The 72,089-nt window shown below is 40.2% G+C and overlaps 1 protein-coding gene across 6 annotated transcripts; it reads left to right on the plus strand.

The window, feature by feature from the left end:
- The first annotated feature begins 34,681 nt into the window (after nt 1–34,681).
- LOC104243295 (uncharacterized) lies at nt 34,682–44,685 on the plus strand. 6 transcript variants are annotated; one of them, XR_011403459.1, is made up of 6 exons: nt 34,682–35,529; nt 37,573–38,336; nt 38,836–39,074; nt 39,866–40,014; nt 42,445–42,988; nt 43,182–43,307. XR_011403459.1 is itself a non-coding variant. In XM_070162306.1 (6 exons), exons 2-5 carry the CDS (start codon nt 38,164–38,166, stop codon nt 43,416–43,418), a joined length of 798 nt encoding a protein of 265 aa, XP_070018407.1. In that variant the 5' UTR covers nt 34,717–35,529; nt 37,573–38,163; the 3' UTR covers nt 43,419–43,457; nt 43,789–43,913. The 6 variants fall into 6 exon arrangements, 4 of the variants coding, with proteins under 4 accessions (XP_070018407.1, XP_070018406.1, XP_070018408.1 ...); XR_011403460.1 differs by lacking the exons at nt 42,445–42,988; nt 43,182–43,307 and adding exons at nt 43,789–43,915; nt 44,361–44,685 and having other exon boundaries at nt 34,685–35,529; XM_070162306.1 differs by lacking the exon at nt 42,445–42,988 and adding an exon at nt 43,789–43,913 and having other exon boundaries at nt 34,717–35,529; nt 43,182–43,457.
- The last annotated feature ends 27,404 nt before the right edge of the window (nt 44,686–72,089 follow it).

Below are 72,089 nucleotides of genomic sequence, written 5' to 3' on the forward strand. Positions count from 1 at the left end.
TCGGGATAGGCTGATATGTAAGTGAAGGTGACGGGTAAGTGTGGTATTTTGGTGGTAATTTGGCTCCCTGTGAGACCATCACGGCACTCACATCCTTCTTCTTGGATGTGTCACCAGACTGTAAAGCCTTGTTGGTGGCCTGCAGTGCTTCAAGATTAGTAACCATACCATTCTTAATGCCTTCCTCAATTCTTTCTCCCAACTTGATGATATCGGAAAATTTCTTGCCCTTGATCAGAATCAACCTCTCATAATATTGTGGATCCTGAGCCCGGACGAAGAATATGTTCATCTGTTCCTCTTCTAAGGCCGGCCTGACCTTAGCAGCCTCTGATCTCTAATGAGTAGCATGTCTCGGTAGGCTTCTTCTTCAAATTCTGGATGTAGAATACATCTGGTGCATTCTCTGTATTGAATCGAAACCTATCCATGAAATCTGATGCCATACCTACCCAGCTTGTCCATTTCTTGGGGTCCTGGCTGATGTACCAGGATAAAGCATCACCCTTCAGACTTCTTATGAAGAGTTTCATACGGATTTTCTCATCCCTTCCGACTCCAACCAGCTTATCACAATATGTCCTCAGATGGACTTTGGGATCTCCCGTGCCATCGAACATTTCGAACTTGGGAGGTTTGTACCCCTCCAGTAGTTCAACATCTAGCTGAATGCAAAGGTCCTCATAATTCAGCCCCTCTATACATTTGTTTCCTTCCATGCCCTGGACTCGGCTGGTCAACTTCTTGAGTTCTGCTGCCAGGTTTCTTATAAGAGAGTCCTTGTCATCAAACTCAGGTGCACTTGAGATTGGTTGAGTGTAGTGGGGTACGGTATCTACGTAGATGGGAGTGTTGTGGAGGTGGTCGTTTGTGGTGTTCAGCTGTTCAGAAATGAGTAGTGGAGTGTTGTTTGGAGTGTGGCATGTGTTGCAGTGTTGCGCATGAGTGGGTTGCATCTGTGGTTGTGGGGTGTTCTGTGGAGGTGCGGGATTTTGAGCATTTGGAAAGTTGACCTCAGGAGCAGTGAGAGAGAATGATAAATTTGCCAAGTTCCGAACTTGATCCAGTTCTTCTCGGAACTTCAACAATTTCTACTCAAGTTGGGCAGCAGTTTCCTTAGCAACCGGGGTACCTTGAGGAATCTCAGTTCTGGCGCTTGAATCTTCCATTCTACCTTTGTTCTTGTTCCGGATAGGACTCGGAGGAGGAGGAGGTGGAGGGCCCTTGGATCTCGTACTGTATGATGATAGTGCCAGAATGCACGAACTAACTTTTGGGGAGGGGAATAAAAAATATAAAAAAAAAACAAAAAAGGTAACAAGCTAGTGCGGATTATGAGAAGAAAATGTTACAATATTTAAAAACATTGTGCAAGAATATAAATCGTGTCCTAATTTAGGTGCCTCGTTGTGCCCGAGGTAGGCCTAGCGACAAACTAATTTGGAGAACTTATAATGCTAAATGCCTCATTTTATTGATAAAAATAAGACGAATCCCAAAACGAAATTAAAATAGCGGAAAGTAAGAATGTCACTAGTGTCCATTAGCCTTATTACATAGTTAAAGCAAGATAAAAGACTCCTAACCACTTGGTCCTAGAAGGACCTTCCCCAGATTCGGCATCTTTGTCTCCCTCGAACAGCTTCACCAGCTCGCGCAGTCCTAGCAACAGATAAGCTTGGGCCAAATGTCCGCCTGCATTCCCTTCAGCGTTTCGACAGTCTTCAATCCTCTTAAGGAACTTTCCTTCTAGCTCCACTAGACCCCGCTCCAAATATCCTAGTCGCTTGTTGGCGCTGACAGCCATATCCTTCCATTCCTCGATCAACTTCTAATGGGCTTCTTGTATTTCTCGATGCTCACTTTCACACTCTCGAATTCTCTTGCGCAGTTGATTGTACTTAACTCGCGCTTCAGCTTTCTCGTCGATGATTCTGTGTCCTCGAATGAACCCGGGCTGACCCATACCATTGTGATTATCTTCCAACCAACTCGAATAGTGCGGCACACAACCGGCGTGATACCTGTCTGGCTCAATAGATTCTTTCCCCAAAATGAGCTTGCAATGCCACATGTGTTGAGCTTGGCATTTGTGAGGGCTATCATCGTCCTGGAAATCAACCATGAAATGACTCATTTTGTCGACCCTTGGTATGATTTGCTTTCTTCCATCCTGCCTCATGGCTCGGAGGGGAACGTAGGGATAAGTTCCTCTTAGACCAATGAGTATGAGAAATGGTACGTCTCGGGATCGAATAATGAATTCTTCCATAGGGAACCACTCAACCATCCAGTGTACCTGGTCTTCCTTCAGATTCTCAAATAGCTCTACCCATCCTCCAGCGTCCTCTGGCTGAGCGAACATGTTAGGCATATAATTTATACGCCTTGGTTGGTGGAAGGCGATGTGATCATCCCAGTCTCTGCGTAGGATTTATTGCCGGTATTCTCCTTTCTGGAGGTGCTCCATAAGCCAGAGCTGAAGTAATAAGTTGCATCCCTCAAAATGACTGGCCTTTCATTGACAGTTGTCCAGGGCTAGGTATATCTCCGCAATGATCATGGGAACTATACTGAAAGGTTGTCCGCCAATTCCTTCCATTAGAGTCTTGGTTACCATGGCCAGTCTGGTGGGGATCCTAGCCTTCTTCATAGGGAATACTATCATCCCCAGGAAACAAAACATGAATACGAAGACCCTTCTATGAATATGCCCCAGTGAGGTGAGGGCAAATTCGTTTGAGTAGGTGCGGTATGACTTGCTATGGTCGTACCTCTCGTACAGATAGTCGAATGGGATGTATGAGTCTTTCAAACAGGTCAAAGCTGGATTCTTCTTCAGTCTCATCATCTTAAGGAAACCCCTACCCTTGCGATTTTCTGGCATAAGAAAACCCGAGTCTCCCAAGGAATACCAGCTAAACCTCCTATTTCTTCGAGCAGAGGAGTCATTTCAAGGTCTCCGAAGCGGAACACGGACCCGTCACTATCCCAGAACAGAGTTGCAGCCTCTATGATTTTGTTGTCATGCTGGATTTCTAGAAGAGAAGGCAGATCCCCTAAGTATTTGTGGACGAGCGTCTGATCACTGGAGTGGAGGTCTTTCCACCAACTTAGCAGCCTTGGATGAATGTTGGTTACCATGCCAAATCTGGGGACTTCGTGCCTCATTTTTTGCAAAATAGAGTGTTAGACCCTTACCACATCAGACTCGACTATTTAAACCAATAATTAGCATAGCAAGCATTTAGTTCTCCAAATAAATGCAGAGAACATGTAGGTGTCCGTTTGGGTTTCAAGGAAACCGGATGGACTTTGGACAAGGCTATCTTAATGAGTCATTATGCGGACAACATAATTGACCCGGCTAGGTTTGACCATGATACATGCACAATTAAACAGAGTAAGGTATCTATGGGGTATTAGACTGGTACCCTTGAGCGGACAACTCAAGAGGGAAAGGCACGGAACCGTCGACTGCACCGCTGATCGACTGGTTTTATCGCAAATACGCCTTTGCCAAATTTAAAGGGTGATAATATTGGAAGAGTGCAACCACTCATTATAAGCGTTGTTATGGTATTTGTTTGGTACGAGTGGAATATGATGTTGAAGATGCAGTTTACAAGAATGAAACAAATTGACATGTATTTCCACGTTCATAAGATAAATTATTACAATAATTGCAGAAATTACAACAGTATTGAATAAAGTAGTAAAGGAAAGCAGTTAAAGAAAAGAAAAGACACGAAAGCCAAGTCAGTTTCGTAGTGAAAGAATAAAAGACAGTAAATAAAGCAATTAATGAGATAGTAAAGTCACAAGCAACATGCAATGGTAAAAGCCTAAAGAATCCCCAGCAGAGTCGCCATGCCGTCGACGCCCCCTTTTTCTAATGCGTGGGTTCGAAATCGGGTATACGACATTGGGAGGACAACTCTATTCCCCTTCGAGAAATGGGTTTAGAAGTTGAAGAGTCGCCACCTAATGATTATAGTGCATTAGGACACTTTTTAGAAGAGTTTGAAATGAAAACCAGAGTTTGGGTAAGGGCTAGAAATTATCTCGAGGGAAGGTGTTAGGCACCCCTCAAGATCCACTAGTGTGGTTCCCGGCCATGTTACAATTGTGCCTTTACAAGTAAGCAATCAAGGCTCAAATAAGGACTTGCATATAACATTGCAATTAGGTTGAAAACTTTCGAAGGTAAGTAGAGAAGGCAGAATAAAAAAAAGATTTAAAGAGTTTTCAAAAGAGATAAAGCAAGTAAAGGAAAGGGGGTCCTAGGTTTGTGATTAATATGGATCACTTCAATGCAATATCCAGCAATCACTCCTTAGAAGAGGGGTCGCACGTGATATTAGCGCACCGGTCATCATATCCATATTCTACCCTTTCCACCCCGTTAAGGTATTAAAGCGCGGAATGGTATCGTTGTTTATTGCATGCTATTACCCATCCCAATCCTATCAGTCCCAGAGGTATATGGGACTACTAATCCTAAAGGGGAAGGGATTTGGGGCCTTTGGGGAGTTTCAAAGGACAAAATACTAAGGCGTCAATCAAAACACACAATGCAATATAGGGGAGAGCAAATAAGCAAGTAAGGCTCAAGTAAACCTCCTTGAATCACATAAGCCATAGAGTTTAGCATGTCTTGCATGTACTGGTTTGGTCTTTAAAATTAAAGCAATAAGCGGACTGGTTTAACTCATACTTTTAGACAGGAAGTCCGCATTAGGCTCACTTGAATGCAGTTGTCGAAGACTGAACTACTTTTAGCTATGTGTTGGATAGAACTAACGATTTCGAAAAACAGACTAATTATAAAGAGTTACAAGTTTTTTTTTCCAGAGTGAAATGAGTTTCAGGAAAAGAGTGTTTTGTTTTGAAGAGGTCTAAAAGAAATGAAAGGAACTTCAAAGGGTATGCAGATTAGTAAAAAATTTCACGAACTTTATCGGAAAAAGAAAGTTTCAGAAAATGCCAGTTTGTTTAGAAAATGTTTGTTAACTTACGAGATTCAAAAAATCGCAGAAGACTGCCAGTTTTACTAAAGTATATATTAATCTAAACGGTTGGTGCTGTCTTGCACAAATGAGACAGTTCAGATTCGAAGTTCCTATAGGCATGTTTTCTATACATCAGCTGATTTTAACACTTTTAAACAGGAGTCTCACAAACATGGTATCTATATGCAGCTTTGTCGTTAGGCCAATAGTTTGCCTAATGGTATCATTATGTGCAAAAATATAAACCCCTATGAGCATGGTATCTATATGCGTAATTGCAGAAAGTTTAGAAGTTAATCCCTATAAACATGCTTTCTACGTGTAGAGTTACACAGACCAGAAATTAAATCTTACAGGCATGGTTTCTACCATTTGTGCATAAAAGTAACCTCCCTCCCTTTTCACTAAATCCCCATGAGTTTGTACATCAGAAATCACAGCTACATACGAGCAGCCTAATTCAAACTTGGTGTCTAACCATATGAGATTGAGCCATTCCTGAGATCAAGATTTCCAAAAGCCTTTCTCATATTTGGGGTGTGTCAAAGTTCCCAAGAGTCTCAAAGGGACTCAGGGCAGTGCTTACACCCCAAACACATTTTAGAATTAGGAACATAATGCAGTGTGGAAATACCAGCTCTCAGATGTCCAAGTTCAGAGGAAACTCAAGGTCCCAAAGCAAGGCTCAAAAGAGAGGGGCAAAACTTAAGATTCTAGGAATAGGTGTAAGTGCACAAAGGGGGAAGGGGGAAAGCTAGTGGTCATGCCCAGCAATTGGGATGTTGGCACACCCCTGACCAGCCTGCTAGTCAGCATTAAGAGCTAGGATCCATTGTGGATCAGGTTATGGCCTAAGAAGTAATCAAGATAATGTAAGGCCAAGACCTTAACTCAGGCATATAGAGGGAATATGGGTAGGGATTTATAACAGAAATAGAAGCAAGGAAGAAAAAATATTTAACACAAATTACTGAACATGAGCAGTAAAGTAAACTAAGTCTGAAGCTGTAGAATGAACACATAAGGATGAGGTAGAAAATTAAATCAGAACATACCAGTTTCAGGGAAGCAAGAAAGAAAAGCAGTAGTCTTGTAAAGACAAATTGCAAGCAAATAGTCAGAAAATCTTAGAAGAGAGTTGTGAGATTATGTGTGTAAGGTGCTGAATTGAGAGTGTGTGTGTAAGAGTATGCAATTCAAGGTGTGTTGTAAAAGTATTGAGTTGTCAGTGTCTTAAAAGGTGTTGTGTGTGTTGAAAGTGCAGAAGGGTCGTGCTTTTTATAGTGCAGAAAGCAAGTATAAATAGGTGAGAAAATAATTCAGAAATCAATTACACAAGTTCCCCTTCAATTAAGGGATTCTGATTTCAAACGGGTAAAAGATAATTAAAGAAGGAGCTTAATCAAAATCTTTTCCAAAGTAGCATAAGAAGGGTAAATACACAGAAGTTTATTTAAGGCAAAAGTCCAGTGGTACATGGTTTGTGCAAATAAGAAAAGGCAATCACTCAACAGCCAGTAAAAATCAAAACTGCAAGTTTTGTTCGAATGAACCAAGTCAAAATATGGGTAAAGAAAGGTTCAATTAGGGAAAATCAATAACAATCAAGTAAACACCATTAAAGGAATTCGGAATCAATTAGTAGTTGGCAAAACCTTTTGAAAGAAGAGTTCTCATATATAAAGCACACAAACATGTGAATCAAGAAGAGGCTGTAAAATTATTTAGAAGAGAGTTTAATCGAAGAGAAGTTCAAAATCATAAGCAAAAAGATACAGGTTCAATTTGCAGACTCATAGTGAGTCTAAGAGTTTAGGGTCCCAAAGTGGAGCCTTAACTCGAACACAAAAATCAAAATTGTCAAAGGAAACCCCCAAATCCTAGGGTTTCAAAATTGAGTCAGACATGTAGGTGAGAAAGCAAGTCGTTTGTTTCAGAGTCTCAACAAAACAGATATGATAGCATGTTTGAATGACAAAGGAAGAAAAATCATGAAGAACATATTTGAGAAAACTTGGAAGCTAAACAAGTTCACAAGTAGATGAAGCAAGTAAGAACATGAACAGAGTCCAGTAAACAAGATCAAATAACTTAACGGTAAACACACATAGCAAAAGAGTAAAGAAAACTAGGCAGGGATTAACAGGAGTAACATGCATAGTAGAAAAGAAAAGGTAGAAGACAGTACATGCGTAATAAAAAGTAATCACACCAGAAGGGTATGGACAAACACACATAAAACAAAGAAAAAATCAGAAAGATTTTTTCCAAAAAAAACCTTTCAGAAACCCTAAAATCGAAGAGAAACGATTTTGAAAAGAAACTTTTGGGAAAAACACTTTAGATGGCAAGAAAAGCATAGATATAGTATTGATCTAAACAAATAACGGTGAAAGGACCTTGAATAGCTTAGGGTTTCGGAGAAACCCTAAAAATGAGAAAGGCTTGGAAGCAGGTCCGGTCTAAGCAGAAGACCAAGAGCCACCGGAGCAAGGCCGGAGATAGCCCGGATCTTCGAATCGGTGAAGGTCTAAGTGAAGACCTTCGAGGTCTAGCCTCGAACCTTCGAGCATCAGGCATGCAAGAGTCGGAGGAGGTGAGTATAGGCTGTCCATGGCCTGAGAAGCCATGGACTCCGGTGAAAACACGGTGGAACAAGGTAGGAGGAGGCTAGGGTTCCGAAGAAACTTAAGAGAGTTTTGAGAGACAAAGGGGTTTAAGGGCGGCGGACCAAATGAAATGAAGGGATTAGGGTGTAGTTGGGGGATTAAAAAAGATAAGGGATGATCCTGGCCATTGATCAAAATGATCAACGTCCTGGATTGAAAGAAAGGTCGGATGGGTTTTTCAATTGGGTTAGGGGCCGGGTTAAAAACGAAATTGGGCTGGTCCAATTGGGGTTGGGATTGGGTCAATTGAGGGCCAAAATTAAAATGTAAATAGGTTGTATTTGCAATGAAATGAGGCTAAATGTTAAATAGCCAATTTTCCCTTTTATTTTATAAAAAATAGTAAAAAGATCTTAAAAGAAAATTAAAAGTACTTAGCCAATTAATAATATAAAAATATTAGTTTAAAAATATTGGGCCTAATTTTACAATCATAAAAGGTTGTTATCGTAAAGTAGGCTAAAATTGCAATTATATGCAATTTAACTTTAAAAATGCCGAACCAATTTGTAAAAATGTACAAAAAATCACCTTAATTATATTTTGGAGTAAATATGAGAATAGAATAAGTTATTCACCAAAATGATCATTTGGGAATAATTATCGGATTTTATACTGCTGAAATAGATAATAAATTGGTTTTGAAAAACTCTAAGAATTTGGGAAAATTACCAAAACACTTGGGTATGCTTACATATGCATATATATGTTATTTTAAAAGTATTTTCATGTAAAAAAAATATCTAGGGAAAAATTAGGTATCAATAGCCACCCGGCAGGGATATTAACTTTTTCATTGATTTGGCCCCGGGCACTCAGCCCATTTCTATTCCGCTGTATCATATGGCCCCGCCTGAGTTGAAAGAGTTGAAGGAGAAGTTGCAAGACTTGCTTGAGAAGGGTTTCATTAGACCCAGTGTTTTGCCTTGGGCAGCACCGGTGTTGTTTGTTAAGAAGAAGGACAGATCGATAAGAATGTGTATTGATTACCGGCAGTTGAACAAGGTTACAATCAAGAATAAGTATCAATTGCTGAGGATCGATGATTTGTTTGATCAGCTTCAGGGTGCCAAGGTATTTTTGAAGATTAACTTGAGATTTGGCTACCATCAGTTGAGGATTAGGGCATTCGACGTCCCTAAGACAGCTTTTCGCACTCGGTACAAGCATTATGAGTTTTTGGTGATGTCATTTGGGTTGAAGAATGCCCCAACAGCTTTTATGTATTTGATGAACCGAGTGTTCAGGCCTTATTTGGATTCGTTCGTGATAGTCTTCATTGATGATATTTTGACTTATTCCCGCAGCCGGGAGGAGCACGAGCAACATCTTAGAGTGGTTCTTCAGACCTTGAGGAATAGTCAGTTATATGATAAGTTCTCGAAGTGTGAGTTCTGGTTGAGTTCAGTTACATATCTGGGTCATGTTGTGACAGCAGAGGGTATTCAGGTTGATCCGAGGAGATTGAGGCTGTCAAGAACTGGCCTAGACTAGCATCAGCTACAGCGATTCAGAGTTTCTTAGGATTGGCAGGCTACTATTGTAGGTTCGTGGAGGGGTTTTCATCTATCTCAGCCCCGATGACCAGATTGACCCAGAATGGGTGCCAGTTCAGATGGTTGGATGAGTGTAAGGCGAGCTTTCAGAAGCTCAAGACAGCTTTGACTACGGCACTGGTGTTGGTTTTGCCCACAGGTTCAGGGCCTTATACAGTTTATTGTGATGCATCTTGTATTGGACTTGGTGCAGTGTTGGTGTAGGATGGCAAGGTCATTACCTATGCTTCGCTGTAGTTGAAGATTCATGAGAAGAACTATCTGGTCATGATTTGGAGTTGGCAGCCATTGTTCACGCATTGAAGATTTGGAGGCATTATCTGTATGGCGTGGCATGTGAGGTGTTCACGGATCACAAGAGTCTTCAGTATTTGCTCAAACAAAAGGAGTTGAATTTGAGACAGAGGAGGTGGTTCGAGTTGTTAAAAGATTATGATATCACCATTTTATATCATCCGGGAAAGGCCAATGTGGTGGCCGATGCTTTGAGTAGGAAGTCAGCTAGTATGGACAGTCTTGCTTATATTCCGGTCGGTGAGAGACTGCTTGCTTTGGATGTTTAGGCTTTGGCCAATCAGTTCGTGAGGTTGGATGTTTCTGAGCCCAGTCGGGTGTTAGCTTGCACGGTGGCTCGTTTTTATTTATTGAAGCGTATCCGTGATCGGCAGTATAATGATCCCCATTTGTGTGTCCTTAGAGACACGGTGCAGCACGGAGGTGCCAAACAGGTTACCTTAGGTGATGATGGAGTTTTGAGATTGCAGGGTTGAGTTTTTGTGCCTATTGTGGATGGGCTCCGAGAGTTGATTTTAGAGGAGACCAATAGTTCTAGGTACTCTATTCATCCTAGCGCCGCTGAGATGTATCAGGATTTGCGGCAACATTATAGGTGGCGGAGAATAAAGAAAGATATTGTTGCATTTGTGGCTCGGTGTTAAAATTGTCAGCATGTTAAGTACGGGCATTAGAGGCCTGGTGGTTTATTTCAGAGGATTAAGCTTCCCGAGTTGAAGTGGGAGCGGATCACTATGGATTTCGTTGTTGGACTCCCACAGACTCGGAGGAAGTTCAACGCAGTATGGGTAATTGTTGATAGGATGACCAAGTCAGCCCATTTCATTCCTGTGGCAGTCTCCTATTCTTCCGAGAGGTTAGTTGAGATCTATATTCGGTAGATTGTTCGTCTTCATGGTATGCCCGAGTCTATCATTTCAGATCGAGGTACGCAGTTTACCTCACGTTCCTGGAGAGCAATTCAGCGAGAGTTGGGCACGCGGGTTGAGTTGAGCATAGCGTTTCATCCTCAGATGGATGGGCCGTCCGAGCGGACTATTCAGATTTTGGAGGATATGCTCCGAGCTTGTGTCATTTACTTTGGAGGCTTGTGGAATCCGTTTTTGCCCTTAGCAGAGTTTTCCTACAACAACAACTACCAGTCGAGTATCCAGATGGCTCCTTATGAGGCTTTATACGGTAGGCGATGTCGGTCTCCGGTTGGATGGTTTGAGCCGGGAGAGGCTAGGTTGTTGGGTACGGATCTGGTTTAGGAGGCCTTGGACAAGGTAAGGATTATTCAGGATAGGCTTCGTACAGCTCAGTCCAGGCAAAAGGGCGTGATGAGATTTGGGAAGAAGGGCAAGCTTAGCCCTAGGTTCATTGGCCCGCTTGAGATTCTTGATCGAGTGGGAGAGGTGGCTTATAGACTTGCTTTGCCACCAAGCTTATCAGCCGTGCATCTAGTGTTTCATGTGTCCATGCTTCGGAAGTATCACGGTGATCCATCCCACGTGTTAGATTTCAGCACTGTCCAGTTGGATAACGACTTATCTTATGAAGAGGAGCCGGTGGCTATTCTAGACCGGCAGGCTCGTCAGTTGAGATCGAAGAGTTTTCCTTCTGTTCGTGTTTAGTGGATAGGTCAGCCGCCTGAGGCATTGACCAGGGAGTCCGAGTCCGATATGCGGAGCCGTTATCCCCGACTCAAGTACTTCCTTATTTTGTCCGTTCGAGGACGAACGGTTATTTTAGAGGTGGAGAATGTGATGACCCAAAAGGTTATCACTTTTGTTGCAATGAAATTCTACTTTCCGAGGCCTTAAAAACCTCCCTTAGCACCACCTCGATTTGCGTGCGCAATCCGGGTGCGTAGCCGGAAAGCTTAAATGTGAAAATCTGTGAAAAATGATAAGTTTTGACTGTAAAATGAATAAAGTTAACTTCGGTCAACGTTTTGGGTAAACGAACCCGGACCCGTGATTTGACGGTCCTCGAGGGTCCGTAGGAAAATATAGGACTTGGGCGTATGCCCGGAATGGATTCCGAGGTCCCAAGCTCTAGAAACGAATTTTTTAAAGAAAATTATTTTCTAAAATTGTTTAAAGAAATTTGAAATGAAATTTGCTTAGAACATGGTGGTATCGGGCCAGTATTTTAGTTCTGCCGCTCGGTACAGGTCTTATATATGATTTAAGACATTTTTGTGGAATTTGGTGAAAAACGGATGTCATATGACGTGATTCGGACATAAATCCCAAAATTGATGTTTAAAGAAGTTTTGAGAAAATTTCATTGATCTCGAGATTTAATTTAATGTTCATGATGTTATTTTGATGATTTGATTACACGAATAAGTCCGTAGGATATTTTTGAGGTTTTGTGTGCGCTTGGTTTGGATTTTCGAGGGCTCGGGTGAGTTTCGGGTAGGTTTCGGGGTGTCCTAGGCTTAAAAACTGAGCTGTTGCAGGCTCAGAGAGGTGGAGGACCTCTGAACAGGCCAGTGCGGTCCGCATGATATGGACTGCTGCCGCAGAGAGGCCTGTGCGGCCGCACTAGTTTTGGTGAGGTCCGCGGTGAAGAATAATTCACGGGTCCGACTTCGGAAGCCTATATCTTTTGATCTACAAGGAATTTTGAGATGATTCAAAAATAAAAGTTGTAGTCCTTCGTATCTAATTTCCAGAAAGGTAAGGAAATAATAATTTGGACATATGTAGAGAAAGTTATGGCCAAAATACGAAGACCTATCACTGCAAAACACATGAAGCCTGTGCGGCCGCAGTTGATTTTGTGCGGTCCGCACAGGGCATCTGAGGGCAGTATATTTAGACGGGATTTTCAGTTATTTTTCATTTTTTAAGACCCCAAAAACATAAGAGGCGATTTTTTAAACAACTTTTCTTCTCCAAATCAATTGTAAGTCGTTTTTAACTAGTTTTCTTCAATCATTAACATCTTTTAACATGATTTGAACTTCAAATCAATGATTTTCATGGGGGAAATTGGATGTTTTGGGTAGAACCTAGGTTTTTCAAAAATTGGGGATTTGGACCTCGCTTTGAGGTCCGATTCCAAAACAAATTATATATTTGAGCTCGTGGGGGAATGGGTAATCGGGTTTTGGTTCGAACCTCGGGTTTTGACCACGTGGGCCCGGGGGCGATTTTGACTTTTTGGGTACAACTTTGGAAACTCATTTTCATGCATTCAAATTGATTTATTTAGCATTTGTTGATGTAATTAAGAAACTTGCGGCTAGATACGAGCGAATTGGCAGAGGAATCAAGGGGTAAAGCTATAATTGAAACTTGAGTTGTGTTCGAGACATCGAGGTAAGTGTTTGGTCTAACCTTAGCTTGAGAGATTAGGAGTTCTGTCCTATTTGCTATTTTCTTCTTGTTGAGTACGACGTATAGGCTTGGTGACGAATATCTATACGTTGGTGTCAAGCATGACCGTGGGTCTTATATTGTGATTTTCATGACTTCGTTGTATTATTCATCCCTTCATGAAGATTTCTATTTATTGTGTAAAGTTGTGGTAAGAATTGTGACCTATGAACATTGAGGAGCGTTAGCTCAAGTTGTATAATGAATTGTGAAGTAAAAGTGAGAAAGAGAAAAGATCATTATGTTGCCCCTTGCCGGGCCATTCTTGAGTTGTGGTTCCCTTGCATTGTGTTCTTAATTGATATAACAGATGTTTATGTTGATGATTCTTTGTGTTAGGTGTTGTAACAAGTTTAGTTATAGCTGAAGTAGTTAGGTGTTGTAACAAGTTTGGTTATAGCTGAGGTAGTTAGATGTTGTAACGAGTTTGGTTATAGCTAAGGTAGGTAGGTGTTGTAACAAGTTTAGTTATAGCTGAAGTAGTTAGGTGTTGTAACAAGTTTGGTTATAGCTGAGGTAGTTAGATGTTGTAACGAGTTTGGTTATAGCTGAGGTAGTTAGGTGTTGTAACAAGTTTGGTTATAGCTGAGGTAGTTAGATGTTGTAACGAGTTTGATTATAGCTGAGGTAGTTAGGTATTGTAACAAGTTTGGTTATAGTTGGGGTAGTTAGATGTTGTAACAAGTTTGGCTATAGTTGTTTCTCCCTTGCTGGAAATTGTTTGTTGATATTATAGTTCCCTTGTCAGGATTCCTTGTGATTATTGTTAGCTTGTAACTGGGAGCGGGTGGTATGCCTACCACAAGATATAATAAAATAGGAGCGGGTGGTATGCCTACCACAAGATATAATAAAATGGGAGCGGGTGGTATGCCTACCACGAGATAAATGAAATGGGAGCCGGTGGCACGCCTGCCACGAGATACAGGAAATGGGATCGGGTTGCACGCCTGCAACAAGATGTGAAAAGAAAGTAAAATCTGCCTTTGTTTTCCTTATTATTGTTAGCGGTTGATTTTGATTCCTTTATAATTCTCTTGATATTCTGTTTTACCTATTATTCACGGAAGAATGTTTCCCCCTCCTATCTTTATTTGTTTATTTCTGTATTTTTTTTCCGTTGTATATATATTTGAACTGCACAGGTTTATTTGGTAGTATGGTCCTAGCCTCGTCACTACTTCACCGGGATTAGACTAGACACTTACCAGCACATGGGGTCGGTTGTGTTGATACTACACTCTGCACTATGTGCAGGTCCTGGAGCAGCTTTTGGACCATAGTGTGGAGGCTACCTTCAGTCCACGCGGAGATCCAAGGTAGACCTGCAGGCGTCCGTAGGCCCTGGCGTCTCCCTCTATCCCTATTTCCTGTATCATTTTCCTTTTATTTAGAAATAATGTACTGTTATTTCTTCAGACCATGTATGTAGAAATCTTAGACAGTCTGTGACACTGTGACACCAGGTTTTGGGTGGTTAAGGCTTAAGCATTTGTAATAGATGCATTTTTCATAAATATTATTGTTGTTTTCCGCTTAAATTTGAATTTTCGCTGTTACCACGTTATCGTCTTATATTTGTTAAAAAAAATAATTGGTTAATGAAGTAACTAGATTAAAGATTTGGCTTGCCTAGCTCACATTAGTAGGTGCCATCACGACTCCCAATGGTAGAAAAACCGGGTCATGACAAATTTATAATTTAGCCACAAAACTTGTACATATATATAGACACTGAAGTTTCTAGAGAACTAATTTTTGTAATTACTTTTGGTCATATAAGAAATAAGAAAAGTGCTCGGCTTCTTTCGTTTATTCTCTTTCTCACCCGAATTTAGGGTTCTAACTCACAAGTTTTAATGGCGATCTGTCAATTTTGTGTATCAACATGGTATCACAGCTAGTGTATACGTAGCTCTCACTGTTCGCGATCGATCGATGGTAACCTCAACAGGGAAAGGATCCCCTCCAATAATGTTATGTCCATTATTCTTCATTGGAGTAGTGGATTTATTCCACGTGTACAAAAGCAAAATTAAAGGCTTGGATCATTTTACTTGGTACTCTTCAAATTTTCTTTTATATTTTTTTTTAACAACACTTAATGGTAAAGTAATTATATTAAATCCAAAAATGCATCTACGTAAGGGATGGATCATTTTGTTATTACTAAAAAAAATCATTTATTTCAACATTACGTAACGTTCTTTACTTCAAAAAATGGATTTTATTCTTATGCTCTTTTCTGAACAATGAAATTGATTTTTAAAATCTGGATATCTCAACATCTTTATTTTACATTTTTTGGTGTAAAATATAAGTAATAGATAAAATTGAATGAGTACTAATACATAAAAATATTTTGGGATTTAAAATATTACTAAATGTTGAAATAAATAGATAAAAGAAAATTTGAAGAGTACCAAGTAAAATGATCCAAGCCTTTAGTTTTGCTTTTGTACACGTGGATTAAATCTATGCTCCATTGAAGAATAATGGACATAACATTACTGGAGGGGATCCTTTCCCAACCTCAACAGGCTTCTCCGGTGGAATCCTCATTTGGTGGAAAATTAGGTTTTCCAAGTTTTTCTTCTGAAACTGAAACTTCTCTGGATTTCAGCCTTGATTTAGCTCAATTTAGATGTAAATTGCTAGATTAGCGTGGTGAATTGCAGTTTACGGTAAAAATTCTCACTTGACCTAGTTATCTTTTGTACGATAGCAATTTGGGGATTTTTCTCAGTGTTGTTCCTTCACATTTTGTATACTGAATTTGTAATGGGTACCATTCCTATCATCCCAACATCTGTGTCTAGTTCTGATGGTTTCACTGTATTCTCTGTTGTTCCTTCTCATCTTTTCTACATTGATCCATCCAATAATCCTAATACTCCATTAGTCTCTCCTCCGTTTGATGGTCGGGGTTTTGTTGCTTGGAGGAAAAATATGCTTGTCGCTTTATCAGCTAAAAACAAACTTGGAGTTATTACTGGAAGGAACCCCTAACTAGGGACTAATTTGCCTTATTACCCTGCTTGGGAAAGATGTAATGAAATGCTAATTGCTTGGATGACTAACTCTTTAACTAGAGATATTTCAGTTAGTCTTATAGGATTTAACACGGGTAAGGACATATGGACAGACATTAATGAACGATTTGGTCAGTCTAATGGATCAAAATATATACAAATCCAAAGGGAGATAAGTACAACAACTCAGGGATCATCAGATATAGCTACATATTTTACTAGGATGAAAGGTTTATGGAATGAGTTAAATGCATCCTATGTAGGACCAATATTTTACTAGGATGAAAGGTTTATGTGATGCACACCAGACACTAACAAAATTATCAATGTCAAACATGCTCCAGGTGGTCTGAAACTCATCCGAGCCCCTTAGGACCTCATCCGAATATATTAACTAGTCTATATACCTCCCATTAACTTGACCAATGTCTTAAAACACAAAACAACATCAAAACCTTGAGAAATATATACGATTTGGCGGAGCATGACTAGAAAAGCAAATTGAATTCAAGTTGACAGACTTGTGAGAAGAGGAATATTATTGAGGGAATCTTATTTAGTTTGCATTTGCTAGTATCAGTTATAACTTCTGGGTCATAATTGTAAACACAAGAAATTAAGATACATGAGATCTTGAGGATGTATCTATGTGATTCAAATGATCTGGGACATTAAGCATACTTTTTATGATGTACTTGAAGACTTCCCTGACGATAACGAGAGGTTATTTAATGCCAACAGATGTATAACACGGTAATCTCATAGTATGATGGTCAACGAAGTATTTATCTAGTCTAGTATGAATAATGCAAGAGAGATAAAAAGGAAGAATATATTTTGTCTTGGCTCGATGATGGAGCTTTATCACTCCTTTATGTATGAGTGAATTGGAAAATGTTATTGGGTCAGGTCCATGGATAAAGGGTGCTAGATGAGCTATAATCTTACTAATTACTCCTCTTAAACCCTACTTATGACCTATAAAAAGGAAAAAATAGTTACCTAATGTTTCTTATGGGAAACAAGCGATGGGATTAGACTTTCTTTATCCTGAAATGGGGTATTTAGGCTGTGGAAGCAAGGAAGTTCATCCGTCATGTGAAAATTTTCAATGACCAGTAATTCGTATCGTAGTTTCTATGGACGATCCGCTTCTGTGATGAGAGACTCGTAAGTCTCCTAAACTAGAATTTAGTTCACAAAAGGGTACAACCCAGGTCGTCAATAGGTCCATTATGCCATTCTACCTCTGGTGAGCAATCTCTTGTAAACAGTCAAATATTAAATGAAGCCCCATCTAGATTAACCATTGTTATTCCAAACTAATCTCTTCCTATCAACTATATGATAGTCGCCTCTAACATTACAGTATAGTTCCATTATGGAGAACCTATCCAACTGTTGCACATCTATTTCATTGTATTCAGCTTTGTCAAACATAAATTTAGCCATGAAGATCATTTAATAATCCACGAGGCTTGATTTGGTTGAGTGTCCCACAAACTTTTGCATTTTAAATTTTACGTAATAACTATGTACCCATTGAGCCCACAATTTATCTCTTTTTGTTGTATATATTTCATAATATTTTACAAATGGCACCTTGGTTCAAGACTGCCACATCCATCAAGTTCAAATATCTAGCAGACATAGGATAACATAGCCTTTCTCATGCTATTAAGGCTTTCATAGACAATTTAGCACCAACTTTCTAGAGGAATCTTCAAATAGAGCTCTTTCCAAAACCAGTAATCATCCTACTAGGTACAAAACCAGACAAACTATTATCAAATAGTGTCCAAAACCCGTTGCATTCTATGTGTTAATATCGTTAATATAATTTTATAAAGAATAGTGCAACATGAGATAGTCTGAACTCAGAGACTCTAGTTGGGTTTTACACCTTTGGAATCAGAGTAATAGTGCACTTCATAGGTCAATACATCTCATCTATTACAAAGAACCTCAATACAACTTGTGTGACTTCTTTCCAATTAGTGTCCAAGCTTTTTTGTAAAAGTAAGCATAATATCCATTACATCCTGGGGCCTTGAGATCATAAATACCATTTAGAGCAGTTCTACTTCCTCCTTCGTTACATGTGCAATCCATTTAGAGTTAGTTCTACTTCCTCCTTTGTTGTTGTCTTCGTACAACCCTATACTCTTTCATAACATTAAGATTTAAAGTTGAAAGCTGAGAAGCTGTAGATCCCAAGAATGTCTTATAAAATCCTATTATTTCTGCCTTAGTTACGTCCTTACTTCATCCTTATTTATATTGATTAGTCTCTTGATCCTATTTTGACTGATCCTGCTTTTCATATTTGCAAAGAAGAAAGCATTTTTATAATCTCCTAGCTTCAACCATTATATTTTGAACTTCTATCTAAGGATACTATCTTCAATTTTGTCTCTTTTTTTAAAATTGTTGTTTGATTCCCATATCATTTAAAAAAGTTCATATTGGTGATCATGACTCCTCATTTGGACTTGAATATTTGCGAGCTATTGTCTTGGATTTTTTATTGTTTCAATCCCTCTAAATTATTTCATATTAGCTGCTTGAGACGACCCTTAAAATATCTTCAGTTTCTACCAGACTCTTTCCATAAAGTATCATTTTCATGACCTCAACCAAGTATTATCTACCACTTTCAAGAAATCCCCGCAAGTATATTATCACCAAGCCTTATGCATAGATTTGAATGGTCAGAGCAACCTTGATCCAAAATAGATACCTCATGTATTGGGAAAAATCAAGTTAACATTTGGAATTAATTATGTACTGACATGTCAAGACACGTGGATCAATGAAAGAATGACATCTAGCAAAGAGTATTCAAAGAGACATGAGCCTTAATAGGTACGGGCAAAGATTCAAGAAAACAGGAAGGAACGATTACTCGGATCTCTTGGTAATTTAAAGAGACATGGGAGGAAAGAACCTAGATAGCAAAAAGCACAGATACATATTATCCGTAATTAATGAGCATCAATGATGGAAAACGTTACAGAATCATCATGAAACAGTTACGATTACCAATTATAACGATACGTTAATGCCATTAAATGCTCATTATGGCTCTATTATGAGAGGAAAGAAACATAGTACTTAGAAATAGATATAAAAGGAGAGAAATAACATTTGTAAAGGGACACAGATTATTATTGGAATACACTGATTTACTTTGCTTACTCATCTATCTTTCAATTTAATTCTTCTTATTTGTTTCATATTTGATTATCAGTAACCCGAGTTGTTCTAAAATTAAGTTTTGACCGAAATCCCTATTTTCTGGTTAAACAAATTGGTTATGCTGCCGGGATTCTAATAATCTTTTACTTTCCAAACCAACTCTCTCGTCGAAACAATCATGTCGAATGTCAATGACAACAACCAGCAAGATTTACAACACCAAGAAAATCAGCAACGACAGGAGAATCAACAAGGTGAAGGAACTCCAGCTCCATCCCCTCTCCTCGACAATCCCGAGAGGGGACTCCTGACGGATCTGAATCAAATATGAATGATTAGTTCGAAAATAACCAAGCTATTGATGAAGCTTTGAAAAAATTAATCGCCTAACAGGTCAGTAATACTCTTCAGGCTTTTGCTAACCAGCTGCCAGGTGCTGCACCACCAACACCAACTCCAAATAACAACACCATGGAAAATCCTGGCTCAGGACTCACTAACTCAGGCAGTGGAGGAACTCCTAGCGAATCTCGTGATAGAGGCTCAGGTAACCCAGTCAATTCTAATTACATAATTTAGTACTAACTTTACAAAAACAGCTCAAGGAGTAGAGCGATCGCATAGAGCAGATACCTGGAGTGCCACCTATAATCAAGGGAATAGATATGGACAAATACTCTCAACAACCTTGGAAGCCAAGTGTCGCTCCTTTGCCAATTCCAAAGAAATTCAAAATGCCCGATATTCCAAAATATGATGGAACAACTAACCTCCGGGATCACGTAACCGTATTTACAACTGGCGTAAAGGGCAACGATTTGACCAAGTAAGAAATTGAATTAGTACTAGTCAAAAAGTTCGGAGAAACGCTCACGAAGAGAGCATTAATATGGTGTTCTCTTTTACCCAAAAATTCTATAGATTCTTTTGCTGAGCTTGCAGATTCATTTATCAAAGCACACTCGAGAGCTCAAAAAGTTTAAAAAAGAATGGAAGAAATTTTCAAAGTAAAACAAGGAGATACGGAGTTGCTCAGGGAATTCGTAGATAGGTTCCAGCGTGAGAGGATGATGTTGCCACGTGTACCTGATAACTGGGCGGCTATGGCCTTTTGCCAGTAATTTAAATGAAAAAAGCTCAGAACCCATGAGGATACTCAAGGAAAGTTTACGAGAATTTCTAGCAACTTCTTGGAATGATGTTTATCACAGATACAATACGAAACTACGGATAGAAGAAGATACTATCATTCAGTCTCGAAAAGATGAAAGGTTGAGTTCAAGGAGAGCTGAAACTGAAAAAAGGTCCCGCAAAAACAAGTACGAGCCTTACATGGGACCAGCAGGAAGAGACTCGCATTCAAAACCAAAAAACCCAAGGTACGATAATAGATCAAGAGATAGAGAGTCAGGTTCATCATCAAGGTTCAGAAAAGAACGAAATACACGAGAGACGCGAGATGATGACAGAAACTCGAAGGAAAAGATCGGCGGTTATAGTTTTAATGTTAGCACATCCGAGTTGTTGGTTGTTTTAAGAAGCATGGGAGACAAGGTACGGTGGCCAAAGGAAATGAGATAAAACTTAAATAGGTGAAATCCTGATTTTTGGTGTGAGTTTCACAACGATCACGGTCACAAAACAGCAGATTGCAGATTACTACAAGGCGAAGTAGAACATTTATTAAAACAAGGGTATTTAATTGAACTGTTTAGTGAAAAAGGAAAGAAAGCATATATGAAGAATAGACAGGAACCGCCAAAACCTCCTTCACCAAAAAGGACGGTCAATTCATAAGTGGAGGGGAAGAAATTAATGGTGTGACATATACGGCAGTAAAGAAGGTATCAAAAATTACAGTTACCCACGGGAAATGAGTTCAACAGGTTTTGGAAGAAGATATTATTATATTTGATGAAGTAGATGCAGATAGTGTGCTACCCCACATAGTGATGCACTGGTAATATCTTTACTTGTACATGACACTAATGTAAAATGAGTTTTGATTGATCCAGCTAGTTCCGTGAATATCATTCTGTTAAGAGTGGTAAACGAGATGCAAGCCGATGATAAGTTGATACCCAAGGCACGCACCTTGTCTGGTTTTGACAACTCGAGCGTCGTAACAAAAGGGAAGATAATACTCACCACATTCACAGAAGGAGTAGTCAAGGATATAAAATTTCAGGTAGTAGAAATGGATATGGCTTACAATATGATTCTCGGCAGCCCATGGATTCACGAAACGGACGTTGTTCCATCTACCTTACATCAAGTTATCAAGTTTCCATCACCATGGGGAATACGACAAATTCGTGGTGACCAACAAGCTTCACGAAGCATTAATTCCGTTGCAGATTCAAACGCAAAAAGTGACAAAAAATAGCAATCACATAATTCAGTTGAGGACGCGACAACATGAACCTCAACTGAAGATAAGCAAACAGATGTAGATTCGAGGCCCGATACTATTCAGGAACTAGACAAAAATGAAAATATTAAAATAACGATCGAGGAATTGGAAGTTGTGGTACTATTTGTACATTGGCCGGACATAAAAGTCTACATCGGAACCAACCTCAGTCCAGAGATGAAACGTAAGTTGATTGAATTTTTAAAGGCTAACACAAATTGTTTTGCTTGGTCCCATTCAGATATGACAGGTAAACCACCAGAGGTAATGACTCACAAATTAAATTAAGACCCATCATACCCACATGTCAAACAAAAGAAAAGGAAGCAAGGCTCCTTCAAAAATCAGGTGATTCAAGATGAGGTGCAAAACTTTTAAAAATCGTCCATCCGCAAGGTAAATTATCCAGATTGGTTGGCTAATACTGTAGTAGTACCCAAAAAGAATGGTAAGTGGCGAGTTTGTCTAGATTATACTGATCTAAATAAAGCTTGCCCTAAAGATTTTTTTCTATTACCGCATATAGATCAACTAATTGATGTTACTGCAGGGCATGAATTATTAAATTTTTTAGATGTCTATTCAGGATATAATCAGATTAAAATGGATCCTCTAGATGAATAAAAAACTTCCTTTATCACAGACAGGGGGATTTACTATTACAAAGTTAGGCCGTTCGGTTTAAAGAATGCTGGGGCCACATACCAAAGGCTAGTGATCAAAATGTTCCAAGAACACCTAGGAAAAACCATGGAAGTATATATTGATGATATGCTGGTCAAATCACAACAAACAGGGGATCATATTCCACACTTGACTGATACATTTCAGATTCTTCGCAAATTTAACATGAAGTTAAATCCCGAGAAATGTGCATTTGGCGTGTCATCAGGTAAGTTCTTGGGATTTCTTGTTTCTAACTGTGGCATTGAAGTAAATCCTGCGCAGATTAAAGCTATTGAAGAAATTTCGGATATACTCACGAGCAAAAAAGAAGTTCAAAGGCTGACAGGAAGAATAACAGCCTTGGGGAGGTTTATTTCCAAGTCATCAGAAAAGTGCTTCAAATTCTTTTCAGCTTTAAAAAGCAAAACCAATTTGAATGGTATGAAGAATGTCAACAAGCTCTTAAAAATTAAAGACATACCTGTCAAATCCACCATTGCTAGCCAAACCAAAAGACGGAGAGAAATTGCTTATCTACCTTGCAGTTTCAGAAGTAGCAGTAAGTGTCGTACTAGTTCGAGAAGACTAAGGTAAACAATCACCGATTTATTATGTTAGCAAATCTTTGCTAGATGCTAAGACTCGATATCCTCATTTAGAGAAACTTGCATTAGCCTTAATTATGGTATCTAGAAAATTGAGACCTTACTTCCAATGTCATTCTATCTCTGTAGTAACTGCCTACCCCTTACGCAATATATTGCATAAACAAGAGTTATCGGGTAGATTAGCCAAGTGGGCTATAGAACTAAGCGAATATGACATTACATATCAACCTAGAACTGCAATAAAGTCACAAGTTTTAGCAGATTTCGTGGCAGATTTTAGCCAGGGGATACAGTTGGAGGTAGAAAAAGAACTACAGGTATTTAACGGATCTAATCCAGGTACCTGGATCTTATTTACTAACGGTTCATCAAATGTAAAGGAGCAGGCCTAGGGATTATCCTAGTACCCCCTGCGAGTGAAACCATACGTTAAGCAATAAAATGTTATCCAATCACTAACAATAAGGCAGAATATGAAGGTGTCATTGCAGGTTTAGAATTGGCACAAGAGCTCGGAATAAAGCAGGTCATAATCAAAAGTGACTCGCAGCTCGTTGTTAATCAAATGCAGGGGACTTATACGACAAGAGAGACAAAGATGCAACAATACCTGGAAAAGGCACGGGATCTGGTTAGACAATTCTAAACTTGGAAAATCATGTAGATACCAAGGGAAGAAAATGCCAAGGCAGACACTCTAGCTAATCTTGCATCCGCTGTGAAAGTAACAAATGAACAAAACGCTTCCGTGATACATTTATTTCATTCAGTGCTTGATCAAGACAAAAATGAGGTAAATTACAATAATTTAACTTAGAATTGGAGAAACGAGATTGTAAATTTTTTGCAATACGGAATACTACCTGAAGATAAGAAAAAGTCTCAAGCTCTTCGCCAAAAAGCTGCTCGTTACTATTTAAATCAAGGCAATTTATATCGAAAAATTTTCGGTGGTCCTCTAGCAAGATGTCTCGGGCCTTCTCAAATGGAATATGTGATGAAGGAAATACACGAGGGACACTATGAAAATCATGTTGGATGAGAGATCTTTAGTGAAAACCATAATTAGAGCTGGCTATTACTGGCCAAACATGGAAGAAGAGGCAGAAAGCTTCATGGATAAATGTGACAAGTGTCAAAGATATGGCAACAACATGGATCGGCTAGCTGAATTGTTACATCCAGTTATTGCACCATGGCCTTTTATAAAGTGAGGGATGGATATTGTAGGTCCACTACCACAAGCCAAAGGTAAGGTAAGATTTTTGTTAGTACTCACTAATTATATTACTAAGTGGGTAGAAGCAGGAGCCTTCAAACAAGTGCGAGAAAAAGAGGTCAGAGATTTCATCTGGAGAAATATCATATGCCGATTTGGGGGTGCCGAAGGAGATTGTCTGTGATAATAGTCCACAATTCATTGGTGCACAAATCATAGAATTCTTCCAAAGCTGGCAAATTAAAAGGATTTCCTCAACACCTTACCATCCGGTGGGTAATGAACAAGCTGAATCAATGAATAAAGTCATTATCAACAATTTGAAGAAAATACTGGAGGAATCAGAGGGCAATTGGCCAGAGGTATTACCCGGAGTCTTGTGGGCTTACCGAACAACAACAAAAACAACTATGGGAGAAATACCATTTTCACTTGTATACGGAGCTGAAGCCTTAATTCCAGTCGAAATTGGGGAGCCAAGTACGAGATATACTCAAGTTACTGAAGAGTCGAACGAAGAAGAGATGCGGGTAAACCTGGATTTACTTGAAGAAAGGAGGGAAATCGCATTAATAAGGATGACAGCGCAAAAACAAGTTATTGAGCGCTATTACTGTTACAACCCATATCCACATGTGTTAGTTCATTCCATATATTAGTTAACATAAATCCAAGAAGGAATTATCTTTGAGATGATAAGAAGTCAATCCTATTGGTCTTAAGTGATACAAGAGTGTATAAGGGTGATTAACCAGTATTAGAAGTTAAACGAATCAAGGATGTTGTAACTCGTATTTTCAGGTAATCTAGCGGTTCTTAATACACTCAAGAGGTCATTTATTAAGGTATTTTAATCATATAATATCCGTATCATAAGTCTTGAATTCAAACGAGTTATGAAACAAAAGTCGACAAAAGTTGTCGCAACTTAGGTTCATAATTTTACTTAAACATTAGGTCAAATGTTTCTAATCTTTTCTCATAATTTACAAGGAATTACGGGGTGATCTACCAACCAAATTAAAGATCTATGAGTCTAGTTTTCAACTCGTTAAACCTTTTATCGATACGATCTAGGAGTAGAGATATATTCGCATTTTCGTGAGACTGCGCCAAGCACCTCTCTATGGGGCCCACTAAGTCGGTTTAAGATATTTGGACCTATATAGGATGCCTCCAACCCGTTTTAAGTCATTTCTTTTCACTATTTTCAGACCTTAGAACCCTAGGAACATCCTCTCAAGGTTCTCTCAAGATTCAAGACCCAAAAAAGGGCAAACAACACAAATCAAGTGTCGGGAATTCCGTGGCGCTAGTAAGTCTCTTGTTCTTCTTGTTGTTGCTCATTTTTGTGTCGTTTCAGCTCGTGTGGGAGGTTGTTTTAAAGGGTTTATGTTCTGTAAATACTCCCTCATGTTCTTAATATCAATCCTAGGTGATTTCAAGCCTTCTAAAGTGATTCTAGTGCCGAAAAACACTAATTGATCGCTAGTTTCGCTCTTTTGTTGTTGTGGCAGCATTGGAGGGATATTTCATGGAAATTTAAGGTCAAATTGGAGTTTTTCTTTCTGTATAAAGGTAAGGAACCTCTTACTCTATATGTATTTAAGATTATCCAAGTTGCAGCTAAGCCATTGAAGCTAGAACTTGTGAAATATATATCGAAAGGCTTGGAAGTAATGTTATTGTTTTGTGGACTGTTTTGCGTTGTTGTTGGGCTGCGTATTTTACTACTATCTTGTGGAGTTTTGGAGGAGGAAGGGTGTGGAGAAACACCATATATATGTAGGGTTATGGGCTGATAGTTATTCGTAACATTTCCAGGTTGTTTGACACGACTACGGTGGTCGTCGTATGTATGGAGTGATTAGGCTGTGTGTGGACTATTTTGGGAGGCTCAATATGTTTATTATTGATGTTGTTTGGGCTGTTTGGTGATTGTTTTGAATGGTGTGAGGTCATATATATAGGGGAGGTGCTGTCCGTTTCATCGTAAAATAGGTTGTGGTCGATACATAATAGTTATGACGCTTAAATGATAACGATAGTATCGTTTCTCTTATTGTAGACTAAGGAGTTTTGACAATTGCATAGCTTGAGATTGGGGCAGTATATACAAGGTATGTGAGGCTATCCCTTTCCTTCTTTTGCACGACTCCGATTGTACATAATGTAATGAACGATCTTCCAAGATACTCTACTCTTAGAAGCTAGCAGTACTTACATTGTTTTCCCTCTTATGGAACGATTGATGTTAATGTTGCTTCTCTTATTCTTATGTTATCAATGTTATTGGTACTTCCTGATTCTTATAAGGTTCATAGTGAAGAGTTAGTCCTAATAACGTGTACAGAGGATACCGACCTTACGTCACTCCGAAAGGTTTAGAATGTGATTCCATGAGTCGAGCATGCATTATATATATGTATCTATTTTACTCTACCGAGCCACGCTATAGTTGGCCGGGTACGGCACCTATTGTGCAACCACTGATCAGTTGGGTTTTACCGAGCTCCACGTGGCCGGGTACGATTCTACCGAGCCTATTATGGCCGGGTACGATATGATGATGATGATGCCCACAGAGGCGAATGCTTTAAAGGTTTATGTATTTATACATATGTATCATGCATTTCATGTAAGTAGCCCTCAGAGGTACTAAGATGTTACAGGTTGTATATTCTCTATCCTTACTTACATTACTGATCGTATTTATGGTTCCTTGCCTTACATACTCAGTACTTTATTCGTACTGACGTCCTTTTATTTGTGGACGCTGCATGTCATGCTGCAGGTCCTGATAGACAGGCAGGTGCAGCTCCCCCACCACAGTAGACTGTCCAGTTCAGCGGTGATTGGCGAGATCCCTTCTCCGGACTTGCCTTGGTCTTGGTATGCAATTTTTGTTATAGACATTATGGGTATGTCGGGGCCCTGTTCCGGCTATGTTGCAACACTTATGTTCTTTTAGAGGCTCATAGACAGGTGTCGGCTCATGTATAGTTTGGTATGCCTTGTCGGCTAGTTTTTGTTGTATAGTCTTTCATAGTAGCGTGGTAGCTCATACCTTATACGTAGTTTCTTGATTGTCTGGTCATCCCCTGCTATGTATGTTCATGTCGTCATATTTTATTGCTGGTTGTCCATGATCTAGGTCTACCATTTATATTGATCTCGTCAGCCTTAAAAGATAATAATGAAGGTTAGATGAAATGTACGTTGGTGCTCGGCAAGTGTGGTCGGGTGCTAGTCATGACCCTTCAGTTTGGGTCGTGACAATTACAATCGGAAAGCTCGTCTCAGATACTTCAAGATTGGGGACTACGTACTCAAGAAAGTTTTCCAATCCACGAGGGCAGCCAATGCAGGAAAGTTGAGTCCAAATTGGGAAGGGCCTTACAAGATTTATGGTATCACAGGAAAAGGAGCATACGAGCTTGAAACTTTAGATGACAAGATTCTACCTTCAAATTGGAATGTTGTTTATTTGAAGGAATACTACTTCTAAGGAAAGGAAATACCAACGATCAGGTATCCCCCCTCACGATTTTTATTTTTGAATTATTAAAATTTTACTAACAATTTTAGATGATAGGCAAAAATTTAGCCCGCACTAAATGATGAATTACGACCTGAAAGACACGTGGAAAGAACATAATTCCCGGTCTAGGGTTACAACTATTCTGATAGAAATTTAAATGGGTTGAGCATTCTTTATCTAAAATCGTACCTCCGAGTCCAGTATGTTTTTCCTTTTCAGGAAAAGGACCGCATGGAAGGAATAATCAAGTGCTCGAGATTTCATACTTCAAAGCTCTAATACTTGGGGGACTATATAATATACATATGATATATGTATAAGGAAGGAAAAGAAGGCTGAAATTTTCAAGTCAAGCCTAAAGTTTACTCAATAAATATCAAGTTCAGAACAAAGTCACGAGCCAAAAACGCAAGTCTGATCCAAAAACCTGTGAAGAATACACTTGTGGATACAAATTTCAACGAATATTTAGGTTAAAGGCAGTATTTAGCCATGGGTCATAAAGAAATCCTTGGATTTTCTTTTTTACAAATCTATTGTAAAAGAAAACAGTTACGGAAGAGTTATAGAATATAATTAAATTCATGTATGGTATTATTTAAGCTTGACAAGTTTGAATGAATTTTTTTCTCAAAGTTATTTCAAAAAACATGTGTGTTCCTATTTCTCTTTTCGTATGATTACACCATTATGAATGGATGTTGATCCTAAACTATGTAACCTACCTCCTCTCCTGCTCCTAGTTAGAGCAAAAGGAAGTTCATCAACAATAGGAATTTTTTGGGGATTAGGGTTCGAAGAAGACATAGTTGTACGAGGAAGAAAAGAAGATTGAATATTCAAAGAAGGAAAACTCTTATGAGAAAGAAAAGACAAAGGTTATATTTATACTCAGAAGCAACGTCAAACAATAATGTAATGATGGGAACGTCATGATGAAAACTGTCACTTCGTGATTGATGTAAGCCGTAAAAAAGCCTTAAAAGGCGCTGAAGGGTTGGAGAACCAATCAAACGTCACCACGTGTCACATGCATTAAATAGAAGTGACATGCGAAGTGTTAGTTCTGGAGAAAGTATGATGATATGTAGAATGGTGGCAAAAATTCCCGCTTTAATGAGATCAAGTTCCCAAATATTCAATTGATGAATAAATGGCAAGTGGAAGGATTATTTATATTGGAAAAAATAAGTTAACATTTAGAATTAATTATGTGTTGATATGTCAAGGCACGTGGATAAATAAAAGAATGACAACTAGCAAAGAGTATTCAAAGAGACACGAGCCTTAATAGGTACAGGCAAAGATTCAAGAAAATAGGAAGGAACGGTTACTCGAATCTCTTGCTAATTTGAAGAGACATCGGAGGAATGAACCTAGATAGCAAAAAGTACAGATATATATTATCCATAACTAATGAGCATCAATGATGGAAAACATTATAGAATCTTCACGAAACAGTTATGATTACCAATTATAATGTTACATTCATTATGTCTCTATTATGAGAGGAAAGAAATGTAGTACTTAGAAATAGCTATAAAAGGAGAGAAATAACATTTGTAAAGGGACACAGATTATTATTGGAATACACTGATTTACTTTGCTTTCTTTTGCTTACTCAGCTATCTTTCAATTTAATTTTTCTTATTGGTTCATATTTAATTATCAGTAACGCGAGTTCTTCTAAAATTAAGCTTTGACCGAAATTCCTATTTTCTGGTTAAACAATGGGGAAAAATAATCATCCAGTATGCATTCACCAAAGCCCAAACTATTCTGCTGAAGACGTGACTATTAGTCCAAGTAAACCACACGCCATACGTCTACATAACTACTATACCAGTATCAAACAGATAGTCATTACAATCTCTTACTTCTACTACGTGTACATGGCTTCCACAATGCCTATCCTGGGCTAAGAGGATAGTGTTATGATCTCCCGTAGTTAACCAAGGTCGTTGTTGAGTGCCTTGAATTGCTCGGAGTTCCTCCCATAGCATGTTCCTCTCTTCAATGGTATGTAGCCCATAAGCAGCTGCAAAATAGAATTATATGTTCATGTTATTACATATTACCTTGCCATGGATACACTCCTTTAGCGCACTTATCATCGTATAATTAATTACTCTAGGATCTTAGAGAATTCGTACTCTACCTCTATTACTTTGACTATAGTTGTGATACCAGCCTCACCCTTACTATCCTTATCCTTCATTCTGAATGCAATTTTTTCTTTGATTCTATGCTCAAGGACTACTATTTACGAAATATTTTTATTCCTCAAGCACTCCTCAAACTCTTTTTGCTTGTAGCATTTATTAAACCCTCTAATATTCTAGGTAATAAGATTCATGCTTGGATATGATAAGAAGATGTGCCCCCGAATCTACCTCTCCATTCCTCTGTTCCTTCCTTGATTTAGTCATACATCCTGCCTTTTGTAACTAGGAATTTGTCTTATCCAATGGACAAAAACCATTTACAACATTCAACTCATGTCGCCCACCGCTTTGCACTCCCTTAGCAGCTAATTTGCCTCTGACAGTCTGCCACTGTTCATCTTGTATTTGGCTAGAATTTACTACCCTCGCTAGGGAGAATTTTTATTTTGTATCTCGTACAATTGGCGCTAGTTGTATGAGGCATCTTTTTGTCTCAGATTTTTGTGGACCCAGAAGTGTAAGATTGGGGTCCACAAATTTGTGAGACAAAAAAGAGCCTCATACAACTAATGTCAGTTGTGTGAGGCACACCATAAAACTTCTCCCTCCTTGAGGTTCTGCATTACAATAGTCCCAGCCTCTCATTTTTGCATCTTTTTGTTTTCTATCACAACGAGCATTCGTACTCGCGCGTTGCGCGAAAAATGAAAAAAATAAAATAATTTTTTTTACTTGAATAATACGATGGACACAAAGGAGCATGAAAGAAATATGATTTTGTAATTCATTCGTTATATATGTTAGGTCTTGTTGCTCTTCATATATTTACATACATAATCGACACACATTGTGTTTTCAGACAAAGAAAAAATCAAGATAGATCGCATACATAATTTACTTAAAGCTTCTAGCCAATACTGTAAAGTAAATTTTTGGGCTTTATCATTCTTAGATAAACCTTTGCCTATCTGCATGAAGAAACGAAAATGTTAGAAACTAATTACTTATAGAATTGATGTGATCCAAATTTCTTTGACAACTCTAGTTTCTCGCTCTTGACCATCACGAAATTGATGTCTCATGCTTCTCGAGATCAAGAAATGAAATAGAAGTGTGTTCGACTTATGCCAACTGTAATAGCTTCCACCTGTAACAAATCGAAAAGGGTATCAGAAAAAATTAAAATCAATACAACTTTATTTTAACAGAAAGGAAATCAAAATACATACCAAATATGCTGAACGAATACTGTAATATATGGTAATTTTTGTCTCGTCCAAAAGCTTTTGCATACTTTCTCTAAAATTATAGTTGTATCATATTTTGTGCTACTACTATATGCCAAAAGCTGTAAGATTTTTCATGATTTTCTTTTAAGGATAAGGACTTGACAGACTTATCAGTTTGGGAATATTAAGCAAGTGTTTGTAATGGACTGTGCAAGCTTGCGAGAGAAAAGTAGTTGTACGAAAATAAATGTGCATTTTCAATCAACATTTTATGGTCCTTAAAAACACACGTTTCATAAAGAGATACCACCTGAGTTGAGTAAATTCCAATTAAATGAGCTTCCTGCTCATTAGTTGCAGCTTCAACAATACATAAGTTTATGAACTCATCATGTGTACCTCCAAGTTGAGAATAAATACTAACTAAATCATCTTCTTAATGCATAAATCCATAGCATAAAAATTTAAGATATATCAATCAAAAATTATCCCGAGCACTTCTTAGAAATAAAATTACATCAACTTTATTATTTGAACCGGAAAAGAAGGAATACCAAAGAAGATGGATAAATAGTACTAATTATAACAAAATTGTTGACTTTAATAAATTTTTCAATCAATCGTCTTCCCTACTAACTTAGAATACATTGATCATTTGTGGTTTATAAAATCTGAATAACTAGGATATTGTACTAGTACAAAAAATAGTACTAAAAGAAAGGCATGTTAGAGCTCAATTGATTTGTGTTTTCAATTTTAAATTTTCTGAAAAAATCAACTAGCTTGTTCATGTTCAACCTCTTTCTCCTCACACAACCAAACAAGCTTTGACAGATAAATGCTATTCTAAAATCTATATTATACAAAAAGTTAATAAATAAAATTTATTTTAGTTCAACCCCATTTTCACCTTGAATTGGTCAAACCAGCTTTTCTATAAACAACTATAGATCTAGAATATAGGAACAATGAAGTTAAATAACTATAAGAATAATTCTATATAAAAAATATGCTATAAAATTAATAGTTTGTTTAATTTAAAACCATACCATAGATTCGTCAATTCCAAATTAGAAAAGATACAAAGATGTGAATGATCATCGACAATCAAAGCTATAGACCCAACTAATAAGAAAGTTTTAAACAACCCAACACCCACACAAGATAGAGATAGAAATTTATAAACTCTTTTGGTTGTTATGGTGGCCATCAATTTTGGTTGCCGATGCTAGCGGGTGAGATTTTTGTAGTATAGGGTTTTTCAATTAAGGTAACTCCTGATTTTTTTTTTATAGTCTTTAGACTAAATTGAGAGGGTATATATTTAGGCGGGAAGCTATTTAGAGGAAAAAATAAAAATTAAAGGCAATACTAAAAGCAAAAACAATAGTTTTACTATCTGTTCTCTTGAATGACAAATAAAGATATACTAATTACTCGTTAATTTATTGGCCGCCAATATTTGTCTTCCATGAATATATTAGCGACAATTAGTTTATTGTTATAAGCAATTGTCACTAACTCCTCTTTTTATTGTAGTGCTTGGAAATTCCCCTTTTCTTTTTAGGAGTTTTTTATGCATTAAATAATTTTTTTTCAGTTTCTATTTACTTTCTAAAATTGTTAGAATTGGTAAACTAAAAGAAGATGTCTGGAAATTCAGATGAGTAGTGTCAGGTAGTCAAAAATTGAAGTGATAATACTTTAGAAATTTGCGTGTTAGTCCTCTCAATGCGCTGAATTGTCATGATAGGCCTATTCGTAAAACTGTTAATTTTTAAAAGTCTCAAGTATTTATTTGTTTTAAATTAGACGTTTACATAATTCAACACATGCAAAATGAGAATATGTCATGCTTCTCATTTGTCATTTGCCAATTAGACTGGGAAATTTTTGTTCTGGCATTTGAACAAATAGCAACTTTGTATTGGTTAAAATTTGACCGTCATGACTGAACTAACAAAGTGACTGGGTAGTGAAAGATAGCGTAGCCCACTCTGCGTCTCTTTCCCGACACCCGTCGAGTCGGAAGAAACAGCGCCTAAAAGGACGACCGAGACATATTGGAGGCAAGAGGGTGTCGGCCCAAGTAAAGGACAAAGGTGACTTGACTATATATAGTAGGGAAAACCTTCGATTAAGAGGGTTGCTCCCTCCTTTCTCTCTCTGAAGCTCTCTTCTTGTATTCTTGATAGGAAGGAAGTAATCCATAGAAGAACATGTAAAGTTATCCCCATCGATCGATGGGAGACACAATATTGAATTTCAATAAGATCATTTACATCCCTTTTATCCTGTATGCGATCCATACTACTAGTTCTTTGATCTGGAATTAATTATGTCTCACTAAGATTTACCCCTTCATCTTCTTTGATTGATTTGTTCAAAAAGGTATCGATATCTTTTGAGTCAAACAATCTTGTTTTTTCATTATTTAAGATTTGTTCTTTTATGTATTTTTTAATGTTCCTTCAATAGAAAATAGGCAGTCTCTTGCATGGTCTCCTCAAACTCTTTGGTTGTCTTTTGGAGTATTGTAGACATGTGATTTTTGACCCTCCCCAAGGTTTTACATATTTTAGCCTTTAAATACTTAATTTAGGTCTAATATAGTTCTTTCGACTAATTTTAACTCTTTTACATTATCTTTATCACAAAATTGAAAAAATACAAAAATAAATAGTTCTATATTTCTCTATTTAATTCACGCATTAGGTATTTTAGAAAGGTATATTACTTTGAACCTATTTTATTTTAATATAATCTTTGAAAATAAAAAAAATAGTTTCATATTTTATACTATATAATTTAGTTCAATTAATTAGATTAATTTTTGTATTATGTAATATATTATCTTATATTAAAAGAAATTTAAATAAGATTTGGACATTTATTTCTTTTAGACAAGAGGAGTTGCTCTGATGGTAAGCAACCTCCACTTCCAACCAAGAGGTTGTGAGTTCGAGTCTCCCAAGAGCAAGGTGAGAAGTTCTTGGAGGGAAGGATGCCGGGGTCTATTTGGAAACAACCTCTCTACCTCAGGGTAGGGGTAAGGTCTGCGTACACACTACCCTCTCCAGACCCCACTAAGTGGGATTATACTGGGTGGTACCCTCTCCAGACCCCACTAAGTGGGATTATACTGGGTGGTTGTTGTTGTTGTTGTAGACCAATATTAAGGTCCAATTTCTTTTTCTCTGACTCATAAGCCCATACCCCCAACAAAAGGGGGAGAAATTTAAAAATAGTCAGATTTACAACTGGTCATTCAAAAATAGCTACAATTTCAAAAGTAATCGAAATTTAGCCATTATTCATGTAAAGATGAATCTGAGCGAAAATACTGTTCAAAACCCGGAAAATACGCCCGTATATTTTACTGGAGTTCCAGCATAAGTATGCTTGAACTCCAGCATATTATACGGGAGTTCCAGGATAACTATGCTGGAACTCCCGTATAATATGCTAGAGTTCCAGCAAACTCCAGTAAAATATACGGGAGTTCCAGCAAGTATAAATGTCCAGTATAATATACTGGAGTTTGGAGCACCAGTGCTCCAATCTCCCGTATATTATACATGAGTCAGCAAAGTGTACCGGTCCAGCATAATATGCTGGAGTTCGTACACAGATGCACCCGAACTCCCGTATATTATACGGGACCGGTCTCTGTTGCAGCAAATAGTGGCTATTTTTCATTGATTTCATAAACGGTAGCTATTTTTGATTGACCAGTCCGAAAACTGGCTATAGCAACAAAAGGACCATCAGATTTTTGAACCTAAAAAAGAGACAGCCGTTGCCCTAGCTTCTTCTTGGTGGAGACAACAACAAAGACTCTAGCAGAACCCTAGACTCAAAACACCATCGCCACTGCATCTTCCTCGTCTCAACACCACCATCTCCATCTCCCTCACCAACAACAACCAGCGACCAACCTTCCATCAACCAGAATCGCTGCCGCCGGCTGCTCAACCAAAACCCGCCGGAACTCCACAACAAGCCGCCGCAGAACACCAAACGATCCCTTCTTCTTCGAAATAGCGGCGGCAGACCTGAGACCAGTTGAAGCAACGAAACTCCTTTCTTCACCAAGCAGCTTCAGCCGTTTCCAGCCGCCGGACCACCCCCATCGCCGCTCTTCTTCTTCACCTCACACCATCGGACATCCCTTCTTCTTGACACCTTCAAAACAGCGGCACCACCAAAAGCCATCGTCTCCAATCCCTGAAGTGAAGTGAACGAACAGAGGGATATAGAAACATTAATTAAAGGCTTCAGTTTCGGATCTTATCGCCTTTTCTTCTTCTTATTTCCCCGTCTCTTTGAACAATCATAGAACAATTAAAAAGTAACTAGAGAAGGCAGAAATCGAAAATAAGAGGTCGAAAGTTTTGTGAATTCGAGGTGAAATTCCGGTTTCTGTTCCGTCGTTCGATCTTTTTTGCTGATTGTTACTCCGTGGAGTTCCCGTTGACGGATTCTTTCTTTTTTCTCCTCGCTGGATCGAGTGTAAGGCTGTTGAAGGAAGTTCTGCTATTGAAAACCATTTAAAGGTCCACTTCTATCTTTAATATCTTACCTCTTGATTTTTGTCACATATGTGTTTGGATGGTTGATTCAGATGGTTTCCACGTTTGTTTGTGATATCTTTTGATCCTTTGATAAATTTTCTTGAGTTTGATGGTTAGATTTGCTAATGACGTGAAAGTGACAATAAGAATGTCTTTCTTTGTGGTGTTTTTATGTTACTGATTCAACCGAATGTGATTTAGCTTTAATGAAGGGAGAGGTTCCAACTTGAAAACTTATTCTGAATTGATTTCATTGTTTGGGTTGCGGGGTAAAAAAAAAAAAATTAAAAGAAAATTCAGGTTCAAGATAATCATATTGTTCTTTTATTCTTGTTTTATTAACTTTCCGGGTAGAAGTATGTTTAGGCCGTCATTACTTGGGTAGGCAAGCCATAGGATTTTCTTAGTATCGAGGCGAGAGGTCGTTTCTTTTAGTTTATTATCCGGGGATGCCCCGAATGATTTGTGTATATTTTTATTCGGGGTATGCCCCGAGGTATTTGTAAATGGATGCCAAAAGTAGAAACTTGTAGTATTTTTATTTTATTTTCATTTTTCTTTTTCTTTTATTTAGGTAGGAACAACCTCGAGCCTCTTGTGTGTTTATTTTTCTTTCCATGTGTTTTCTACCTCAATTGAATATTTTAAAAGCCGACTAGATCAAGTATGCAACCGTACTAGTCACGGGACTTGGGGAGTGCCTAACACCTTCTCCCCGAGTCAAATGAACCCCCTTACCCGAATCTCTGGTGCAGACTTAGTTTTGTAGTCTCAAGTGTTTTAAAAGGAAAAATTATTTTTAGAAAAACACTGATCTGACACACTAAAATCAAATGTCAGGTGGCGACTCTGAGTTAATCCTTTTGAACACTATCTTTTGTCACTTTCAAAATTGAAAAATCCTTTAAGCTTTACTAAATTCCTTTTTATTAATTTAAGAGGGTTAAGTGAAGTGGTTAAAAAAGGGGTGTGACATCTCTGGCGACTCTGCTGGGGAGTTGCAGGTTCGAGCTGGTACTTGATCTTGTTGGCTTTTAGGATATTCGGTTGAGGTGTTTGTTTTCTTTATTTGCTTTGTTTATTTGCTTTGTTTGTCTTATTTCCTTGTTTTGTTGGTTATTGGTTTATCGTTTTTCTTAATGTGTTACTGCTTTATAAGCTGTCATCATTTGCATAACCATGGGTCTTCGTTCTGCAACAAGTTTCGGAGTACGCGTCGCGTGCACGAATTCTTTGTTGAGTCACCCTTAATTTAGGAGGGGGGCTGTCGGACATATGAAGTGGGTGGAAAGCTTGAGCAGCCACCATCGACCATACGCTCCCCCGAATTGCTTTGTTAGTGAAACCCAAACTTAGGTCAGCCTTTAAGACATTTTTATTTGCATAATGTCATTTAGACTTAGTAGGGCTCGGTCTTAGGTACTGTGTCCCTTTGTATGAAGCCTATCCAAATTTTGTCAAAAGGGGCCGGTGGCCCAAAAAGACATTCAATCATCCCTATGTGATACATGTTGCATATTTGAGGGTAAAAAGATTGGCGGACCGATGCTTGGGAAAGAAGGGTAAAAAATGTAGCAAGTAGGGCCCAGTTATATTTTTCTTTCACAACTTTTTCAAAAATCAAAAAAAAAAAAAAATGAAAACGAAAAATCCAAAAAAAAAAAAAGATTTTGCACTTTCCCATCATTTTCCAAAAATCCAAAAAAAAAAAAAGAGTAAAAGAAATCCAAAAAGATTTTACATTTTTCATCATTCTTAAAACAAAAAAAAGACAAAAAAATATAGTTTTTCTAAACTAGTTGCATTTTTTTTCCAAAGCTTTCTTCCATGTCCAATTTTCAATGGGTTATTTCTGCAAATTAATTTTTTGGGCCATGATTATTGGGAGTGTGTATCTGAGTAGTCATCCATGTTGAGTTTTCAAAAATAGCCCAATCATGTCTTGCATGTGTCCAATAGGAGGTGTTGTGGTCTCACTTAGTGTCTCGAGTCGCTAATCTATTTGGTCTTATTTTTATCATTCAGGTATGGATTCATTTACTACAGCTCTAGCATGAGAGATACCTCAGGACCATTGCATGAACGAGCTGTTTGAGGAAACTTTTCATTTTCAATCTATTTTATGTTTTTAAAATTTTTAGTCTTGTACAGTAGTATCGAGTCTATCAGTCTAGTTAAGACTGTCGAATCTTTTGTTATAGTACTTGCTTCTATTCTTTTCTAGGTTCCTGTCTTTGGCTGCTCCTTTATTTCCCAACTCCTCTAACAAAGCTAGATCGCATCACCTCCCTCTGCCCGTTGATCATATCTACCTCAACTATTGCTTCCCCACCTTATAGCTCGAAATCAATTACTGGTCATTTTAGGTGAAATAATAGTTTTGGACACGTGTTTTCGGGCGAAGAAGAAGTGCGAGATAGAGAGAGGAGGTTGGTCTTTGAAAAGAGAAGAAGAGGGAGATTTATGAATTCCTTGAGTGGGTCTGTGGTGACACTCGTGGATGACATTGATCCTTGAAATTGTCGAGAAAGTACACAATTGTAGGTTTTCTCGTGAAATTGGGAAAAGAGTCAAAGACCCAGTTCAGCTGTTAGCGTACAGATTGTTTTAGTTGCGATGAGTTCAGGAAATGTGGGGTGGCTGCCATTGATGAATGTTGTTAAATTTAAGGGAGTGCCAATTCTGCAGCAATTGCATTTGGAGGAACGGTTACTCAGGACTTCACCTCAAAACTGGTGTATTGTAAATGATGGAACCAATGAACCCACAATTGTCATGGGTATTTCAGGGTGAGCTATCAATTTTCACCCTTTTTATGGTATGACTCTTTTTTTCCATAGTAGTACTTTTGCTAGAATTGTTTCTTGATTGTTTTTATTGGCGGGTTCATTATACAACTTGTTTTGACGATTGGATTTGCACTTTCCTTCTGCTTCACTAATTAATCTTTCACCATCTTTAAACTATATAGTGCTTGTGGGAAATGGTGGAGTCAGGAAGGGGATTCGAAAAATACGAACCTAAAGCAATTTAACATATCTGTGTCATAAATACACTGATAATGAGGCCAGTTTTTCCACTTTTTGATATTGTTTAGGCTGTATATTCTTTGGAGCTAAGCTATCAGTATTAACTGCACTGCTGTTGTGCAAGTTCTGATCTATCAGCTTACAATTGATGCAAGAAGTTATGAGTACTTGATGTATGCCATGGCCGTAATGATAGGACATTTTTTGTTTTATGTCTCTAATTGAGTTAATTGTATAACAACATTAACCATTGTCACAGAAAACCAGCTGAACTTCTTGAAATCGGTTCTGTTTTGCAAGACAAGATTCCAGTAGTAAAGAGGTTTACTGGAGGAGGCACTGTAATAGTCGATCACAGGACAATTTTCATCTCCTTCATATGCAATAAGGATGCTGTCCCTACTGTACAACCATATCCTAGGCCCATCATGTCATGGAGCAGCCAACTCTATAGCAAGGTGTTTCAAGGAGTTGGGGATTTCTCTCTTCGTGAAAATGGTACTTTTCTGCTCCAGGATTATTTTCATTGTTGACTGTCCAGCTTTTTGCAGGAAGAGCTGCAGGTTTTCTTCAAGAACCAACCCCCCCCCCCCCATCTCTCAAAAAAAAGTGTAACCTTGCTTTTATGTCAAAAAAAGGGACTTGCTTTTAAACTTTGTTATGGAGGAAATACTTGCTTATACTTGCTGTATGGTATTTTTGCACTATATATTTCTCTATCTATATATTTGTGACACTGAGTTAATTTGATATTGTTGAAATTTATTTGACTAATCAAAAAACAGAATTAGAAGTTTCAATTGGCTGACAATGTATTTTTGCATGTACTTGTGCTAAAAACCAAGGTTGAGTGTCAGACTAACAATGCTATTACGTTGCACTCATCAAGGGAGCTTCCTTTTATGTGGATTTAATTATTTGTGGTAGATAAGGTTCACACACTTTCTAACTAACTTCCTGACAAGAAAAGTGCCATTCATTGGATTGGATGCTTCCTTTTCTGTTTTCTTATTTCTTCTTGTTAGCAATATTGTATTCTTTCTTCTCTGTGCAGTTGGTTCCCATTTCTATGTACATTGTGTTACTTGGCCTTAAAAGAATTGTGAATACTATCTCCCCCCATTCTCTTGCCCTGTCTTGATATCCGTCTGACTGCTTGTTTTGTCCTTTATTTTTTGTTCTTTCTCTTTTGCTCACACGGAGATATGACTTGAGGAATCCTTGTTTTATGTCTTGCTCACCAGCTTTCTAAGACATCCGACTTCATATTGTTTTTTACATGATCACAGACTACGTTTTTGGCAACCGCAAGTTTGGGGGAAATGCTCAATCTATCATAAAAGGCCGTTGGATCCATCATACATCCTTTCTTTGGGATTATGAGATGATGAACATGGCTTATCTCAAACTTCCAAAACGAGCTCCTGACTATCGACAGGTTTGCAAAATTTTCAAGTTCTTTGTTCTGCTTGGTAAATAGTCTTGTGAGCCTTTTTTTATGAACTTGACGCAGCTGATTTTTGAACACTCTGTTTCTGGAAACACCGATTTAAGTTGTTGGCAGAATAAACTTAATCGTGTTCAAGATCGATGCAAAATTTCATTCTCGTACACTGCAACATATGGAACAACTATGTAATTAATAGAATTACATTATTATTGAATAATTTCATAATCGTACATATTTTTCTCTTCCCTCTAATATATAGTACATTTAGGTACAGAGAATAGATAAAGCATTTTCATATAGAAAATAGTCGTGGTGGTGCTTGCACTGCATGCATACTCTTCTAAGCTGATGGTGTGAAGACCTCTAAGTTGGTGCTGACATCATGGTGAAAAGATGAAGCATGGGTAGTCTTCTCTGTTTCACTTGGCTTGAGGAATGGGTACTGGGATTAATTACTTCGGAAAATCTGCAAAAATTGGCTCATGTCACTGTTAAGGGCTGTCCCAATGTGGTTTTAAGATAAATTTACTGAAAGGCTCTTTCATGTGTTCTGAACAAATCATCCCTGAAACTATGGTTGTGGACTTGTGGCAGTGAGCCTAAGAAGTTGTTTACTATCAAGTATACTTGGTAGTTGGCTTGGCTGAAAAGGTAAAGCTAGTTAATCTCAGATTGCAAGCAGCCACAATGTTGAAGTCTGTGGTACATGCATCGTCATTTACTCACATATGAAATTTCCAAGTTTGTCTTTTACGCCTTTGTAGTCTTCTAATTTCCTGCCTGCATATCACCTAATATATCATAATCTTGAGTGTAAAATACACTCGTGTCCTCTTAACTAACCTCTTGCTTAAGGTCCACATATGAAACTATCCTCTTTTCAAGTGCTCACGTGGGCAATCAAGAACCCAACTATTTCATTATTCTGAATTTTCCCCTGGAGTCATGTCCATACCAGGAATCCAAGTTCCAATAACTGCATGCTGTTGTGATGAGCTGAACCCAGACCTCCCTCGCGATGAGCATGCGCCGCATGCTCTGTGTTTGGTACTGGAGGGGGAGCATGTGATGGACATGCTATGGGACCAAAACATTCTGTTCCAGGCTCCCTGCCTTGACTGCACCGTGCTCTCTTTTCTAGCGATAGTTCCTGGCGATATCACCTCTTTCGGGTCATTTTCCAACAGCCACTTTTTCAATAAATTCCAAGTGACCAAACTTTTTCTGACTATTTTCAGCAAGTTTTGTGATGCCTATTGAATCTTTTTATGTTTTTGACGATAAATAAACTCAAATTGGTTTTCAACCTTAGCGGGCATGTGAGAATGTTAAGTGCCAGTGTTAGAGTGTTAGAATTAGAATTTTGAAAGAATTAAGTTCTTTAGTTGGATATTCTCACACATTGACAAATCTTTATATATGTTGAGTCTGACACCTACAAATAGGGTTCTAGTATATATTGAATAAACAAGTTATCAAAGTATTCCTTCCTTTTTCTTATTTTTCACATTAGACTTTTCTCTTAGATGTAAATATCTTCCTCAGCTGCTACATCGTAGTACCATTATATCTTTTTTAGCAAACTAAACTAGTAAACTTATTTATTGACGTGTTATTCATAACTTATCAACTAGATGAGATCCACAGTAGTTGGGATCCATTTGTGCTTATCACTGATTCATTTACTCCCTCTCCTGGAGTGCTTGTCCTATTTTTCTTTCTGATATTCAAGTGATATAATCTTTGGCTAATAATTCTCACAATTATTTTCTTCAGTGTTAAGTTGGAAAACTTACATTTATCTGTATTCTTTTTCGTAAATTCTAAATGTCTGAATGTCATTTAAATAAGAATTTTTTATAAATCCACTTAACTCAATCTAAAGTATAATCATATAATTGTAACAAATATTATTAAGGGAAAACAGGAAGATAACTTCTACTTATTATATGAGATCCACTGGGGTCAGAGCCTACTTGTGCCTGTACCAAGGTCTCGATTGGGAAGTTGATGAGTTCCTTATGTGCAAGATAACTAAAGCTATCCATGATTTTATCTTATGGAACGCCGTGTCTAAACAATGCCTTTTGAGGCTCTAGTAGCTAAAGTAAATATGGAGGAGCTCTTGTTTGCCTGTTATGTTTGGAGCCTCCTGGTCATCTCTATGGTGCATTCACTCTAGGCTCTAACACTGTTAACTCACTAGGAGCCTGAGTATTCTGTGGCTTGAAGGTTTCTAGCCAGATTCGTCCCTGGAGGCCTTCTAAGCCACTGTCTCGACTTCTGGACGTAGAGAACATTTAGTCGAGTATCAGCAACTGGTGATAAAACCTATTCCCAGTTCAATCTTGATCAGTCATTTTTTCAGAAATGGTAGTCAACGCAATCTGATGTGTCTGAACATTCTCCAACATCCAGATCATGCTCTTGCTTTCACCTCTTCGAAAGGACGTAACATATTCCCAATCCTAGCGACAGCCGGTGCTTTCTTTGGTAAAGTATTCCACAGAGTATCGAAGTAACAAAAAGTTGTTTCTTTCATGAGCTTCCTTACTGTACTCTAACTCTGTCATTTGATGTCTCTCAACCCTGCTCTCATTTCTGCTTATAGTACTTTTCCAGCTTATTTCACTTTAATGCCTCCACATGCTTTTTAGATGGCTTTGCGAACTTGAACTTCTTAGTATTTACTAGTGTTTTTCAGTCGAATTATGCATGCCATGGAAGTCTTATAGCTGAGAGAGACTGCAACATGATAATTACGCCTAAGTTCTTTGGTTTGAAGGGATCTTTTATGCTTGAACTTCAAGTTGAGTATAAAATATTCTCATGGTGAAGTCTTGCTATGGTTTCTCCATGGAATTATGCATGTCATGACCAACTTATAGCTGAGCAAGACTGCAGCATGATAATTACACCTATGTTCTTTGGCTTGAAGGGTGTCTTTATGTGTGAACTTCTAGTGAGTTAAATATTCTCACGCTGAAGCCTTGTTCCTATTTTACTCTCATTTGTTACTTCATACTTGACAATATGCCATTTTGGCTCATGAGATACTTCACTACTTTTTTATTTGTACAAGTTACTTTTGCATTGAACATTAGTAATTTGCTTGCTTTAGTCTCTGATGGAGAGTTTGCCTACTGGTTATTCAGGCAAGAGACCATTCAGACTTTATCTGCCGCATGAAGGATTATATATCTCGGCAAGAATTCATAAATAGAACCATATCTGCACTTGACAGCCACTTTTCTGTGACTTCTCTGGAGCTTAAATCATATGACTGTCCTGATGACACGAAATTTATGCCCTCCTCTAGACTGCTGGGAAAACAAGAACTGGAGGAAAGTTTTGAGTCTGAATCTGGGAATGTCATATTTCAGTCACTGTAACTGCTACAAGATGAGAAGACCTTCGCTTGAGGTGCTACTGTATGTCAATGTACCTTAATTGGTTATTCGTCGAGGAATAATTTTCCCTTTTTCCATGAGAGTATTTTTGTTGGATTGGGCTCCTAATCTGGTTGTGGTTGCCTACCTCCAACTCATTCATGTTGCTACTTCCTCGGATAAAAATACTAGGAGGAAGTGCTACCTTTTACCATTGTGCGTTACAGGGGGCATAATTAAGTCCTTGTTTGTAAGCACATCGATTGAGCGTTTACATTATTAATTCACAGGACAAACCACCATCTTTACAGATACTGTTTGTAATCTGACCATCTCTCTCGCCTTCATTTGGTTGTGGCTTTATTTCTTGCAGCAAAAGGACTTTGCTTCAAAATGTGAGTTGCCTAGACTTTGATTCCAAGAGTTTGTTGTAGCTAGTAGAGGTCTTCAGTCATTACCAGGAAAGAGAAAATTTTCAAATGTACATTTCCTGTTGATTGGTAAGTTTTGCTTTCCAATAATCATAGCTATTGTGTTAGCAAGCATACGCACCATGCATGCTGTCATAGGGGCGTTTTTCTGTCCGCCGAAAACACTGCCAGCCGGTATACTTTACTAGCTTCAGTATAATATACTGGAGACTGGAGCACCAGTGCTCCAAACTCCAGTATATTATGCTGGATCGGTATATTATACTGGAACTCCAGTATACTATGCTGGAATATTTTTTCGGATTCTGAACAGTGTTTTCGTTCAGATTTACATGAAAAATGGCTAAATTTCGTTTACTTTTGAAACTGTGGCTATTTTTGAATGATCACTTGTAAATCTGGCTATTTTTGAATTTCTCCCTCTATAGAAGGTAGTTTTCTCTTTATTTATCGAGAAAACTACCTTCTATAGCCCCTTAAAATTTTAATAACCCATGTTTTGTCCCACTTACAGAATATGGCCCTTCGGCCCAAACATATTGCATTTAGTAGCAGAAAAGAATGAGCATGACAACACAAGCGCCTGTAGCTCAGTGGATAGAGTGTTGTTTCGTAAGCAGAATGTCGCAGGTTCGACCCCTACATGGCGCAATAGAGTAACCCTTTTTTGCCACGACTTATTTTGTATATTTTTTGTATAGTAACAGTCTTTTTTTCTATAGTGACGGTATATTTTATATATTTTTTGTATAGTGACAGTCTATTTAGTATATATTTTGTATATTGACAGTCTATTTTGTATATGTTAGCGGAAACGTAAAAGAAAGAACAATTTAACGTGGTTCGGATCAAAATAATCCTACGTCCACCAGAGAACAGTTGCATTTTTAATATTAACAAAGGAAGGGGAGAGTTCCCAATTACACTTAAGAGAATTTCTCCCTTAACTCTCTACTCACTACAATTTGTTGTATTATTTTTGGGATGATTTCTACAAATGAAGGAGTGCATCTATTTATAGAGGTAAAGATCTCCTCTTGATGTCACCAACCTCTTGATGTCATTGGTGACATCAAACTACCTCCTCTTGATGTCATGAGTGACATCAAAGGAGGAAGCTTCCTCCTAGCATCCACACCAACTCTTTCCACCAACTCTTCCAATTGGCATGTTATTGTTGATTAAACATAAACCAACACCTTCAATCTCCACCTTGGTTTGCGTTTCGAGTGTGCGTGTGAACAACTCTGGCCAAAACTTCTAAGCTTACTGGGCAACCCCGTTGTAAGAAACAAGAAGAATCAAACCATTGTTGAACATATCACCTCCACCTAACAACTATTCTTTTCGGAGTTGCATCAGTTGATGCATACCCCCGCCAAGTCCTTGCAGTGTGCAAACTTAGCGAGTGAGACTATCTTGGTCAACATATCTGCAACATTATCGTCTGTGATAACCTTCACGACCTTGATAGTTCCCTCTTCAACAACATCTCGAATAAAATGAAATCTGACATCAATGTATTTAGTGCGCTCATGAAATCTCTGATTTTTCATTAGATGAATAACACTCTGACTATCACATCTAAGAGTTGATTCCAGCTGAACCAAACTCAATTCTGCTACTAAACCTTTCAACCAGATAGCTTCCTTCACCGCCTCCGCTGCTGCCATATATTCTGCTTCTGTCGTAGACAAAGCGGCAATCGACTGCAGAGTCGACTTCCAACTAACGACACTGCCAACGAGGGTAAAGATGTATCCAGTTGTGGACCTTCTTCTGTCAAGATCTCCTGCATAGTCAGAATCTACATAACCGAGAATTGAAATACCTCCACCACTTTTTTGAAAGGTCAGACCAACACTAGAAGCTCCTTTGAGATATCTCAATATCCACTTGACAGCTTCCCAATACCTCTTTCCTGGGCTGGACATGTATCTACTTACCACACTTACAGATTGAGCAATATCTGGACGTGTGCATATCATAGCATACATAATGCTACCAATTGCACTGACATAAAGAATCTTTGACATATGCTCCACCTCATCCTCGGACTGAGGCATTTGTAAATCTGAAAGTTTAAAATGAAGAGCTAATGGTGTACTTACAGGCTTGCACGTATGCATGTTGAATCTCTCGAGAACCCTTTCAATGTACCTCTTCCGAGAAAGATGTACAACACCGTCTTCTCTTGAAATCTCCATACCAAGGATTTTCTTTGCTGCTCCTAAATTCTTCATGTCAAATTCCTTACTCAACAGTTTCTTCAAAGCATTTATCTCTGTAATGTTGTTAGCAGCAATAAGCATATCATCAACATACAACGGTAAATAAATCATTGAGTTACCAGACATCTTCTTGTGATACACACAACTATCAAATGCACTCATTGAGAATTCATGTGTAGTCATGAATGCATCAAACCTCTTGTACCACTGTCTAGGGGATTGCTTCAAACCATACAAAGACTTCTTTAGTTGGCATACGTGATCTTCTTTTCCCTCAGCTAGGAAACCTTCAGGCTGATCCATATAGATTGTCTCTTCTAGATCACCGTGTAAGAAAGCAGTTTTGACATCAAGCTGTTGAAGCTCCAAGTCAAATTGGGCAACCAATGCTAGTAGCACGCGAATTGAGCTATGCTTCACGACTGGAGAGAAAATTTCATTGTAGTCAATTCCCTCCTTCTGACTGAATCCTTTTGCAACCAATCTCGCCTTGAACCTAGCATCTTCCACTTCAGGAATTCCCTCTTTCTTTCGGTAGACCCACTTGCATCCAACTGTCCTCTTCCCCTTTTGTCTTTTCACTAAGACCCATGTCTGATTCTTGTGAAGAGACTCCATCTCTTCAGTCATGGCTAACCGCCATTGTACAACATCCTTGCAAGAAGTTGCTTCAATATACGAGGAGGGCTCCAGATCCTTAATCTCTTCTTGTGCAGCTACGAACGCATATGCAATCAAGTTTGCTTGATCTATAAGGCATTCCGGTTCTCATGTCTGCCTCTTCTCCCTCCCCTTTGCAATTGTGTATGGTTCATTGACAGCAAGTTCTTCAAGGTCTACATCTTCTGACTCATCTTTAACCTGAGTCTCTTGATCCTTTTCCTTGGCAAGCTCCACCGGAAGCTCCACCTGCTCGTCGTTCTTGTTTCCTGAAAACTCCACGGAAACTTTACGGGGATCAAGTATAGAGGATTCATCAAAGGTGACATCTCTACTAACTATAAATTTGAGTAAAGACAAACACCAAAGTTTGTACCCTTTTACTCCATCCACATACCCTACGAATATGGCCTTCTTAGCCCTTGGTTCAAGCTTTCCTTCATTAACGTGATAATAAGCTGGACACCCAAATACTCGTAAGTATGAATAGTTAGAGGGTTCACCTGACCATACCTCATTCGGAGTCTTAAAGTCAATTGCCGATGCTGGAGATCGATTGACAATATGAGCAGCAGTGTGAACTGCTTCAGCCCAAAATACTTTGGACATTTTGGCTTGTAGGAGCATACAACGAGCCTTTTCAAGAAGAGTTCTGTTCATTCTCTCGGCAACTCCATTCTGCTGTGGGGTATGCCTGACAGTCCTATGTCTTGAGATCCCATGAACCTTGCAGAATTCATTAAACTCTTCATTGCAAAACTCCAAGCCATTGTCTGTGCGAAGATACTTGATTTTCCGCTCCATTTGATTTTCAACCAAAATCTTCCACTCTTTAAATGCTTCAAAAGCATCACTTTTTGCCTTCAAAAAATACACCCAAACCTTTCGTGAGAAATCATCAATAAAAATGAGAAGATACCTCTTTCCGCCCTTCGATGGAAGTTTAGAAGGACCCCATAAATCTGAATGGATGTAGTCTAGCACTCCTCTTGTCTTGTGTTTGCCAGTGCTGAAGCTGACCTTCTTCTGCTTCCCTAGAACGCAGTGCTCACAGAAGTCAAGCGTGCTGATCTTCTCACCTTCCAAAAGTTTACGATTGCTCAACATCTCCAGTCCACGTGCGCTCATATGACCCAGTCTCATGTGCCATAGTCTTGCCTTGTCATCATTAGATAACTGCACTGTAGATGCATTTGCAGAGCCAACAATGGTGCTTCCGGCCAATGTGTAAAGGCCGTTCTCCAGCTTGCCTTTCAGCATGACTAAAGAACCTTTAGTCACCTTTATAGTTCCTGCTTCGCTCATGTACCTGTAGCCTTGTTCATCCAGAGTACTCAGGGAGATCAAATTCTTCTTCAGATCAGGAACATGACGGACTTGTGTAATAGTCCTCACCACTCCATCATGCCAGCGAACCCGAACTGAGCCAATGCCAACTATTGCACAAGTTGCATTATTGCCCATTACTACGGTTCCTCCACTTTTCTCATAGCTGCTAAACCAGTCTTTTCGGAATGTCATATGCAGAGTGCAAGCAGAGTCTAACACCCATTTGTTTCCATAACTACTATTATTATTACACGATGTTGTTAGTACATAATCATTATCAAAATCATGTACCTGTTCAACTGTGGATGCACTCGCCTTTTCCTTGGACTTTGACATTGGGCAGTCTCGTTCAAAGTGCCCCTTCTTGCCACAACCCCAACACTCTGTATTCTTCTTGTTCACACGAGACTTTGATCTGTGCTTTGATTTGCTCTTTCCCTGTTGGCTAGTCCGGCCTCTCACAAAGATTCCACTTGCCTGGTCATCTCTATCTCCTTCAATGTGCCTCTGCACATCACTAAAGTTAAGTGCCTGCCGCACTTGCTCAAGCTTGATAGGCTCCTTGCTATACATCATTGAATTCTCAATATCACGATATCCTGAAGTCAATGAAAATAGCAAAGCACATGCAAGCGTCTCCTCCTCCTTTTTAATTCCTGCAATCTGTAAGTCCATGACAAGTTTATTGAACGCATCTAAATGATCTTGTAACGAAGTACCTGACCCCATCTTAAATGTGTGAAGACGCCGTTGTAACAACATCCTTGTTGTCACTGATCGGTCTTGGTATAGCCCTTCTAGCTTTTCCCATAACTGTTTGGCCGTCTCTTCGGTACCCGTACTCACTTCACAAAGCACGTTAGGTGCAAGGGATAGTTGGATTGCACTCAATGCATCCCCTTCAATCTTCTCCTTGTCGGGAGTTGATATATCCTTAGGATACTTTCCGTCAATAGCATGGATTGAACCTTCCCTCCGCAGTAACGCCATCATCTGGATCTTCCAGATATTGAAGTTGTTGCGTCCACTGAATCTATCAATTTCAAACTTCATGGAACTCATCTTTGCTTGTTCTTCCTCCTTGGATCGTTAAAGAATCCTGTTGCTCTGATACCAATTGTTAGCGGAAACGTAAAAGAAAGAACACAAGATTTAACGTGGTTCGGATCAAAATAATCCTACGTCCACCAGAGAACAGTTGTCTTTTTAATATTAACAAAGGAAGGGGAGAGTTCCCAATTACACTTAAGAGAATTTCTCTCTTAACTCTCTACTCACTACAATGTGTTGTATTATTTTTGGGATAGTTTCTACAAATGAAGGAGTGCATCTATTTATAGAGGTAAAGACCTCCTCTTGATGTCATGGGTGACATCAAAGGAGGAAGCTTCCTCCTAGCATCCACACCAACTCTTTCCACCAACTCTTCCAATTGGCCTGCTATTGTTGACTAAACATAAACCAACACCTTCAGTATATAATTTTTATAGTGACAATCTATTGTAAATAAATTGTATAGTGACAGTTTATTTAGTATATTTTTGTATAGTGACAGTCTATTTTGTATAGTGACAGTCTATTTTGTATATAATTTGTATAGTGACAATTTATTGTATATAAATTGTATAGTGACAATTTATTTAGTATATTTTTGTATAGTGACAGTCTATTTTGTATATATTGTATAGTGACAGTCTATTTTATATATTTTTTAAATAATGACATTCTATTTTTGTATATCTATTGTATAAATTTTTTATAGTGATAGTCTATTTTTGTATATATTTTGTATAATGACAGTCTATTAGTTATAAATTGTATAGTAACAATCTATTTTGTATAATTTTTGTATAGTGACAATTTGTTTTGTATATATATTTTGTATTATACCAATATTCAAAAGAATTGCTCTATATGGTGATGACTCAGAATTATCTAAAATGAATTTTAAATATTAGCCTCATATACAATTGTTTATGGTGATGACTCAGCACTCCATTGTCGTTGATTCTTCGTTGTTGTTGAAATACATCCATTTAAGGCTTATGGACAATGGTTTTCATCTGAAGATTCTGATCGATCGGTAACGTTGACCGTGGCACGCCGTTCTGATTTTACTAATGATCGACGACAACAGAATCATTGTCGTCCGTCCGATTCAACGACCCGTTCTCACCCACGACCATGATTATTCCTTCTTTCAGCAACTATGTGCCCAATACTGGTCCTTTTTTCTCCTTCTTCTTTAAACCTTTCTTTCCCGTTTTGGGTAGGGGCGAAGCTACAGTTCGTCGAAAAATTACACTATATATACAGGTAAAAAATTTGAATTTACATATATGTAATACATATTGAACACCCTTGCAATAAAGAAGAGGCGTAGCCCAGTGGCAGAGGGTGGTCAAGAAAGCCTCACGGTCGCAGGTTCGATCTCCACCCAACACAATTTGTGTTGCGTTTTAATTTTTTTAAGACTAAACGACGTCATTAGATTAAACTAATCAAAATTCCTAAATCACTAAATGGTCAAAATCGATCCCTCTGCTCTCAATTGCTCATTCCTCACGCAGACAAAGAAAAAACCTAGAAATTTTGGTCTCTATCTTCTCCAATCTCTATGCCTCTCTGCATAAATCACTGAAGTTTGGGGTTTGGAACTTGGAAGTTCTGGTTGCTCTCTCTCTCGGCGCTATTCAGTATTCACAACAGCTCTATTTTTGTGGTTAGAACTTAGAAACTCTTGTCTAATTGTCTTTTCTTTTCTGTTTTTGTTTCAAAGTTTTAGTTTTGCTTCAAAGTTTTAGTTTTCAGTATTCACAACAGTTTTAGTTTCTCTTTCCGATTTTTGGTTTGGTACTGTGGTTAAAAATGGTTTACTCAAGAGATTTGAGCCTAAATAGACACTAATGGATATAGAATATTCATGTAGCGCCCGACTAGTTTAGGTGTACTTGATTGATACATAGATTGAAATCTCTTTTTTGTTTGGTATAGGGGTGGGGGCACTTTCTGTCCACGGGATTGTTGTGCAATAGTTTTAGAATACTATGCTAATCCTATCATCTGGAAAAATAAATTAGTAAATTTGTTGAATCCAAGTTTAACACGGGTTCGAAGTTGTTTTAAGTAGCTTCCATTTAGTATAAGTGCATGAACTGGTTCATTGAGAAAAGACTTGTGTGTTCATGTAGATATAAGTGTGAGACTTCAGAGAATTCTAATTTGCCATAAAAAGCAAAAAATTTAGTATTGGAATGAGATGAGCCTAATTTTAAATAGAGCTTAATGACTGCAAAATATTCATATAGATGCACTGCTAGAATGGAATTGAGGTGTGTCACACCTCCTTTTTCCGCACCCGGGGGCGCGAGGGAGTTTTCTCCAATTAAAGGACAATCGAAAGGGGATTTATTTGTTTATTTCAGAGTCGCCACTTGGGAGATTTAGGGTGTCCCAAGTCACCAATTTTAATCTCGAATCGAGGAAAAGAATGACTCTATATTACAGTCTGCGTACCAGAAATCTGGATAAGGAATTCTGTTAACTCGGGAGAAGGTGTTAGGCATTCCCGAGTTCCGTGGTTCTAGCACGGTCGCTTAACTGTTATATTTGGCTTATTTATCTGATTTTAAATACAATATGAACTTATGTGCAAATTTTAATTTTTAAACCGCTTTTATCATTTACTGTTATTTTAGAAGACTTGCAACGTTGTGAAAACATATCTCGCGCCACGTTGCATCAATGCACCCGTGATTGTTGACATATTTCGACTCGGTTGAGATTTGGATTTGGGTCACATAAATGTGCACCCGAATTAAGGAGAATAAATTATTAAGACGTGCCTAAAGCAACTAGCGTATTGTTGTTTTGGGTAAGGCCGAAAAATTCGCTAAACGGCATGTCCCGAATTCTAAGTGTTTTAATATATATATAGTTAGAGGGCCCCGCAGCTGTGTACATTTTTGTTTGACGAGACTCGTCTCGTTCTACTTTTAAAAGGAATTCGCGACGTCATGGATATGCCTCTCGGACCACGTCACAATCAATGTACCCGTGATTAGAAATACATTTCGAATCCGTCGAGATTTGGATTTGGGTCACATAAATGTGCACCCGAGTTTAAGAAGGTAGGGTTTATTAAAGCGTATCCTAAAGAGACTAACGTGTTGTTATTTTAGGAGGGTTGTGAGATTTGCTAAACAACCCGTCCTTGAAACTAAATGCTTCAATAATATACATTTAACAAGGGCCCCGCATCTGCACGTTTTGTTTATTTTTCATCGAGGCTCATCTCGTTCTTATTTTTTAAAAAAAAATGATATCCTATAGCAACTATGTTTCTTGTCGTGTTTGTCTCTATCAATCGAAAGCAGTAGATAGTCCTAATTAATTAATGCTTGCAAGTTATTTATAACAGAATTCGGAAATGCTTAAAATCAGGAACAAGGCTGCGTGCACAGTCAGTCGAATAAATAATCATGGGCCCAAATTCAACCCATGCGTGATGGGCCAAACCTGGGCCACTGCTTGCTCGAAGCAGGCCTGCTTGGCCTGTTTTGACCTGAACTCGACCTTCACGGGGTTTATATTACAAATTTTATGTTCTTTGTCTTAACAGGTGGTTTATTAGTTATATGAGACCATTAATCAGAAAAGGAAGAACTTAACCCCTTGTGTACAGTTTTCATGTTTGGCATATGTTACAGCATATACGGCAAAGTAAACTAAATCTGAGATGCAACCTAGTTCATTGAGGCCACTTTTATCTAACAGCTTACATATACAATTATCATTCGATACCCTACATTGACATCAACTAGGCTTGTAAGCTAACTTCAGTATCCCAAAATATGAGCTATTAGACATTACATGACATTCAACACAACAGTACATGTATATAAACAATATCTGCAGATCTTCTCTTTTATACTCATTGCTCAAACTTTCGAGTTACATTGGTAGTGTAATTGTGTACCTGGTATAAAGGACAAAGAAGAAAGGAATGATCAGCTGGGCAGTACGCAGTAAACACAGCAACAACAGATACACAGCAACAGCACAGCAACAAACCAACAACCAAAATTGTTTTCCACAGTCCACGAACAACCAACAATAATTCCCAGAACAAAAGAAACTAGCAAATAGTCGAGTACCAAACCAGTAATCCCAGAAAAACAGAGTGGGAAACAACAGAGATAGCAGAGTGTTCAATGCAGCAACACTAACAGTTCAACAATCCCAAGCAGCCCAGTTAACGCAAACAACAAAACCTGGCCAAGATAGCTTGACCAATATGAATCCTTACACAACTTTTAGACAGTGTTTGGTTACAGTATTTACTGGGACTCTCTTATGTTTTCAATCTTTTCTTTAAACTCACTAGACCTCTCTTCAGACTAAAAGCTTTCCAACCTTTTGTTTTCTCCCTTTTCTGAAGACTAAAAATCCAACCTTAAGACTAAAATGCCACTTTTGTTTTCTCTCTCTCTGAAGACCAAAAGTCCAGCCACTCTTAGGTTCTCAAAGGACCTATTTATAGGCCCAAAAGACCCAGTGCAGCTGAGCTTCCCTTATGCTGCAACTTGCAGTCTGCCCATACTCTGTTAAACCCATGCTTAAGCATCTTTGGTGCCAGCCCCTTTGGTTCCCCATGCCTGGTTTTGTTTAATCAAGAGTTATGGGCTCATTTTATTATTCATTTTAAGCCCCATACCCTTGTGTCTTGTTCCCCATTGGTATTAGTTTAATCTTAATTAGTACCCTACTTGTCAGCTTCATTTAAACTAACCTTTTCTTGCCCTTTTCAAACCCCAGATTACCCCTGTTTAACCTTGATTATTACTGCCCTGCCTATTGCAGCATCAGGGCACTTTGGGCTTTGATCATTCGATTTCAGAACTGCCCCAGCCTGGCTTTTTAATTGTTTACAATGTAGTTACAAACTAACATTCATAGGTAATGCCCAACATTCAAATCACAATACAGGCCCATTCAGAATATTTGAACATTCAGTCGTAGGAGACTAATCGACGACATTTATCAGGTCGACTATACTAATCATAACAGGTAATAATCAGTCGCTCATATAAACAATACGTTCAGGGACCTAAAGGGCATCAGACAATTTTTGTTCAATTACTGGGGGCCTATATGAATTAACTCATTTGACGACTAATCTAATTGACGCACATGTATATCACAGAGTACATTTAGCACACAAACAGAAAACAACTGACCAAATAAGAGGCCTTTGACAGAGATGGAAGAAATCCGAATGAAAATAACAAAATAACAAACAAACATAACGAAACATGCTGACAATTTAATTAGAACCAAACAAAGAGAAAAGGAAACTTACCGAAAAAGTTTGAAATCAAAACGGACCCAAATCAGACTCAACTTCGAACTCTTGAGGCCGAACAAACTTTAATCAGGGTGTTCTCACATGAGAACACCTTGATTAAGGTCTATTAGACCTCAAACCCTTGTCAAGACCGGCCGGATTCCCCAGGTGCATGTGTTCTAAGGTCTGGATTTTCAGATCTGGATTTTTAGGAGTTGTGGGTAGATTCGGACCAAACCAAGCTTGGTTTGGTCACGAGGAAGGTCAGGGGAGTGTCTGATACAAAGATGGTGAGGTTTGGTATAGATCGAGTTTTGTCTCGAATCTTCAAATCCAGATTCGAGACGACAGGAGGTGATTCGAGGTTCATGGTTAGTGGATTCGTGTTCAGGGGAGTGAGGGGGTCTTAGGGTGTTCGGGAGGTGGCCACCGGCGTTCATGCCGCCGGGTTTTGGTGGAAGGGAAACTAGGGCGGCTTGCTAGGGTTTGGGGGTTTCAGGTTGGGGAAGGAGACGAGTGAGGGGTAGGGTTCGGATAGGGGGTGCGGGGTAAAGGGCTGAGTTTATATATGGGGAGGTTGATCGGATTTGAGCCGTTAGATCAGACGATCTCAACGGCTTGGATCTGATGGTGAGAAATGAAACGGGGTCGTTTGGTAATTGAACGGGGTCGTTTGGTTTAAGTGAGGGGTTAGGTCAGATTGGTTATTGGGTCGGGTTTGAACATGGGTTGCTGAAAGAGGTCCTGAGCCGTTGGATCGAGAGTTTGAACGGCCCAGATCAGACGCATGATGCGGCGTCGTTTCGGGAGGTGGTCAGGGCAGGCCTGGTTTGGACCGGATTTGAGTGCCGGTTTGGGCCTGTTTTTGTCTTATTTTTGGGCCCAAATTGATTTCAACTCTTTTTCTTTTGTTTTCCAATTTAAAGAAAAAAAAAATAAAAAATAACAAAACAAAATAAATAATAAGACAAATTAAAACAGATAACAATGTAGCACTTCAACGTAATTATCATACCAAATTAAATGTTTAAGTAAGTTAAATCACAACCTAGAACGAACGATGCATATATATATATTTTGAACTTTCTTTTAATGACTCATATTTTGTATTTGTTTGATAATGATTAAATGCAAAAAATGGACAGACCCACAAATGACTAACAATACATGTCATGAAAAATTTGTACTGCGGGGTCATCTGTCACTATTATTTTTTGTTTTCCTTTTGGAGTGATTGCTCGTGAAGCAAAAATCACGTGCTTACAGCTGCCCCTCTTTGCACGAAGACACGAACGATTTTCGCGCAAAGATAAAGCGAGCGATTTTTGCCCGTCCGAATACTCCGTGCGAAGCATTATTTTTTGAAAAAGATTTGACCGAACCTTTGCTTCAGAGGTTTCCTACATATCCTGGGCTGAACAGGAATCAGGTCAATGTAGTTCGGGAAATTTTGGTAGCTGGGACTACCCTGTGACTGTAGTGCTTGCTGCTGTTGTGCGCTGTTGTATGCTGCTGTAGGATGCTACCGCTCACTGATCTCCTTGTTACATTGATCTTGAAAGGAAAAACAAGAAGTTAAGCTAGAGTATGAGATCTCATCTATCTCCAATTTGTTCTTGTTGTCTTGCTTTCTTGTCGGCTAACGCTTTCCTCTGACGCCTTTTGTGAACTTGGCAGATTATGCTGGTCCTTCGCCTTTCTGAATGCCAGTTTTCATCACTTTGTTTGATTTGCTGGGAACATGGCTTTCTTCTTTAAATCTTCCAATGGTTTCTTCAGTGGAATGTTTCTTCATCAGTATTGTCATACTGGGCATGCTACAATGTTTCCGAACTGCTTCTTCTGAGACGCGTTCCTTCTTCCTTTTGAATGCGCGCTTGCTTTCGCAGCCTTCTGCTTCTTGGTGCTGGGGATTTTATTCTTCCCTGCTTGGGGATCTCTGTTGTAACCTTCCGTCTTACTGGTGGGCGACCTAGAACTTAAAATGTATTCCCGCATTATACTGGTGGGCGACCTAGAACTTAAAAGTATTCCCGCATTATACTGGTGGGCGACCTAGAACTTAAATGTATTCCCGCATTATACTGGTGGGCGACCTAGAACTTAAAAAGTATTCCCGCATTATACTGGTGGGCGACCTAGAACTTAAAAGTATTCCCGCATTATACTGGTGGGCGACCTAGAACTTAAAAGTATTCCCGCATTATACTGGTGGGCGACCTAGAACTTAAAAAGTATTCCCGCATTATACTGGTGGGCGACCTAGAACTTAAAAGTATTCCCGCATTATACTGGTGGGCGACCTAGAACTTAAAAGTATTCCCGCATTATACTGGTGGGCGACCTAGAACTTAAAAGTATTCCCGCATTATACTGGTGGGCGACCTAGAACTTAAAAGTATTCCCGCATTATACTGGTGGGCGACCTAGAACTTAAAAGTATTCCCGCATTATACTGGTGGGCGACCTAGAACTTAAATGTATTCCCGCATTATACTGGTGGGCGACCTAGAACTTAAAAGTATTCCCGCATTATACTGGTGGGCGACCTAGAACTTAAATGTATTCCCGCATTATACTGGTGGGCGACCTAGAACTTAAATGTATTCCCGCATTATACTGGTGGGCGACCTAGAACTTAAAAAGTATTCCCGCATTATACTGGTGGGCGACCTAGAACTTAAAAGTATTCCCGCATTATACTGGTGGGCGACCTAGAACTTAAAAAGTATTCCCGCATTATACTGGTGGGCGACCTAGAACTTAAAAGTATTCCCGCATTATACTGGTGGGCGACCTAGAACTTAAATGTATTCCCGCATTATACTGGTGGGCGACCTAGAACTTAAATGTATTCCCGCATTATACTGGTGGGCGACCTAGAACTTAAAAAGTATTCCCGCATTATACTGGTGGGCGACCTAGAACTTAAAAGTATTCCCGCATTATACTGGTGGGCGACCTAGAACTTAAAAGTATTCCCGCATTATACTGGTGGGCGACCTAGAACTTAAAAAGTATTCCCGCATTATACTGGTGGGCGACCTAGAACTTAAAAGTATTCCCGCATTATACTGGTGGGCGACCTAGAACTTAAAAGTATTCCCGCATTATACTGGTGGGCGACCTAGAACTTAAAAGTATTCCCGCATTATACTGGTGGGCGACCTAGAACTTAAAAGTATTCCCGCATTATACTGGTGGGCGACCTAGAACTTAAAAGTATTCCCGCATTATACTGGTGGGCGACCTAGAACTTAAATGTATTCCCGCATTATACTGGTGGGCGACCTAGAACTTAAAAGTATTCCCGCATTATACTGGTGGGCGACCTAGAACTTAAATGTATTCCCGCATTATACTGGTGGGCGACCTAGAACTTAAATGTATTCCCGCATTATACTGGTGGGCGACCTAGAACTTAAAAAGTATTCCCGCATTATACTGGTGGGCGACCTAGAACTTAAAAGTATTCCCGCATTATACTGGTGGGCGACCTAGAACTTAAAAAGTATTCCCGTATTATACTGGTGGGCGACCTAGAACTTAAAAGTATTCCCGCATTATACTGGTGGGCGACCTAGAACTTAAAAGTATTCCCGCATTATACTGGTGGGCGACCTAGAACTTAAAAGTATTCCCGCATTATACTGGTGGGCGACCTAGAACTTAAAAGTATTCCCGCATTATACTGGTGGGCGACCTAGAACTTAAAAGTATTCCCGCATTATACTGGTGGGCGACCTAGAACTTAAATGTATTCCCGCATTATACTGGTGGGCGACCTAGAACCTAAAAGTATTCCCGCATTATACTGGTGGGCGACCTAGAACTTAAAAGTATTCCCGCATTATACTGGTGGGCGACCTAGAACTTAAATGTATTCCCGCATTATACTGGTGGGCGACCTAGAACTTAAATGTATTCCCGCATTATACTGGTGGGCGACCTAGAACTTAAATGTATTCCCGCATTATACTGGTGGGCGACCTAGAACTTAAAAGTATTCCCGCATTATACTGGTGGGCGACCTAGAACTTAAAAAGTATTCCCGCATTATACTGGTGGGCGACCTAGAACTTAAAAGTATTCCCGCATTATACTGGTGGGCGACCTAGAACTTAAAAGTATTCCCGCATTATACTGGTGGGCGACCTAGAACTTAAAAGTATTCCCGCATTATACTGGTGGACGACCTAGAACTTAAAAGTATTCCCGCATTATACTGGTGGGCGACCTAGAACTTAAAAGTATTCCCGCATTATACTGGTGGGCGACCTAGAACTTAAAAGTATTCCCGCATTATACTGGTGGACGACCTAGAACTTAAAAGTATTCCCGCATTATACTGGTAGGCGACCTAGAACTTAAATGTATTCCCGCATTATACTGGTGGGCGACCTAGAACTTAAAAGTATTCCCGCATTATACTGGTGGACGACCTAGAACTTAAATGTATTCCCGCATTATACTGGTGGGCGACCTAGAACTTAAATGTATTGAAATTGTTTCCCCATTTTTCCGAGAAAATTTTCGACAATTGGCAGAAAATTTTCTGCCCCGGTTCTTTGGTGATTTCCCTGGCGTTGCGTTTTGCTGCCCTTATCAATCCTTTGTTTTCCTGCAGCAGACAAAAGGATTTAATCAGTTTTCATTGTGGTGGTAGAGGGTGCCTTTTGGCGGATGATTTTCCTTTCTTCTCTTCTCTTGCTTTATGTCCCAATTGATTAGTGAGCAAAGTTGCCTGCTGGGGGCCTCTAGCCTGCTGGGGATTGGCTTTCAATTAATCCCCCTTTCCGCTTTCTCTTGAAGCATATTCTGTGGGAGTCTGCTTTTAACTCCCGAAACCACTCCCTTTAGGAGCTCACTTCTTCCAAAATTGCCGGGCACGATCCTTGCATTGGGTGAATTCCCCTCCGGTTTCTGGTAGTAAGCTTTGAAAAATTCTTTTCAAGACAAATTTTAGGAAGAGAAAATAAAAGCTAGAGGAAAAAATCTTTCTGAACCCATATTTGGTGGGGAGGAGAAACTCAGAAGAACTTATCTGGAGGACCTGACTGGTCCCCGTGATCACGACGTGCACCATAGATTCCTGACCCAGTCTATTTGTATCAATCGATTTGCCGGATGGTCTGACTTGCTGGGGATGATAAATGACTGTCCATTCTGTTGCAAATGTGGTAGCTTTTGCTGATTCGTCTTGTCGCCTCATAGTGCCCTTCGAGGGGTTTTCACTAATGAGACTCTCTCTTTTCTCTCATCTCCCGGCGCCTTATGGTGCCTGTGAAGGTTTTCACCAATAAGACTCTCTCATTTCATATCCCTCATCTTACATCGCCTCTCGGTGCCTGCGAAGGTTTTCACCGATGAGACTCTCTCATTTTATTTCTTTCGATGATACATCGCCCCTCGGTGCCTGCGAAGGTTTTCACCGATGAGACTCTCTCATTTTATTTCTTTCGAGGAATCGGGGCGTTGTAGATACGACCCTCTCTTCTGGAGATTCCTTTGACTATCAATTCATTCCCAGTCTTACGATTCTCTTCTTTGCTGGGGATTGGTGTATTATTCTCAGTCTTATTTGCCTGACTCGACATCTCTTGAACATTGATCGGGAGGTCTTTGGGACGTTGATGTTGGTTTTGGTGTGTAGTTAAAGAAAGGCTATGAAAAATGAACATAATTTTGATGGGTGATGTGCTACAACTTTTGGAATCAAACCTTTGTTGGAATTTAAAACATAACTTCTGCCCCAGTTTTCTTGCTTGGGGAATTTTATTTTTTACACTTATGTTGCGCTATGTGCGTTACGCACGCTGTGCCTATTATGCACACTATGTACATTATGCATCCTATATTCGCTATGATGCATACTATGACCGAGCCATGAGGCGCCTACGTATCCTCTTTGAGGAATCAGGTCAAACGTAGTTCCCACGGTTTTGTATTTTCTTATGATTTTATCTTCTTCTCTTTTTTTTTTCCTTCTTTTCATTTTCTTTCTCTTTTCTTTTTCTCTCTTTTTTCTTTTTTTTTTCATGTCTTTTCCCTTAGTAATTCCAAAAGGGGGGTATGAAAGAATTACTTAGGCTCAAAGGGGGAAGCAAGGGTTAAAAGTGTTTGGATAGAAGAAAGAATTGCCTCCGTCATCTCATTATCCAACAAATGCCAAATACAAACAAATAAACCAAAAATTGCCATAATTAAAGAAATTACGCATAATATCTCTTGACTGCATCTGAATTGATAGCCATGTCGACACATCTACCCTCGACATCTGTCAAACACAAAGCACCGTTGGACAATACTCTGGTCACGATATAAGGCCCTTGCCAATTTGGGGCGAATTTGCCTTTTGCCTCGACCTGATGTGGGAGGATCTTCTTCAATACCTGCTGCCCTACTTCAAACTTCCTGGGGCGCACCTTCTTATTATATGTTCTTGCCATTCTCTTCTGGTACAGCTGACCATGGCACACTGCTGCCAATCTTTTCTCATCTATCAGGCTCAACTGTTCCAATCGAGCTTTGACCCATTCATCATCATCAATCCCGGCTTCAGCGACAATTCGGAGGGACGGAATTTCGACTTCCGCTGGTATTACGGCCTCAGTTCCGTACACCAACAAATAAGGAGTTGTGCCTATGGAAGTTCGGACGGTGGTGCGGTAACCCAACAAAGCAAAGGGTAATCTCTCGTGCCATTGTCTGGACCCTTCCACCATCTTTCGCAGTATCTTCTTGATATTCTTATTGGCTGCTTCGACTGCTCCATTCGCCTTGGGACGATATGGGGTGGAATTGCGGTGTGTAATCTTGAATTGTTGGCATACCTCTCTCATCAGGCTGCTATTAAGATTCGCACCGTTATCCGTGATGATCACTTTTGGGATCCCAAATCTGCAGATGATATGGGAGTGAACAAAGTCCACCACTGCCTTCTTGGTTACTGATTTGAAGGTTTTAGCCTCAACCCATTTGGTGAAGTAATCAATGGTCACTAGAATGAACCTATGACCGTTGGATGCTGCCGGCTCGATGGGCCCAATGACATCCATGCCCCATGCCACAAACGGCCAGGGTGCTGACATCGTATGTAACTCTGTTGGCGGAGAATGAATCAAATCTCCATGTATCTGGCACTGATGGCATTTCCTCACGAAAGTGATACAGTCGTGTTCCATGGTGAGCCAATAACACCCTGTTCGAAGGATCTTTCTTGCCAACACATACCCGCTCATGTGTGGTCCACAAACTCCAGCATGTACTTCTGCCATAACCGACGTTGCCTGCCCGGCATCTATGCATCTCAACAATCCCAAATCCGGGGTTCTTTTGTACAATATTCCCCCACTGAGGAAGAAACCATTCGACAAACGCCGAAGGGCTCTTTTTGGTCTCCAGAGGCATGTTCCGGATATATCCCCATCCTGAGGTATTCCTTGATATCATGAAACCAGGGTTCGCCATCTGCTTCTTCTTCTATGGCATTGCAGTAGGCGTGCTGATCACGGACCTGGATGTGCAGAGGATCAACATACATTTTGTCAGGGTGGTGCAACATTGATGCTAAGGTGGCTAAGGCATCCGCAACCTCATTGTGAACTCTCGGGATGTGTTTGAACTTTACCGATCGAAATTGCTTGCTCAGATCATGCAAGCATTGTCGGTATGGTACGAGTTTTAGATCTCGTGTTTCCCATTCTCCCTGAATTTGATGTATCCAAGAGGTCCGAGTCTCCCAAGACCAAGACGTCTTGGACATCCATGTCAGCAGCCAGGCGCAGACCCAGAATGCAAGCCTCATACTCGGCCATATTGTTGGTGCAATAGAAGCGTAGTTGAGCCGTAACAGGATAATGCCGTCCTGTTTCAGAAATGAGTACTGCTCCTATTCCAACCCCTTTTGCGTTTGCAGCTCCATCGAAGAAAAGCTTCCAACCCGGTTCCTCAGGTAATTCCAACTCATTCGTATGCATCACCTCTTCGTCAGGAAAATACGTTCTTAAGGGCTCGTATTTTTCATCAACGGGATTTTCTGCCAAATGGTCTGCCAGCGCCTGGGCTTTCATGGCCGTCCTTGTTACATAGACGATATCAAACTCTGTGAGCAGAATTTGCCATTTTGCCAACCTTCCCGTGGGCATAGGTTTCTGAAAGATATATTTCAATGGGTCCAAACGGGATATGAGATAAGTAGTATATGAAGACAGGTAGTGCTTCAACTTCTGAGCTACCCAAGTTAGGGCGCAGCATGTTTTCTCGAGTTGAGTGTACTTGACCTCATGCACTGTGAATTTCTTGCTAAGATAGTAGATGGCTTGCTCCTTCCTTCCTGTGTCGTCATGTTGCCCCAACACACAACCAAATGAATTTTCCAAGACCGTCAGGTAAAGAATTAGGGGCTTCCCGGGCTTAGGCGGGACCAATACGGGTGGATTAGACAGATACCCTTTGATTTGGTCGAAAGCCTCCTGACACTCTGCCGTCCAACCTACCGCAGCATCCTTTCTCAGCAACCGAAATATGGGCTCGCAAGTTGCTGTGAGTTGAGCGATGAACCTGCTGATGTAATTGAGTCTACCCAGCAAACTCATTACCTCTGTTTTGTTCCTTGGCGGTGGCAAATCTCGGATGGACTCAATTTTGGATGGGTCTAACTCAATCCCCCGTCGACTGACGATGAATCCTAGCAACTTTCCTGATGGAACCCCGAATGCGCATTTGGCCGGGTTAATCTTGAGGTCATACCTTCGGAGTCTTTGGAAAAATCTCCTTAGGTCTGCCACATGGTCCTCCTGACGCCAAGATTTGATGATCACATCATCGACGTACACCTCGATTTCCTTGTGTATCATGTCATGAAACACAGCAGTCATTGCTCGCATGTACGTTTCCCCGGCGTTCTTTAACCCGAACGGCATTACCCGATAGCAGTAGGTTCCCCATGGCGTAATAAACGCTGTCTTCTCAGCATCCTCCTCGTCCATTAGGATCTGATGATAACCCGCATAGCAATCCACAAAGGATCCGATCTCGCGCCCAGCGCAATTATCGATCAGGATATGAATGTTGGGTAACGGAAAATTGTCCTTGGGACTTGCTTTGTTGAGGTTGCGGTAGTCGACGCACACCCTGATTTTTCCATCCTTCTTTGGGACTGGTACCACATTGGCCAACCACTCGGGATATCGAGTGACCCGAATGACCTTCGCTTGCAATTGCTTAACCACTTCTTCTTTGATTTTTACACTCATTTCTGTTTTAAATTTCCTTAGTTTTTGCTTGACCGAAGGGTATGTCGGGTCAGTGGGTAATTTGTGAACCACTAAATTGGTGCTTAACCTAGGCATATCATCATATGACCATGCAAAAACATCTTTGAATTCCATGAGAGTTTTGATCAATTTTGCTCTGACATTCGGCTCAATGTGAATGCTAATTTTGGTCTCTTGGACGTTATCAGCATCTCCTAGATTCACAGCCTCGGTGTTATTTAGGTTAGGCTTGGGTTTCTCTTCAAATTGGCACAGTTCTCGGTTTATTTCTTCGAAGGCTTCACCTTCGTCACATTCAGATTCATCGTCACAAACGACCTTTTGCATCATTGAGTCGGTTTCAGATTGATTTATTAGACTAGGTCGAAGATCCGCTGTGCATGCCATGTCATTAGAACCAGTAAAAAGAGAACTGTTCAGAAAGAAAAAGAACAAAACAAAAATTAAAATGGGACAAAAGAAAAGAACTTTATTAAATTTGCGGGATAAAAGGGTTCACACTTTTACAAAAACGAAAGTAAAATTTGGATTACACCCTTGAATAATCCGATCAAACAAACAAACAAAACATTAATCAAAGCCTACTACCAAGACTCCCCTCGGACAGGAAGAGGAGTAACCGTCCAATTGTTGGTCTTGGCCTCAGGCCCCACAAATTGTATCTCTGCTCTGCTGGAACCTTCTCCAGCTTCCACCATACTGACATCCGCGAATAGCCTCTCAAAACTCTGATTCAGGTCTTCATTTATACCGATCAAAGGTCCTCGAATCTTTGGGATCGCTGACCCCTTGGCACTTGCTTTAACAAAAGACCTTGAGAGGCGTGGCACTGGTTTAGGCAGAAACCAGACCCTCTTCTTCATTCTTCGCGCCTCCTTCCTGTCTGCTGCGGTTGGTTTGAACCCCAACCCGAAGGTTTCCAGATTCTTAGGAAGGGAAACAGGTTGGACTATCCCTTGAAGTTCAACTCCCAGGCCTTTTCCCGGCACAAATCCGTTACCCAGCATCTCCGATACCATCATGACTGTTGCGGCAGCTACCCTAGGGTGCGGGATGATTTCTCCTTCAGAGATTTTGTTGGCCGACCCTGTATCGAGAATCTGGTAGACCCAAGGACCCTTGTCATCAGTGGTCTCTATGAAAGGCACAATGGTTCCGCCCATGGTGCATGTTGTATCCTCACCGTGCAACACGACCTCTTGTCTTTCCCACTCGAACTTCACTGCCTGATGTAGGGTGGAAGGCACCGCTTTAGCTGCATGAATCCAAGGTCGTCCTAACAGCAAATTGTAAGATACCGTGGCGTCCAATACCTGGAATTCCATGGTAAACAGGACCGGGCCAATGGTTAGTTCAAGTACAACATCCCCCACAGTGGCTGTTCCGTTTCCGTCAAACCCTCGGACAATGCAACTTCGAGCTCATGAGTAGTTGTCTTCAAGCTTAAACAAACTCGAGACTCGGAGACTGTCATTAATCGCCATAGGCTGGAAAACCCGAAACTCTAAAACCCCTAGCGGGCAGCCTCGGCGTAACCAGATCTATTCTACATTATACAAACTGTAAGGCCTCAACAGGCATGACAAATTATAAGACCTTAACAGGCATGACAAACTGTAAGACCTCAACAGGCATGACAAACTGTAAGACCTCAACAGGCATGAAAATCCCAAAGTTTAGGCTATACGTCGCATTTGCAAGAATCCCTAAAAGGCATACCCTCAGTGTAGATGCCCAAATTATCACTCGGGATCAAAAATGGCTACGGCCAAATGCACATGACTACACTCAAAACGGCTGATACTGCAAAATAACGCGACTCGGGGATCCCCGACTGTCGCTAAAATCGCAGGCCACTACTCCGAATATACTTCGGAAACAACCAGTTAAAATAGGCTTCCCTCAACAGGCAAAAACGAGCTCTGACAATGTCGGTTCCAAATCGCAAGAGCATCAATCTACTCGACCTACGAGCTATGAACCTTCTGAGGTGCTCGAAACATTACCGATAATGACTTGAAATCGAGGTTCTCCGGAACCGACGATGGGTCAGGCAAAAATATTCCAAAAGACCTTAACAAGTGGAAAACAAAGCCTACAAAAAAAGTCCACAGGCAAAAATAGTGTAAGAGCCATTGTCCCTAGCTAAGCAAGCCTACGGGCCACATATTAAAAGGTCCCTATGACCAAACAACGTAAGAGCCATTGTTGCCAGCCAAAATTTGACAACTTGAGGATTAAAGACTCAAATCGTAACCCGATTCGGAGACTGGATACAAAATAGTTAACTAAGCAAACCTACGGGCCACGTATTAAAAGGTCTATGCGACCAAACAACACAAAAGGCCATTGTCGTCCGCCTATGCGGACAACAAAGAACTTAAGGGTCAATTATAGCTCGAATCGCAACGCGACTCGGAGACTGGACCCAAAACAACTAAATTACAACATGCCTAAGGGCACGGCATAAATGCCACCATCAGTGAGCCCCTGAGCCACGCACCTGTAAGGTCACTTTGTCCCGAAACACAAAAGGCCATCGTTGTCCTCTTATGCGAGCAATAAAGAAATTAAGGGTCAATTACAGCTCGAATCGTAACGCGACTCGGAGACTGGACCCGAAACAGCTAAATTATAACATGCCTAAGGGCACGACATAAATGCCACTATCACCAGCCGAGCAGGTCTCCGGGCCACGCACCCGTAAGATCGCTTCGGCCCGAAGCACAAAAGGCCATCATCATCCACCCATGCGGGCAGGAAAAAGCTTGAGGGTCAATTGAAGCTCGAGTCACAATACGACTCAGAGACTAGACCCAAAACAGTCGAAACAGCAAATGCCCAAGGGCAAAAAACAAAAAAAAATACTACCTACCTGCACGGGCATAAAAGATTCAAGGGTGAGAAGGCTCAAGTTGAAGACCGACTCGGAGACTAAGCCTAAACAGCCAAGACAAACACGGAGGCCCCAGCACCTGCTCGCGCCAAGGATCGCATGTAAGATCCCCCGGTCCTGTCCAATTAATTCCAGACCTATGGGGATCTCGCCAAACACCAGCCTACCCGGTCGAAAGCAATAACAGAAAATAGGTATAGAAGAAATAAAGTTTCAAGTTTCTTCCTATATATTATATACGCGAAAAAGGCACGTTCTCCATCTACAGGCATGTTATGCATATATCAGAAACAAAGCAGCAAGACGGAGAAATCTACGCTCCGCACTAAAGGGATACAGCTTGTCAAGTTCGCCCTCCGCAAAGTCAGCGAGAAGTGACCAAGCGTCGCGTTCATCCACCCTTGCCCGAGCTAATTCTTCCGAGAGAACAAAGCCCGGCGCACCGACCTTCTCGAGTACCTCTCTCCAGGATCTGAAACGAACATAATCCTCGATCCTCTTCTCCCGGTCGAGGGCTCACTTTAGCTTAGCTTGGGCATCAGCAGCATCTTTCATACGAATCGCCATCTCCTGATCAGCCTTGGTCTGGCTTAGCGTCGCTTCAGCCCGGGAATCAATTATCTCAGCTTTGATCTTCGAGAGATTAGATTCGAGTTTCCCAATCATGTTTGCTTGAACTTTGGCGTTATCACGAGTCAAGTGGAGTTGGGCCTCGAAGGCAGGGACCTTGGCTGAGGAACTTAACTCCTCCAAAGCTCGAGCCTGCACTTGAGCCCTTAGCTCCCCATAAGAAACTCTGGTGCAGTTGATGTCCCCTTTGAGTTACTCCAAGGCCTCCGCCTTTTTCTACACCTAATATAATAAAAGAGGTTAGCCCTAAGGTTAGAAAGGAACAAAGCGCGTGCTACAGGAAGTTACCTGCTCCACCAAATAGCTCTCATAGTTTGAGCTCTGATACGCCTCATATCGCCAATGCACCAACTCATCCTCCTTCTCCTTGCTAAGGAGCCTAAGGGACTCGCCCTCATTAAGGATTTTCTGGAGCCTGGCCCTTTGATGGAGTATCTCAGACATAAGCCCATCAGAGGCTTGCGTAAGGAAAATGCAATAAAGGGAGGAGGGCGTGACATACAGGGAAAAATGCGCCTAAACTCACCTCGAAGAGAAGCTAACAGACTTCCTCTAAGTCAGAACACACTCCTATTTATCTTGCCTCTCCAACCCTTGGAGAACCAACCTCGGGAAGAGCACATTCACTCGGAGGAACCGCCACCGGGAATCTGATACTCCGGGAACATCAGGCTCGGGCGATGCCCTCTCCTCAAAGATACGGGCCTGCCCAGCGCCACTAAAAGCTCCATCACACTGCGGGTGCCGATCCTCCTTATCTCCATCGCCCTCGGCTCGAAGGCCGATGGCTCCTTCCTCTCTTCGGAAGAGCACTGCCTCACCCCAAGGAACCGCCCGATGTCTGCAAACAGCGAATCCGGTACAAATGAAAGGGGAAAATGTTACCTCGAATATATGAAGGCCAATACAAAGGCAACATACACACATTCCTTGGTATTTCACTCCCTATCTTATGTGAAATACAGCTCGCCACCTGCGCTCGTCACAAGTCTAATGGGTCACCAGCCTTCTGAGCCAGTCGAGCAGGTCAAGAACTTCGCTCGACGTCCATATAGTTGCTGCAACAAGAGAGACAACATTATTACTCAACTGATTTTCTCTATAAGGCAAAATTTGAGAAAGCGCCAGACACCCCACTCACGTGCATGATTCCACCTTTCGGGAAATGGCAAAATCCCCGTAGGGATAATGTCAACCATCCGGACCCAGATAAACTAGCTAGACCACTCTCGATCCTCGTATTCTTCATCTTCAACAACAAAGTGCGTGGACGAACGGCACCTCAGAGTTATCAGGTGTCGATGATGAAAAGGTCGATATAGCCTAACGAGATGATCAAGCGTGAACTCGAGCCCGGCTTTCTCCGCAAAGAACCTCATCATCAACACCACTCGCCAAAATGACATTTGTATATGTGCCAGAGTAACTCGATACTTTAAGCAAAAATCAAGCACAACCCTATCAGGGGGGCCAAATACGAAAGGGTATAAGTATACGCTCAAGAATCCATCAATGGAGTCCGTAATACCCTCATCTGGGGAAAGCACCAACAGTGTTATCCCCTCGTTCCACCTGCAGTATCTCCTCACCATCTCCAAATATTCCTCCTTTACCAAATAAACGGTCGTCAGAACGAACCCCAGTGGATCCTGAGTGGCGGGAGTAGCACTCCCTACTTCCTGACGGGCCGTCCCCGAAGTGGTTTCCATGACTATGGTAACACTAACAAGTCAAAGCAAGGGTGTGCACCAACACTTTTTGAGCCTGAAGAGATGAAGTGCCATGTGCCAAAGCAGGAAAGCGGTTATCTAAAAATAGTGAGGTCTTGCAAAGAAGCTGAAGCCGCCCCACATATATGCGAGAAGCAGTGACGACTCGCCTACCAGATGCGAGCCCCGGGAAGCCAACAGCCTTGATACAGATCGATGGATCGATACCCAATCCAGATAGCATCCTTCAACGAGGAGTCAAGGCCCAAGGGGCCATCCATATTATCTTCAAGATCGAGACAACATCCTACCTCGAGGATCCCCGACCCAAAGAAGTCAACATCGGGAAGTTTTTTAACACCAGCACTCGACGCAAGGCAAGTGCCTAGCCTCATGATTCCCTCTTTCTAAAAAGAGGAATAAACGCAGGAAGCTCCGATCGTGAAAGCTCCACGAAGGTCCGAGGCAGCAGGCTACTCCTCAGCAGAAGTCTATCCTATGCGCTTTAAAAATGGGGGGACTATCTACATCAAAATCAAAAGGGACCCCCGAGTACCCGAAGCTAACCTTCATTCAGGATAACATTCCCGAAGGCTCCAAAATTCGACACATTATCTCCATATAACTCGGAGGGCCTCGATAGCCCGGGCCAATCAGATCAATCCAGGATTGGTCCGAAGTACGATGATGGGTTCAAAAGAGAGCCGTGCCGATCAGCAGAAGATTAGAAAGAATGCCCGCGCCCAAGTCAGATATCAGCGGTCAGCAAATAAAAAAAGGCATTCAAAGGGCCTCAAAGGGTATGAAAGCATACAAAAGTGAGGAAAGTAGAAGTCAGTAAAGTGTATTCTTATTCATAAAAATTTGTGTACACGCAGCCCTCGAGGGGTCGTCACATACAATTACAAAAGCCTACAGGAGTCTACATCTAAAGCGGAGGAACAGAAGGATGTACATGTGATGAAACCAGCACGCCCGGTCCGCCTTCGACGATCCATCTCCGATATCTGCATCCTAGAGCGCCGCACCCTCGAGAGCGTTCCTTAGAGGGTGATTCCTTCAATATCCACCTCCCATAGGTGCCCAGCTCAATCCCTCGAGGGATTCCCGCCGGAGAAGATGAAGAAGAGGAAAAGTAGGGGACGCAGAGGAGGGAGAGAAAAGAGACATGGCCTGCCGAACCCAAAGGTTGAAGATTCGGAGGGCCGCATCCTCAATGGCCAATAGTGCCACTTTATCCCTTGGGAAGGGAAAACCCTAGGGATGAAGTGCCACACAAGGCCCGGGTAGAAGAGTGAGCAGCGGTGCATAATCCAAACAACTGTCTACATGAGAGGGAAATCGACTCCCCATCCATCATCACCTCGGGCCAACAGCAGCAGCCACGGTGAACATATTAATGGCCACAGCAGTAGCGGGACAAAATGGTTATGCTAGACGAAGGGAAGCCCCGGCACAAGGCCACAACACAGCCTAAGTAAACTCCTCCAAACGGCCTTAAGGTCATGAGCCCCTAGCATGATGTTCAAGGGTGAAAGAAGATGATAAGAAAAAATAGGCGAGCAAACCAACAGAGGCACTGGGATAGTAAAAGCAAAGCCAAGGCTCCCCCATTTATAAGGGGTTATGACACGGTCATCTAGGCTTTGGAAGATTGACCGATGGGCGCAGTTAATGCATCCTTGGAAAAACGAACCGACAGCGGTATCTTCACCTTGGGAAGAGAGAATCAGGAATGCAACGAATAAGGCCGAAAAGCACAAGCCCATGAATGTCCGGTTACCCCAAAGCTCATGTTAGGAGTCGGATCATCGATATGACGTCACCGAAAGAAGTTCGAGGAATCAAAATCATTTCCCATCACTTCATTATGGGAAACGCGAAGACTATCTATACGCGGCAAAATTAGAAGACTTGATTTCTAGTTGTCGAGTCATTTTGGAAGCATGCCTCGGGACCCCGAGGATGGGAGGCCACGACTGAGTCGCCGACCTTAAGGCTCGACAAGGCCCGACTCAGAGGAAACGGAGACCGAAGCCACGATAGATGGAGAAGCTCCCAAGGCACACGACTAAGTCTGACAGGGCCGGCCTATCCAGAGCCTATGTTGAGGCATTACGTCAAGCCATCCCATCTCCATACTCTGTAATTGATCTCCATATACTTGTAACCGAGTCCCCCCTCCTATATAAAGGGGACTCACCCTACCTTGTAAGGGACTGGTGTTGCTCCATTTCTCCACAAGTGCAATAATATCGACCTCTCTCTCTTTTCTTTCTAACTTGTTCGTTCTCACTGGCCCGAGGCTATATCGATATTCAACGCGTTCTTACTTGTTCTTCACTATCTTACTCAATATTGGTCATATAGAGCCTTGCTTAATTGCATCCTTAATTGTTGTCCCATCCCCGGCTGCCCCCGATACCTCGAAATCAATCCGAACCCAGACCCCGAGGTCCCCATCGATCAGTCCCACATTTGGGAAACAGGCCCCTCGGTTTGATCACTATCTCATTTTAGCTTGCTTCTCATCATTAAATTTCATATCATTAGCATCAACTGCTCTAACAACTAGCTCGAGAATAGATCATGTATTTTTAGAATGCCATTTACAACTTTAATTGTTGTTACCATTTTTACGGTAAACAAGGTAGTACACACATGAATGAAATGCATAGACTTGGTCAACCGATCCACAATCACCCAAATGGCATCGAACTTTCTCAAAGTTTGTAGAAGCCCAACTACAAAGTCCATGGTGATCCGCTCCCACTTCCACTCCGAAATCTCTATCTGCTGAAGCAACCCACCCGGTCTTTGGTGCTCATACTTCACCTACTGACAGTTGAGGCACCGAGCTATAAACCAAACTATATCTTTCTTCATCCGCCTCCACCAATAGTGCTGCCTCAAATCTTGGTACATCTTTGTGGAACTCGGATGAATGGAATATCGCGGACTATGGGCCTCCTCTAGAATCAACTCCCGAAGCCCATCAACATTGGGTAAACATACCTGACCCTGCATCCTCAATACCCTGTCATCACCAATAGTCACATCTCTAGCATCACCATGCAAAACCTTGTCCTTGAGGATAAGCAAATGAGGGTCATCAAACTGACGCTCCCGGATACGATCAAACAAGGAAGACCGAGAGACCACGC

This window comes from Nicotiana sylvestris, chromosome 11 (genome assembly GCF_000393655.2).
Source record: "Nicotiana sylvestris chromosome 11, ASM39365v2, whole genome shotgun sequence".
NCBI lineage: Eukaryota > Viridiplantae > Streptophyta > Magnoliopsida > Solanales > Solanaceae > Nicotiana > Nicotiana sylvestris.

Bases quoted from the DNA above. Each gene is read 5' to 3' on its own strand.
- LOC104243295 (XM_070162306.1), top strand. From the start codon at position 38,164: ATGAGTTCAGGAAATGTGGGGTGGCTGCCATTGATGAATGTTGTTAAA. The intron at 38,337-38,835 runs GTGAGCTATCAA...CCATTGTCACAG, and splicing joins ATTGTCATGGGTATTTCAGG to AAAACCAGCTGAACTTCTTG. The intron at 40,015-43,181 runs GTTTGCAAAATT...CTGGTTATTCAG, and splicing joins GAGCTCCTGACTATCGACAG to GCAAGAGACCATTCAGACTT.